Raw genomic sequence first — 72,089 nt, 5'->3', positions numbered from 1 at the left:
CAATCACAAGGCAGGATGTTAATTGTTTAGCTAAATTATTCAATTTTTATGAGAATACAGATTCATGTTCTTTCACTGGTTAAAAAGTAACGCTTTTAACATTGTTAGGTCGTAAATAAAATGTACTCTACACATTTCTATTAAAATTTCAATTTTTTATTTGATCATATAAAGTTTTAAAGAAAACCTACCATAAAAGAAATATGTAGGCTGCTATTGCTATTGGCTCTCTACATTTCTAAGCAACTGACCTGGAAGTTCTCAGGTCTAGTGCCCAAACTTTTTTATTTTTTATTTGGAGTAATAAGCAGTTAGCGCTTCTATAAGATTAATTTTATTCACTTTATTTGCTGTTTGTATGTCTACTAGTGAGAATGAATATCTATATTTGTCTACTAAAACAGGGACTGAAAGTAGTGGAAAATACAAATCCAGAACAAGAACAAGGAAAATAATCCAAAAGACTCTTGTTTTCTCCAACTTCATGTTTTGTCTACAGGACAAGAAGTGGAGGAAATCTCCCCAGTGGTAAAAAAATATAATATGTTGCCACTTACCAGTCCTTACATGTGGTGGCTACATTAGTTTTCCTTTTTTTCAGGTTTTTTTTTTCCTAGTAACACACTTCAAGCCCTAGAACAACAACACTCACTCACCCTCTGTATCAGGACAACAGAAACAAAATATGAAACCCTGTCTCTCTCCTGTTATCCATTACATAGAGGGGCATTACTCTGTTGTACCTAACAATGTAACAGTCTGCACAGGAAGTTCACAAGATGTCTGGCTAACTTAACAGGTAGTTTGTGCAGAGATCACAGGAAGATTCTAATCCTGCCAACTACAGTAAGCCTTATTGCATTATTAGGTAATTTTCTTCAAGCTAATGACTTCCATATATACAGTAAATCCAAAAACACACATTAACGACTTAAGAACCAGCCTATAACACCCCTTCATTACCAGCCCATTTTTTAGTTTTCAGCACTGTGATAGTTTGACTGACAATTACTCCGTCATACAGCACTGTGCTCAAATGAGTTTTTATATAATTTTTTAAGACAGTTAGAGCTTTCTTTTGGTGGTATTTAATAACTGCTGGATTTCATAGTTTTACTATATAGTGGAAAAAGACCAGGATTAGGGAAAAAAAGACTAGAACAAAGACACCTGAAATAACCCCTTTTTGGAAAGTTGGCACCCCAAGGTGAATTTATTTTTTGCCACTTTTTTTTATAAGTGAAGAAACTTTTTGGTAATGACTCTGAGGGTATAAACACAGAGCTTGAGAAAGGTGCACTAGATACATTATTGTACAGAGGAAGAAAGATGTGAAGGGGGTCACAGCTGCAGAATTAAGATGAAGGACTTAATGATCAAATGTGCAGGATAAGGGAGGTGAAAGGGTTATTATACAGGTTGAGATACTTGTTTTGTCCAGGGAGGAAAAGAAATAAGAAACAATACTTACGTTATTCCTTGTTACCCTGGCAGCTGGCACTTTATGATGTTCCGTGCATGTGGGCATATACAAAGTAGGATTGCTGGCCATGAATTGAATGTATTGACATGAGAGAAACCACACATGGATGAGTGTTGAAGAAGAGCGACTTCATGGAAAGGTAGGGTGGAAGCTTACAGGAGTGAAAAAGATAAGTATAGTTGCTTACTCATTAAAGGGCTTGTTAACCCATTTATATAAGATTATGCCAGCCCCTCTATTAGAGGCTGGCATAGCACACTATGTACTTAGTTTTAAAAAACAAGCAGTCTAAATACCAGGCCGGTCACATGACTAGCGGCCCCTGTACAGCTCAGATGGATGTCTTCTGTTGGAGGAGCCCTGATCTCCCTCTGATGTCAGCCGGGGAGATCACGTGGCCACTCGTCTCCTCTGCAGAAGCTCTATCTCATAGCTGTAAAGTGGCCGGAAAACAGCTGAAATTCGGTATTTAGACTGCTCGTTTTTTTAAAACTAAGTACATAGTGTGCTATGCCAGCCTCTAATAGAGGGGCTGGCAGTGACCATTGTAGGATTTTTCTTTAATAGTAGTAGCGGCGGGGTGGAGACAGAGACACAGACACAGCTGACAGGCAGGAAGGAGTGGGTGAGGGGGGAGAGAGGAGAGCAGAGCAGGGCAGCGTATGACAGAGGGACGTACTTTGACCTCAGAGATCAGGGCTGAGCAGCCCTGATTTTCGTGGTCAGAATAGATAGGGCATACAGGAAGTGGTAGATTCAGGGTTTTTTTTTTTTACAGTTGCTGTGTAATTTGCTTTAAGGGACCAGGATCTGTATATTTTTTTGAGGTGTTAACAAACACTTTAAGGCTCCTTTCACATTGACTGACTAATCGGATCATTCATTGCTCTTTATTAGCGGACATGTGTCGACATCCGATTTGATCCTGTCCGCTAAAAACAGAGGGATGGGGATCTGTTCCCCATCCATCCAGTGGATCACATGACACTCAGGTGGAAACGGAGTCAAACAGAGCAATCCGTTTACATCAGACAGCCCATAGATGACAGCCAGCTGTGTCCGTGTCCACTCTGCATCAGCGGAGCAGACATGGACCTGTCTTCCGCCTGCTCAGTGGGAATCATCGGAGAAATCCCCTGCTGAGCGGACAAATCCACTGACGGACTCCGCCAGTGTGAAAGGGGCACAAAACACACACACAACACACACACACATATTTTTGTCATGTATCCAGTTATTTTCAGGAGTTTTATAGTTTTGCATTTCATACATTCAGAACAGAACTTTCACGTGCAGTACTTTAATTTTAGCATCGCCTAGCTGCTTCTATGCACCTGTAAAATAATGTATAGCCAAGCTTCACTTCACACTCTTAAAATGTATGCTAGCATAATTTATATTATATTCATTTATCACAACTTAATATACAATTGTCTGGCAGCAGTTTGCGCTCAATTAAATACAGTGGAAAGAGTCAATGACTTGTTTTGATTCTGGCAGCTTTTAAAAGTGGTAGATCAGAATTTGGAATTGAATCGCTGTACTTTTTTTTTTTTTGAGATTTTAGGCCAATAAGCACGTATATATTTGACTAAAATGTCGTAAAAGCTTTCAAAGCTAAGCTTTGTACTTTATATGCACTTGAAACTTGACCTTGTTTTAAAATACCTTTTAATAATAAAATACGTATCTATGCATTAACATGATAAAACATCAAGAATGTCAACTCATCACTGTATATGTCTGCTGCTTTATGTGAAAAAAAAACACATCTGGAAATCTACCATTCTGGCCTTTACAGTCTCCAAGATGCATACAAAATGTAAAAATAAAAAAAAAATGCAGAAACTAAAAATGATGTGATTTAATTTTAGAGAAACAGCTGCCAGATATAACCTTGAACAGAGCAACAGTGGGCAATTTTCTTTATAATTACACTGGGAATCAGACTTAAGTAATCAGTGAAAAGCCTAAGCATAAACCAGAGCATTGTCTGTAGATTATTATATATTTTTGTCAAGAAGGTTTCAGATATACCGACTTTATAAAAAAGTGCACTCGTTAAATACAGTACCTGGAAGCAATGCAAGGCCACCATAGTTTTTTATTTAAACCAATCTTCCATTTGTATCATTGGACTACATAAATCTGGACTTCATCCACTAGAGAGTTTTGGATCCATAAATGCTTGGCAACCACACTAACTAGCTTTATAATGAAGCAAGGCAGACATGTTTTATAGGCTGTGCAAATATGTGTAATCCGGACTTGATGTACTCACAGACACATCGACCCAATGCATATAAATCTTTTGTGACCAAATTTATGTTTTTTGGGGGCAACCAATATAAAAATGTTTGCTAACAAAATAGTGTTATAAAGAGATACATATTTTTGCTTAGCCAGAACAGGCCTTTATCTAGGGCAGTAAGGTTGCCAGCAGGGATGAGCTAAACTGCCCTAGGTTTGGTTCGAGTAGGGTTTGGTGAACTTCAAAGACGTTCAGATACTGAACCTGAACCCCATTGAAAAACAATGAAAACCTAATCTGTCAACATAATGTAGCACAACTCCTAAAGAGCTGTGAAAATTTTGGTCCTATTTCCCCATCAGAGCACACACAGCCAGACACACAGCATTTCCTGCATTCTTCCACTGACTCCACAGAACATTTTAGGGGTTCCTTTTGAGTTTTTTTATCGAGAATGATGAACTGGGAAAGGGTGGGGGTGCATGGGATACCCCAAAAACTGTAGAACTGGACAACTTGAGGACTCTCCATTTTCTGTCTGCACTTCATAAATTGCTGGCTGCACTGCACAACTGCTGAATGAGCCACAGGATCTCTATGCTGATGGTGACCTGTAGTCCCTCCAGAGTTTAAAAGCTACACACAGTCACTAACTCCTTAGCAATAGGGTGGTTTACTTACTTAGCCATAGGATCATCGGTCTCCTGTAGATATCCACCAGGCTCTTTCTAATGAGGAAGATATATACTCACACCACCATAGGACAGCTGGACTCTTTCCCACCAACCTTCTCCTGGCTCTCTCTAGTGAGCTTCTTCAGACCCCACTTGATCCCTGGCTTTCAGCTTGCGAATAGGTCACCCATCTAAGCCTAGCTGGGACCTCAGTGTCTTCCTCACAGATCCTTCCAGAAAGCTGCCTCAGGGGCAAAGACCATATACAGGACTAGGTCTAAGAACCTGCTGCTCAGGTCTCAGACTATTTATTAACTGGATTGGTTGAAGTCCTATAAATGTTCTCGCCCTATTAAAATAAACATTTCCATTTTCTGCAATAATAGGCAATTTTTTTTTTTTGCTTAAAGTGGAACATTAAAACTGTCTGTGTGCTGACCCAGCAATGAGTTTTAATTTACCGACAATTTAAAATGTATAATTTTTTTTATTTGTAAATTTTACTTTAGCTCTAGTACAAGCTACAGCGAGAATGAAAAACAAATTGCCTACCAGATGATTTGAGTTTTGACTTTAAAAGGGTACCCCATGTAAAACAACAAAAAAATGCCTGAGGTCCTCCAAGGAAATCCATCAGAGACCCTTCCGGTCTGAGAGAGATTTTAGGGGGACCTCCCAGGCAAAATAGGCATGGTTTTCCCTAAAAATCTATTTTTTCTTTTGGAGAATTGGCAGGCATCACACATAGTGATTGATCTGGATCAGCAATGCTGGATGACAAAATTGATGTTGGATTTACAATGAGGGACATTTTTGGGGGATTTGTTAAATGATTAGATGTTTATTTCTAGGTTATACCTTTTTTTGTGAACGAGTAGGGGTACTATGTAACTCATACTAATTCACATGGGAGGGGGGCAGTGTCTGGATGCCCCCTATTGTTAAAGGGGGCTTTCAGATTCCAATAAGCCTCTCACTTGCAGACCCCCAAAACCACTCACCAGTGTTGAGTGGAACAATCCTTTGCCCTTATAGACATGGTGACAAGGTGCTTTGCAGGGGGTCAAGGTCAACCCCCATGTTGAGAAGAGGTGGCCTGGTATAGTGGAAGAGGGGGGCAATACACATCCCCTCCCTTTCCTGGCCAACCAGATTGCATTCTTATATTAGAAGCCTGGTAAAAAATTTCAGCGTGGCCCTGTGCAATTTTTTTTTTGCATATGGCTTTTCCTTAAAATTCATATCACACCTGTCATCATCATCATGTAAGAATTTACTCTCAACTGTTGGCACCAACACAAAGACTCAATCACCAGAATCACCAGGTTGAAACTCTCTGAATTTGGCCATTTGTACAATTGACTTTGAGCCTCTTGTGCAGTCTACGAATGCTTCCTGACTATGGGCATCACATGTCCTGTATTTAAACAATATGTTCCACTACACTCATATAGAGCATAGTTTCTTGTTCCCATATCTCTTTAACCATAACCAGTAGCCCATAGGGGTGTCATCCATAAATCAACTCAACCCCTGTAAGTGCTTAATTTTAAACAATTTGCAGAGATTCTTCAAAATCTCAGACATAAATAAGGTACCTTGACTAGCCAGGATCTTGGATGGGAGCTCTGTTCTTGAGAACATCTTAAACATTCCTGTGTGATAATCTTGGATGAGATATTTCTTAGGGGCTACCTCCAGATATCAGGTGGCATAGTAGAGAATCACCAAAATGTATTGACTAAGAGGCCCACCAATTCCATGGCTATACAATCTAAGTTAGATTGATTATCATAAGGGGGCCACAAGGGACTCTAAAAATAGGGTTTTAGGAAGGTTATTTGATAGGTGGGGTAGGCATTTGTGTAAATATGAGATCTGAGGTCTTTTTGACCCCAGATCCCACATTTAAGAGGTCCTGTCATGCTTTTTTTCTACTACAAGGGATGTTTACATTCCTTGTAATAGGAATAAAAGTGGCCCATTTTTTTATTTTTTAAAAGGACAGTGTAAAAAAATAAAATAAAACGTAAAATAAATAATAATACAATTTTTTTTTTAAAGCACCCCATCCCGCCGAGCTCATGCGCAGAAGTGAACGCATACGTAAGTCACGCCCGCATATGAAATGGTGTTCAAACAACACATGGGAGGTATCACCGCGATCGTTAAAGCAAGAGCAATAATTCTAGCACTAGACCTCCTCTGTAACTCAAAACTGGTAACCTGTAGAAAACGTCGCCGGAGATTATTAAGTGCCAAAGTTTGTAGCCATTCCACAAGTGGACGCAATTTTGAAGCGTGACATATTGGGTATCAATTTACTCGGCGTAACATTATCTTTCACATTATATAAGAAAAAAATTGGGCTAACTTTACTGTTGGTGAAACCACCTTTCATATGAATCCAAACGTGTGCAATGTGATAACAAAATTAGATCCAAACGATTCGTCAGTGAGACGGGCTCCCTCCCAAGTAGCAAAAACTAGAGACTAGAAAGAACAACAGAGGGACCAGGTGGTCCCAGGAAAGCCAACAGAGAGAGAAGCTGCCACGTTACAGGATCAAAAAACACATCAAGCTTTATTGAAAAATTGCACAGTAACAAAAATGATAAGAGTAAATGAGGGATCCCACATATGTGGAAGATCCACACAGGTGGGATCCGTTCCGCCACAATATCAAGGGACTATGAGAGATAAAAGGTTAACTGACATGAATAAAAATAGACACTGATGGGTGGAACCAACCCCACGCCCTCCACCCCGAACCCCACCCACATACACAAGATCCTGGATTGGGACTGCTGTTGAAAATATAGAATTAAGGACTGAACATTAGTCTGAATGTAATGGAATGGAATGGAATGTCCACTGGAAACAATTCAGGTGGAGGAAGGGAAAATTCCCAATACTAAATGTGCCCTCACATGGGCTTACATGAATATAGATCCCCACAGTGTATCACTAAGTGTGTTCAGTCAGTGGCTAATTGCTCAAAGAGCGTGGACTGAAATTGAAAATAGAGGCGGAGATGCCCAGTAGTTCAGCTGGTAAAATACACAGTATAGTATAGCCAGAGTCAAAAATATATTCACCAGGTAGATATATATTGACCAGAGCTCTTGGTCAGACAGTGATGGAGGTATACCCTGGTCACAGCTGAGTAAGTACATGTAAGCATGATGGTCAGTTCATATAGAGAGTAAATCGTATTGCTTATACCCTGTAATGCTCTAAATATCAGGACCGTTGTTCCCACCATACATATACAGTCTGTGTATTTGGTCTATTGAGAGGGAACATTCACTTTAAATGTCCATATGACCAGGAGATGTATGGTATGAAGTCCTGGATGTGTTGAAAATTACCCAGGGTAACCAAATAGTCATTACTGGGGAGCATCCACATGAAACAGTATGGATATGCCGGTGGGACCAAACGTGAGGGGTAAGGTATGTGTGCACCTTATAATGAAATGGCAGTCCATAGAATATTCTTACCCCTCCTGTAGTAGAACGTTGTCACCGCTCGGTTCCCTCCGTGCATGCAGCGTGTGTGATCAAAGCGTGGGCTAGTATTCTAGTGTCTGCATGTGCTCCGACATCAGGGATCGGCTGTGCGTGCCAGAGCATCCGAGTGCAATGTGTTGAGAGCGCAGGACACGCTTGCGTCCTGGAGCACGCTGTGTTTCCAACAGTTGGGAACAGCTGTGAAGGATGATGCTGCGTAGCACGGTGTGCTGGAGAATCCTATAGAGTTGGCTGCTAGAGGGCTCTAATTCAAACATCCAACGGGTTGTGGCTGTCTAGGATATCCAAGCAACGAGGGATGATGCTGTGAATTGTGGCGATATGCTCCGGGATAAATGGGAGAAGGGGGAGGGGGGATTTGGGGGGAACCCCCAGTGTCTATGGCATCTAAGGTCGACGCGTTTCATGCTCTAAGCTGAGCACTTCATCTGGACACACTGTGGGGATCTATATTCATGCAAGCCCATGTGAGGGCACATTTAGTATTGGGAATTTTCCCTTCCTCCACCTGAAGTGTTTCCAGTGGACATTCCATTACATTGTTCAGTCCTTAGTTCTATGTTTTCACCAGCAGTCCCAATCCAGGATCTTGTGTATGTGGGTTGGGTTCGGGGTGGAGGGCGTGGGGTTGGTTCCACCCATCAGTGTCTATTTTTATTCATGTCGGTTAACCTTTTATCTCTCATAGTCCCCTTGATATTGTGGAGGAACGGATCCCACCTGTGTGGATCTTCCACATATGTGGGATCCCTCATTTACTCTTATCATTTTTGTTATTGTGCAATTTTTCAATAAAGCTTGATGTGTTTTTTGATCCTATAATGTGGCAGCTTCTCCCTCTGTTGGCTTTCCTGGGACCACCTGGTCCCTCTGTTGTTCTTTCTAACTTTACTGTTGTCTTATTTTTTTAACTCAAAAAGTGTATTTTTTCCCAAAAAATTGCGTTTGTAAGACCGCTGCGCAAAAAAAAAAATTATTTTAAACAACAAATCTCAAAAAGAGGCTGGGGGGTGAAATGGTTAATCGCTTCATCTTGCATTTTTATGACTCACCAGATCGTGAGTCATATCAAAATGGGGAAATTCGACCTCAGTTTTCTGCAGCTCACAGTTTAAAACTATGATCTGGTCCCTGGCAGGAGCCAGAGAGTGGGCTCCCTCATCTGAGAATTGAGAAATATTTAATGGGAGAGTGCCAAATCCAGAAGGTTTGACTCAGAGAAGAAGGGTCTCAGTTTCTAATCCTGCAAATGCCACCACTGGACCTGGGTCAGTTTATACATCAATCTCATTCTTAAGCTGTAGCATGGCATTAGTTATTTCATCAGAGGCTTGCTCTTTATCATTGTGGGCTGCAGGGATCTTCATCTTTTGTACATACAAGTCCCAGAATATGGGGAAGTTTGCCCCAACAAAAAATCATGTTGCAACCCCGGCATCACCCAAAGTTTTAGTGAAGCAGTTCCCATTGGCATAGATAGGGCTACATAGGTCACAAATAAGTCTTTCACATGCCATGCACACATATGGCATGACTAATTCTTCAGGTATCAGCTTTCCTCACAACCTGTCAGGAAATGACTCCCAGAGTTTAAGCGGTATTAGGCCAAAACCAAAAATGTAATATATTCCTTAGATGTGGTGGCTGCATCCATTTTCTTTTTATAGGCGTATTTTCTTCTGTTTTTATCTGGGGATCTGGCCAGTAATGCCCCCAATCTGGATGAAGGAGAACAGAGGGCACCTTTGGACAGCAGCATTGTCAATCTGGGGGTGGGGAGCGTTAGATGGACTAGCAGATTAAAATACACTAACAAATTAAAGCCAAAATCCAGATAATACTTTATAAGCAGTTATAGCAAAGAGTTTTTTTCCTTTTGGGTTAAAGATTTAACACGATTAAATAAAAACTGATCACTGTAAGCGCTGCTGTTGTTAAATGGTTTGTCTTATCTCTGTAACAGATACATCTGCTAAAGAGCTTCTTCTTTTAAAATATATATATATATATATATATAGTTACTGGTTGGATCACCAGATAAAAATAGAAGAAAGAAAGCCTAAAAAAGAAAATGAATGCATCCATCACATGTAAGAAATGATAAGCTGCACTATAATTAATAATTGCTTTCTGGTTTAATACCACTTTTAGGAGTGTGACAACCTCCTGTCTATTAATTCCTACAACACATACTGGATGTGGATTTGCAAATTTAGCAGTACATGCTACATATGCATGCCCAAGTAACATTTCATTGGCTCATCTTTCTTTTAGAACTGGCCCACCAGATGACCCTGTTGGTCCAATAATGAACCTTACAAGGTTCTTTATTAACTTGCCAAATCTCAGGAAGTCATTGTGTTGGGGTGGCTTTGATGGGAATATGACATTCATTGACCGGGTGCATCTTGATTAACTAAGAAGCTGTTTGCCCAGTTGTATACTTCCATTACAGCAGCCATTTCATCCAGTGACTGAGGTTAGTCTGGGCCACCCAGCATTACATTATTTTGGGAAGACTACACACAAAACAGTCTAGGGTGTGTCTTAGTGGCTGGTTAGTCAGCACTGGTTGTAGCCAATCTTAGTGCCAGAAAAACACACCTCACCCCCAATGTAAGAGTCATATAAAACTTGGCCAATATATCAACCTTCAACAACTTGTTACCCTGTGTTGATTCTGGAGCGAAGTCAAAGTATGCCTGTTGGAGATTTTCAATTAGAAAAGGAACCAGCACAACTATTAAATCTGCTCAGGCAGTCCCCCTCTCGAGGAAATTAACTCAAGCACTGTCATAAAAGTGGAACTGGCCTGTACCCCTCAATCTGCCTACAGCATCCTCTACAAATTGTAGGAATTGGGGGAATCAGATGTTAGAGCTACATCTTATGAAAACAAAATTCCCTTTTATTTTGTCAGAAAAAAATAAAAAAACATATATGGCCTGCTTTAGCAAAGAGGCACAACAACAGGCTTATGTTAAACACACAATTCAAAAGTGTGTGTCAAGGTGTTTCACAACTTACTCTGGAAGCCAGCATGATCCTTTTGCTTCCTAGCAGCAACTTCCTTTCTGTATCCATTACTCCCAACCACTGTCTCTGAGTTTAGCTTTACTTAAAAGGCAGGGCTTAGGGGAGGTAACTGTCTTCCCCCCATTGATACAACAGCAATGTACCAAAATCAACAGTCATATAAGTTTGGGAAATCATTTTCTAAAACAAACACCAAACCAAAAATCTAAGCTGGCCATACATGGATCAAAATTTGGCTGGTTCAGCAGGGACCGTCCGAATTTTGATCCATGTATGGCCTCTGTGGTTAAACAGAAGTCGACCTCTGTTCAATTGGCCTGTCGGTATTTTGTTGCTCGATCAATGCCACAGGCAATAGACTGCAGCACTAATCAATTAATTCTGACAACGGGGAAGTCTCCCCACTGTCAGAATGCAAAGACACCATAGAGAGGTGGTGGTTGAATGAAAACAACTGACTCACCTATGGCCAGCCATAGCGATGGCAGTTGCTGCATATACGACAGAGGAAATAAAAATAATGAAACAATAGACAAGGATAAATGATACCAAAATCCTTTTATTAGTTCTTATATTGAAATGAAAATCATCATTGTTCTCATGCACTACTAGTTTTCCATTGTTTACTCTAGCAAAAATAATTGCATGTAAGCATATTTTATACACCCTTCAACATCCATATTTCACTTATTAAAACTTCACAACATTCTGTACTGTTACATTTGAAAAATTTTGCCCATACCATACGAGGTTCAAATATTTTGCTTATATTCCAAATTGATCAAGGATAAGCTCCAAGTCTAATAAACATGCTAATATTTGTGCATAGCAATTATCTCCTTTCATCTGTGCTTGTTATTTATAAACAATGGACTTTGATGTTCAGCATTTGCTTATAAATATAGATATCATTGGCAGATTATCATACAGTGTTAAATGAGGCATTCTAGATCAGCAGAACCCATTTGCAGATTTCCAAAATTATCCAATTATCCAAACGTATCACAGTAAAGCCTCGTACACATGATCTATTTTCCGCAGACAAAGCCTCAGACTTTTGTCCGAAGGACGTTGGTCAAAAACTTGTCTTGCATACAAACGGTACACAATTGTCTGCCAACAAACACGAATGTAGTGATGTACTGAATGAATGATTTGAATGAATGAATGATTTGTAAAGTGCTGCAAATGCAAACTGAATCGCCTCAAGGCGACTAGACATACTACAAGCCGATAAAGAGGAAGTTCCATTGACTGGCACCACCCTTTGGGCTCCTTCTGCTAATTTTGTGTTGGTAGAAGTTTGGTGAGTGTTGATTCGTGCTTTTCATTTTGTGCTTTTCAGTTCGTTTCTGAATGGCCGTTCGTCAACCAACCATGCTATGGAATCGGAGGAGATAATGTGTTATTTATTAATGGCCTTGGAGTTATTGCTTTGACCCAAGTCCAGTCCAGGAACAGGAAGATGAGGATTTCTTGGACCAAAAATTGGTTGCTTTATTAATTGTGACCAATTATGTCATATGCAATTGCTGCGGGAGCTCCAGGAGAATAATCCAGATGATTTTCGGAATTATCTCCGGATGACGGACCCCTGCTTTCACCAATTCTTGGCATTGTTGACCCCCTATATTAAGAAGCAGGACACATGCATGAGACTTTTATTTTATTTTTTTTGGTTGAATAATGATTTGATTTGGTATATTTTCTATATTTTTGGATGCATAGAATGCACTTTTTGGTTAAGTTCTAATGGCAGATTGCATGTCTAATTTTGTTTGTTTTCTTTTTTTAATGCACAATAAAACAATTGTGAAAAAATAATACTTGGCTATGTGTTTTACTTCAAATGACAGTTTGGGAGTAGGCAGTTACATTTAAAAAAATATAATGTAAAATTGACAAGGGACACCAACATAGTTGTATCTTTGATCTTAAAACTACGGGATAATGGTGTTGTGGTAACTTGCCCAAAAAAACCCCAAAAAAAAGCATAATAATATTATTCTTGATATCACTAGAAAATAAAAGCCTTTTAAAATAAATTTGGCAGAACTCCATCAGTATCACCAGCAAAGCAGCTTTGTTCTTATCCCATTAAAGAAGAAGAGAATGTGCACTGCATTTCAAGATTTGCCGCATCACAAATATCAATTCTCCATTACGAACGCTAGTTTACAAGACCGACCGCTTCTGGCTCGTCCTTGCTTCCGAGCATGCGTGTTTGTACTTTGGACTTTTGTCTGAAGGACTTGTGTACACATGCTTGGAAAATCCGACAACAGACATTTGTCCGCGGAAAATTTATAAGCCTACCATCCAACATTTGTCCACGGAAAATCCAACACCAATTGTATGATGGAGCGTACAAATGGTCGGATTTTCCGCCAACAGTCTGTCATCACACAATTCCCGTCGGAAAATCAGATCGTTTGTACGAGGCTTAACTGTATCAGGCCAGTGTAGAAGCTGCCACCTCTAGATAATTTGCCTTTTTGGTTTATCATGTTCAACATGTCTCACCAAGCAAATGGAAATAGATCTCCCCAGACTTAATACACTTAATAGTGTCTGTAACCTCCGTTTTACTGGTAAGACTCAGAAAAATAGAAAAGAAATACTCCCATAGTGCAGTACTTTGAAATATCCAAACTTAATAAAAAAAGAGGATTGCACTTACAAGATAAAAGCAGAATGTAGGCATCAAGACAGTATGTCATGTGGTAACTATTTGGTTATTTCATATTTCTGCCACTAGATGGTGGGGTTCTCTGTTTGTATATGTGGCTCTCTTACTTCCTTGTTTTCTTATTGTCTGAATGGCCAACAGTTAAAATGGTGCTGCCGCCTTGCATCGATTGCTATATAAATCCGGCGGGTAATAGTTAAGATGGCGCCGCGGGATTATATAAATGTTATGCATGATGACACACCTGGCTAATCCCCAGACGATGTCCCTTAGTGACGAAATGCGTAGGGTGTGGCCTACGATGGTGACGTCATCACGCTTCTCCTCTCAGGAGGTTGACAGACAAGTGAACAAGGAAGTGAAGCGAAGACTGTGGAGTCTTACCACATGACATACTGTCTTGATGCCTACATTCTGCTTTTATCTTGTTAGTGCAATCCACTTATTTTATAAAATTTGGATATTTCAAAGTACTGCACTATGGGAGCATTTATTTTTTATATTTCCGAGTCTTACCAATAAAGCAGAGGTTCCAGACACTATTAAGGTTCCTGGGGAGACCTATTTCCCTGTGCTTGGTGAGACCATTATTCTAGTGGTCACAGATAGCTGTAAGCAGGCTACTTCCTCTCACTTGGGTGTGCAGGAGTTTCACGTTTTCCTCACCTACAGCTTATCATCTATACAAAGCATGGATGTTTGTTTCACTTTTCATCTATGGACTGACATTTTGGGACTCTGCTTTAGTTTTTTATTTTCAGCCTTTTTTCACTTATGTTTTTGCAATAACACTAGCGCTGCATCTCAATGTTGAAATTGGCTATATCAAACACCCAACATCATAATAAATATCAAGATTGGGGGCATGGTTTGGTGCCAGACCTTAATGGACGTCTGATCCCTGAACTCCCGTCCATGGAGACAAATACAGCAGTCTAGCCGAGCCATCCACCACAGCAGACATGAGTAGAAACTCAAGGGGTTCCTCCCCAACTAGATCCTGCTCACCCAGGGGCACCGGATCACAGCTAAGCTGCAGTATACTGGAGATCTTCTGGTCCCAGGCACGCAAGACCCCGGTTCAAATCGGGCCTACACAAATGTGGCCCTCCAGCCTCAGCCCCTCAGGCAGAAACCACTCCCTGCCACAACCCTCACTAGCTGACAGTCCCTTTGCTCCACTACACATACAGGACTTGCACTCAATGGCAGAATATATCAAAGCCACACTTGCAACAGCCATCACAGATCTTAGAAGGGATATCCAAACGATGACAGTGCGGATGGGTGAAATAGAGGAGTCAGCAACCATACACGACACTGCCATCCAACAACTACAAGCCTCTTATCACTCCCAAAACACCCAAATCAGAGACATCCAGAGGCATATGGAAGATTTGGACAACCATGGACACCGCCACAATATAAGGGTAGGAGACATTCCTGAAACAATTGAAAATAACCAAATTGCTAAAGCCACTATCGCCATCTTTAATGATCTATTAGGCAGACATCCTGAATCACCTATTGAACACGAACGCCTACACAGAGCTCTAAAACCCAGAAAGACTGATCCTCCAGAGATGTTATCTGCTGTCTCATTAACTTTAAGCTGAAAGAGGAAATCCTACTTAGGGCCAGGAACCACCAATCCCTACTCTGCCAGGGATCAGAAATAAAACTGTTCCAAGACCTCTCTCCTATCACCCTTCAGAACAGAAGAGACCTGCACCCTCTCCTCGACCTCCTGCGCACCAAAGTAATCCAATACCGGTGGAAATTCCCCTTTTGTTTATCTGCCTCTTTTCAAGGTAGCACAGCAAACCTGCGTCTACCAGAGGACCTCCCCTCTTTTTGCGAGACACTAAATATTCCCCGCATTGACATTGAGCGGATTGGTATGGCACCCTCCATCCACCACGTATGAGGAGAACCACTTCCACAGATGCCATTCTGGTCTGTGACGACTTCCGCATATGGTGTTGTAGATCTGCTTCACCAAGAAATGTCAGTTCCGCCAATCTCCAGAACTCCATGGCCAGCAGCCCAATGGCTTCTCCAGCTCACAGGAGGGCCCGCCATGAAAGATCCACTTGAGTGGCCTCCATTTCCCTTCACCTTCTTCTTCCCAGACACTCGGGTGTCAACTGTCCTGTAACAAAACAGGAACCCATCTCTGATACCTGCCGGCGATACACAAGACAGTTGGCATTTGATTAAACTGTCTACATCAGGGATAACATTTTCCTTTTTTTTCAGTGCTCCTGACCAACCGAGAGACAGCTATTCAGCAGTTCAATCTACCGCAAGAGATGACATAATCACCCGAACTGTAAGCCCATGCTCCACCTCAGGAGACCCTTTCTGTATACCCTTACTGAAGATCTATTGGTTTTTCAGGTGAATGACACTCATTTCAGGCCACTCTACTCCTGTTGATCAAATGCCAAAAGACTGAACTATAAGACCAATATACCCATACTGGTGGACGTTCATACGCAAGAGTTGATTTCCCACCTGAAATACCTCTCCCCCAATTTTTTATTTTTTTCCCCTTCATCTCCTACCCCCCCATTGCCTTCCCTCAAAACCTAGCCTCCCCTAAAGGTATTTCATATATGTTACTTCCCTGATCTATAGATAACAGAACTTTCTTTAACTGAATTCACTGAATGTCATACTTCAAATGTTATTTTAGAATACACTTCTGAAGGGTGATATCGCATGGACCCCAACATCCTCCATACAGAATGAAAGTGGCTTATTCCACTCGTTCCACCACCCCCTCTTCTAACTTTAAATGAAAGCACTACTTAACTGCAAATGCTTTCTAGAGATATTTTGCTTGATTAGAAGCGATACCCATGTGATACTACCCTTTTTTAGGATGCCATATTAGGCAGCGATGTTCCAAAATTGTTTTATTTGTCACCTTTGTTAGTTTTTTGTATTTTTACCTTAATTTTTTGAGATTTGATCATTCCAACTATGGGGGAAAATCTCATAATAACTAGACCCCGCCAATAGGTTAGGTCTGTGTGTGTGATTGACACCACAAAAACTTACAAGGGAACTTTTCCTTATAGCTTACAGGGCACTGTCCATACAAAACAATTTCTGGGTATCCCAACCCCAGCTTCGTTGCTACTGTATATGACCTTTAATCGATCATAATTCAGTATCTGCTCGATCTCACACATAGGGAAAAATAACTTTCTTGAGCGGTCTCAATACAGATGCATTATAGATGTACTCATAGGATGTTACAATTATCTTTGAAATTTATATTGGTTGAGATGCCTCTCCTCACCACCCATGATGGAATGCACCTTTTCTCTAATCATAGAGGACTGTCCTACAGCTTGGCGCTCTTGAATACATACATAGGTATACATACATACATACATTATACATACATAGGTAGTTGAGTGCTACGGCTTTATAATTAATGGAAAGTGTTCCATACATGCACTACGTGACCTTAAGTATTGACTAACTCCTTTGAGTTTTGATCCACTGTCATCCTGTCTTGCAAAGAAATATTGGCTCATTCTTGAAATTCTTGATGACTAGGGATGAGCCCGTTGTTTGGGAGAAATCAAAAGTGCTCATTTTAAAGGCTTATATGTATGGTATTGTCATAAAAAATATTTGGGGACCTGAGTCCTGCCCCAGGGGACATGTATCAATGCAAAAAAAGTTTTAAAAACGGCCGTTTTTTCAGGTGCAATGATTTTAATAATGCTTAAAATGAAACAATAAAAGTGAAATATTCCTTTAAATTTCATACCTGGGGGGTGTCTATAGTATGAAAATCAAATAAATAATTGTGTATGCGTTAGAAAGATAAGCTAATCTGTGATATAAATAAATAAATAAGGGGAGGGGCAGGACGGAGCCATCAACACAGACAAACAGAGGATTACACACCGCACCGCACGCCATACGATTTTCCTGTATTCCTATACACCATACTCTGGATAGGATGGTGCACTGATGCACCCACACATTGTGAGTACCCTCCTGTAGGGAACTGGTTTTATGATTGTATAATAAATCCCTGACGTTATTACGCTATGGAGTCTCCTTCTTTCCTATACATGTTGCCATTGATGTTTATCTGAGCGAGGTGCAGATCATTTCCAACAGATCCTATATGAGCCCAGGAGTGGCTCTTCTGCGTGTTCAGACACTGTTTAACCACTGTGTCACACGCTCAGAGGTGAGCGCATGAGCAATTGGGGGTCACTGGAGGGCACTGAAGCATGCCGTTATTTTTACACCATATAGGAAGAACATGAGGAATGCCTACTCTTTTGGACACTAATTTCTGCACTTTATATTTTTTAATTTTTATGAATCGATTTTGATTGAGTTGTTGGACACTGCATTATTTTACAATTAGCACCTGGACTTTCCACACTTTGCATGTTGCATATTGATATATTTATATATGTATTTTATGCACTTTTTTTCACAGGCGAATTGCACTGATTATTGCTTATAACATTTACTATTGAATATTTTTCACTGTGATCTATAGATTTTATACTATTGCATTTATCTGTTTATTTATCTCGATTTGATCTATTTTATTTATTTATTTATATCACAGGTTTAGCTTATCTTTCTAGCGCATACACAATTATTTATTTGATTTTGTCACATACATGGTATGAAACGTGGTTAGTGTGTGCAGCTGATTTAGGTATTTAAATTCACTCTGTAGGCATCAATCCAGTTGTGGCTCACAAGATCTTTGTGCATTTACGGGTGTCTATAGTATGCCTGTAAAGTGGCGCATGTTTCCTGTGTTTAGAACAGTCCGAGAGCAAAATGACATTTCTAAAGGAAAAAAAGTCATTCAAGTACTTGCGGCTATAATGAATTGTCGGTCCCGGCAATACACATAAAAGTCATTGAAAAAAAACGCATGGGATTCCCCCACAGTCCATTACCAGGCCCTTTGTGTATGGTATGAATATTAAGGGGAACCCCGAACCAAAATTTAAAAAAAAATTGTGTTGGGGGTCTCCCCAAATTCCATACCAGGCCCTTCAGGTCTGGTATGGATATTAAGGGGAACCCCGCTCCAAAATTTAAAAAAAAATGGCATTATTAAGCATTATTAAAATCACTGCTCCCGAAAAATGTCTGTTTTTAAAACTTTTTTTTTGCATTGATACATTTCCCCTGGGGCAGGACCCAGGTTCCCAAACACTTTTTATGACAATACCATGCATATAAGCCTTTAAAATTAGCACTTTTGATTATTCATGTTCGTGTCCCATAGACTTTAATGGTGTTCGCGTGTTCAAACAAATTTTTTGCCTGTTCTGCTGCGAACCGAACCGGGGGGTGTTTGGCTTAATGATGATGTCCTTTGGACTAGAGATCAATATTTGATCTTGTCTATTTTACACCAACACCCTTTATCTCTCCACATGGCGGGAACACATTTATTCCTGTCAATCCTTGCTGGATAAAGTTTCATCCCTAGGGAGATTTATCCGTAACCTCCCTACCTCCAGACTACCTCTCCTACTTGCCCTTACCCTCCTACTAGTCCCCCTTCCTCCTCCCTTCCCCTACCCCCATCTACTTTCACCTTTACTCTCCCCCCTTCCACCCCCCTTTTTTTTCTTTTTTTTAATCTCTCTCTTCTTTCTCCGTCTCGCAGTCTCTGCCACCACACCGTTGCCACCGAAATTAAATCCCTTAGACTCGGCTCTCCTCCAAAACCCCCCCCACACCAGGGAGAGTTAACTTTACAATACTCCTTTTTTTTTTCTTCTCTCAGAAAAGTTAAGACAAGCCACACACACATAATGTCGCACAAACACACTACTACTAAACATTCCACACTTAAAGTAGTCTCATTAAATGCAAAGGGTCTTAACATCCTGGAGAAACGCAGCCAAGTCCTTGATATGATGCATAAATTAAAGGCCAATATTGTGTTTCTACAGGAAACCCACTTCCGCACGACCAAGATCCCTAAAATGATGAATCATCTATTCCCTACAGTATATCATGCTACTAACTTCCTTGCCAAAACTAAAGGGGTCTCCTTGACTGGCAACTCACAAACTCCATCATAGACAAAGAAGGCAGATACATCTGCCTAAAAGGCTAAATTCAAAGGCAACCTGTCACCTTGGTCAACTTATGTAGCCCCAATAACACACAAGTGACTTTTTTTCAGTTCCCTTTCACAACTCCTCGCAGATTTTCAATCAGGTATGACCAACCTTGGGGGGAGACTTCAATGTTGCTCTGTTCCCACTCTTAGACACATCCTCTGGTACAACATCACTGCCATACAAAGCCAACAGGCAAATTACAGATCCAAGATTTCCTCCTACATGATGCCTGGCATACCCTCCATCCCAAGGAAAAAGATTTCACTTTTTTCTCTGCCCCACATAACAAATATTCTAGAATCGACTACTTATTTCTATCCCAGAAAGATCTCCCCTTCCTATCTACTGCAACTATCGAGCCGATGCTCCTATCAGACCACCACCCAGTCACAATGACCCTAACATTCCCAGACAAAAACACCTCCATAAAAATTTGGCGCTTAGACTCCTCCTGCTGACATTGGAAGAAGACGTTAAAGATATCTGTAAAAGCATACATACATTTTTTGCAGAGAACGATACACCTGATACAGCTCCACTTACTCAAAGGGAGGCACATAAGTGTGTCATAAGAGGGAAACTCCTTGCACTTAAAACAGCCCAGAGAAAGGCCCAACAAAAGACAATTACAGAACTACTCAATAAGATCAAAACCCTGGAACTTGTCCACAAGCAATCCCAAGCACAGCAAATATATAACAACCTCACCCAAAATAGGAGACTTCTACATTAAGAACTAAACAGTAAAACACAACGCAAATTTATCCTACACCAAAAACGTTTTTATGAATTTGGCAACAAATGCGGAAAATTCCTAGCCAGAGCTCTCCAGTCTAAGAAAGCACGCACAAAGATACACACCATCAAAGACCCCCAAGTTAAATGCTACGTTACCCCAGCTGACATTGCGGCTCAATTTGAGACCTACAATTCTGACTTATACAATCTCCCTAAACATCCAGCTGTACGTATGGGAACTGACAATGGACCCACCTCAATTAAGATTTTCCTCCAGAAATTCTGCCCTAAGCCTATAGACGAAGAGGAGGTCCTTTAATTAGAAAACCCTATCTCGGCAGACAAATTCAATATGGCAGTCAAACAGCTCAAAAATTACACCTGTCTACTTTAAAACTTTTATGGAACTCTGTCCCCCCCACTTTCTCAAGGCCTTTAACTCCCTAACCTCATCCACCCTCCCTTTTCATAGACTGCTGGAGGCCCATATTACAGTGATCCCAAAAGAAGAAATGGATGCAACATCGGTCTTTAACTAAAGGCCAACATCTTTACTGAATGTTGACATTAAACTGTTCGCTAAAATATTAGCTACTCATCTCTTACCCTTCTTACCCTCCCTGATAGGGAAAGACCAAGTTGGATTTATCCCTAGGAGAGAAGCCAGGGATAACACGATTAAAGCCCTGAATCTTCACCACTGGATAATGACCCATAAACATAATGGATTTTTCCTATCATTGGATGCGGAGAAAGCGTTCGACAGGCTGCCATGGGACTACCTGGGAGCAGTCTTGCGACACATTTGTCTCCAAAATTGGATGTTCAACTCCATTATGTCCCTTTATACAACTCCTACTGCCAGAGTCCGGGTCAACTGACACCTGTCGAACACCTTCTCCATTAGCAATGGAAGGAGACAGGGATGCCCACTTTCCACAATTCTCTTTGTCCTAACTCTTGAACCTTTCCTGAGATGCTTGTGGTCTAATGAAAATATCAAAGGCATATCCATTGCCGATCACACTAGCAGCTTTTGCTGACAATATTCTGTTATTCTTAAAAGAACCCCACATATTGATCCCAAATCTTTTGAAAGAATTTGAACTTTTTTATTATATTTCCAATTTTAAGATCAACTTCACCAAATCCCATTCCCTTAATATCACACTCCCACAGGAAACGGTAACACAATGTAAGAATGACTTCCCTTCCAATGGAAACATGGTAAAATGAAATATCTTGGGATCTACTTGACATCAAATCTATCAGATATATTCCCAAAAAACTACCAACCCATTCTCAAAGCGATTGCAAATGACCTCAGCAAATGGAACAAAGCCCATTTTTCTTGGTTTGGCAGGGCATCAATTTTAAAAATGAATATCCTTCCCCACTTTTTATATATCCTACAAACCATCCCTATTAAGCTCCCCCCAACCTTTTTCCAATCATATAAACGTCTTTGCACTAGATTCCTATGGGGACAGAAAAGACCTAGAATATCATATGACCAATTGACCAAACCCAAAACGAAAGGTGGCATTGGTCTCCCAGACCTTAAGAAATACTATTGGGCCTGCCACCTCACCAGAATTGCAGACTGGTCATTGCATTGCCACTGCAAAGACTGGGTACAACTTGAAGACTCCTTCTCGCCCCTATCACTACGATCAATGCCCTGGACTTTGACACACCACCTACCCCTGACCTTAAAGGAACACCCCCTCATTAACTCTACACTCTGATGCTTTAGAGAACCCTGCCAAAAATGACACCGCTCGTCTATCCCCGGACCCCTTATACCTATAAAATTCAACCCAGTCTTTCCTTCTGGCATGTCAGCGCAGTTCTTAACGGACATTTGGCAACACCCAGAGATCCTGGCTCACCAATTTTTTCAAGCAGGCACACTTTTAGAACACACTTCCCTCCCAGCTAACAGGAACAGCAACTCTTTTCCTCTCTGGATATACTTCCAGATAAGACACTTTTTCAAAGAAGCTGACCGTTGCTCCTCGGTTTACAGCCCGCTCACACCCTTCGAACAACTATGCACTTAATCTGCTCCTCAGCAACATGTGATCTCCATTATTTACAATATGCTATCCCCAGACAGCTCAATTAAATCCAACAAAGCATGTTTAGAGTGGGAGAGAGACCTACAAACAGAGATGACGGAGGAGCAATGGGAACACATGGCCACAATAGCACATAAAGGTTCTCTTAATGTTTCGATCCAGGAAAATAATTATAAAATTCTATCTCGCTGGTACAGGATCCCAACAATTATTAACAATAACAACCCTGCCTACTCCAATAAGTGCTGGAGATGCTCCAAGGAATTAGGCACTCTATTACACATATAGTGGTCATGCCCCCTAATTCAGCCGTTCTGGACACAAGTCCGTGAACTGACAACACAGATCTCCACATATACTCTGGAACACATTCCAACACAGTTTCTTCTTCATCACTTGGACATACCAACACACCAATATTGCAAAACACTGGTGCCACCCTTAATAAATGCGACCAAAATGTGTATTTCTCTCTATTGAGAATCAACCCAGGTTCCGACTATTCCGGAATGGCTCAGACGAGTTGGAAAAATTGCGGAGATGGAGGAATTAATTTCCCTAGCTTGAGATTGCCCGGACAAATTCTCTCGCACTTGGGCCTGCTGGACCCACTTCCCCACCATAGATAGATGATGAACTGATGAACCAAACTCAATCTAACCCCTCACCCCAAGATACTTTAGACTCTTAATGACCACATCCATACCTTTCAACTGATATTCCTATTAAAACACGAGACATAGGGCCTCCCACCCCTAAACAAGGGAAGAGTGAGGGAGGACGCCTCTCGAGACATCTAATTACATGTCTAGAGCTTTTGGACTTGGCTGCTTTATCCGTATTTCATCAATTCTTGGCAACAGTTGGCGGAGACTGGGAGGTGAATCACACTCCCCCTCTCCAACACAACTTCCTCCCCCCCTCCTTTGTTCTTCTCCCTTTCTTTTTCTCCTATGGTTTACATCTTCTACCACCTTATGCAGCTACTAGAGCTCTATATCATAAAGCATCGAAAAAGTGACCAGATTGGATCACGAGTTACATAGGCAAAATATCACACCTAATGTCTGTGGTTATTATACCAACTCTTAAACACCCAATTTTATACATGATACACACTTCAATCCAATTTAGCACTAGACAGAGGGTTTGTTATTGTAGCTAATAATGAACATTAATGGTTCCAACGCAACCAAACCTTATGTCTTAACTAACATTTGTTTTGTCGACTTTTAGACTTGATTTTCAGCTTAGTTATATACCCGTATCTGTTCTGACCACAACTGTTTTACCATTGATTGTACCTGCTAGCGGGTTGTACCAACATTTTGTTCAACAATATTGTAAACCCTCACTTTTTTTCTACTAATAAAATATTGTGGAATAAAAGATAAATATATATCAAGATTGATTCAAAAAAAGATCCTGTGAAACCTGTAGCTTATAATGAAAGTGCTTAGTACAATACTCAAAAGTGTATATATATATATATATATATATAGTGTCATAAATGTGTCATAAATCCAGATCATATATGATTAAGAATGTTCTCCAGCAGATATGTGGTTCTAACTTCTCTGCATGCAAGAAAAAAAAAGTGTCCTTGTGCAAAACAAATAAACCAAAATGTCAAAGTGTATCATGGTAAAAGCAATAGAGGGAGTCATAGTGCATTAACGTTTTTAACAATAGTTTAATAAAAACCAACATACACTTACAGAGCGGATGCCTTTATAAGGCAGACAAAATCATATGTTCATGGCCGCTTGCAGAACAGCCTGTGCGTGTTGATGTCACGCTACTGGCTCCTGCTTGACACGTTTCCTCTCAGAAGGCATCGATTGGGAATAGAGAATGGAATTGAGTTAACGCACAATGAGTCCTCTCCATTGCATTTACCATGATACACTCTGAGTGAAGTGAGCCTGGATTCATCCTAAACCTTTGAGGCTGAATGAAGCTAGGAAAGGAGTGACCAAATATGAGAACACCACTTCCCAAACATTTGAACAAATGAAGAAAATGGGTTTGAGGTAACCAACCTCGGGACTTTAATGGTTTTTATCTATATAGATATATATACTTTTGAGTATTGCACTTAGCACTTTAGTTATAAGTTAAAGGTTTCACAGAATCTTTTTTTGAATCAAACTTGATATTTATTATGATGTTGGGTTTTTGATATAGCCAATTTTGTTAATTGGTTGAAATTACTTAAGGTGAACCAAAAGAAACAGTGCACTATTACAGGGTTCTTTTATTTGGTATTCCCTAGTATTCAAGGAAGTTTTTAGTGCGGCGGTTTGATTCCAATACACTTGTGGCCAAGCACAACCTTTTAGAGTCTTTACCGCGTACTATATGCAACTGTCAGTACCCAGACAATGTTTTAATTTAATGTGAAAAAGAAGCATTTTCTATTAAAGAAGATATGGGTGAAAAAATGCAATGAACACACAACCTCCTATATTATATAAATGACTGACCAGCTTTAATTAAAACATGCTATTCCCTTCTTTTCATTAGGTAAATGTCCTTCTGCAGCTGCCTCATGAGCTTTCCTATTTTTTCCATTAATTTAATTTCAAGCTATATAATTACATCACTAAGACCACCTACTATAACAGTGTTTTAATTGAAGCTATTGGCACTGAGACTATTACATTACGTTGCCAGTTCACCATACCTTTTTGTCATTGTCATGAGCATATACAGAATACTTAAGGCTCAGAGCCACAAAGAAAATATTATTTTCTCAATACATTTTAACAGTGTGGGAAAGCTGTTGATTTGATTGCAAAATAGACTAAAATGCACAATTCATTTTTGAACTAATGTTATTTTATTTATTTGTAATTAATTTGCAAATAACATATGATCAACTGCACAATAAATTACCGTATTTATCGGCGTATAACACGCACAGGCGTATAACACGCACATTCATTTTAAGAGGGAAGTTTCAGGAAAAAAGCTTACATTTTAAATAAGGAACTTTGAAGTAAAATAAGGGTCAGTGCCCATCTGCAGCCTCACCATTGTCATCAATGCAGCCTGATCAATGCCCATCTGCAGCCTCACAAGTGCCATCAATGCAGCCTCATCAGTCCACATCAATGCAGCCTCACCATTGCCATCAATGCAGCAGCCTCACCATTGCCATCAGTGCAGCCTGATCGATGCCCATCTGCAGCCCAGAGGGGACAGGGAGGGGGGCAGGACGAGTGCCGACAGATTACATACAGTGAGAATTTCCTATGATAGACAGAACAGTGGTCCAATGGCGGCCCAGGAGACAGGAGTTCCTATTACAGAGGCTGCCAAGTAAACAGGAGATTCTCACTGTATTTATTGGCGTATAACACTCACTTTTTCACCATGAAAATCGGGTGCAAATAGCGCGTGCATGTTATACGCCAATACTTCAATTTTAGCTGCCTCGGAGGGGACAGGGAGGGTGGCAGGACGAGCACTGTCAGATTACATACAGTGAGAATCTCCTATGATAGACAGAACAGTGGTCCAATGGCGGCCCAGGAGACAGGAGTTCCTATTACAGAGGCTGCCAAGTAAACAGGAGATTCTCACTGCATGTAATCTGACAGTGCTCGTCCTGCCACCCTCCCTGTCCCCTCCGAGGCAGCTAAAATTGAAGTATTGGCGTATAACATGCACGCGCTATTTGCACCCGATTTTCATGGTGAAAAAGTGAGTGTTATACGCCAATAAATACAGTAATCTCTCTGTCTATGTCTTTGATGGTAGAATAGAGAGTAATACAGACAGGAAGTAATATGTAAATAATATGCACCTGTTTTAGATTATGTTATCTCCATATTTTGCCTTTAAATCTTCTCTTTTTTCTTATATTTTTCTATATTTCCCTGAATTTTATCCCTGTCTGCGACTCCATTAGGGAGATTTTCCTGTACTTGTTACTCAACAAACAGAAATAAAGACAGCTGTTGACAAACGAGTAGGAAGGTACGGGCAGCCAAATAAATACATTGTCAAAATGTTTAACCCTTCCCCACTCTATTAAAAATGTGAGCTTTTTTGGATTTATTTCCCAAGACTTCTTATACCGACTTTTATGCTAGGTAACAAAACACAAAAATCAAAACAGACCATGGTTGGCATTCCTATCTACTTCAGAAAAAAAGTGTGAGGTTTTTGGCCAAAGCTTTTCCCAACTTCTTTAAATGCCATTGTTTAATGCGCATAGTGTTGCACAAGTTCACACCCCCATCTTTTATTCTCCAATCTTAAATGGCTGGCTCTTTCTTCCTGGTTCCTAGAGCCCTTCCACCTATGACATCTGCACCAGATTGTTTATATGCTGCCATAGCTCCATCAACATGAACATCATTAAGCAACCTAATGCTCAGGTTCTTAGTCAAGATCAACATGTAAACAGTCACATGCAATAATCAATTTCAGAGGGGCATCAGTAAGGTCTGACATCACCAGTGTCTTCCAGGTAGCCCTTGGACTTCAATAGCAAAATCTGAGAAGATATTGTAAGATATTGAAAGATCGCATACAGTACATGAGGTCTGAGAGCTGCCTGAAAGGCACAGGTGATGTAGCCTTTCCCGATGGAAGTTAGTAAGCACTGACTACATCACTAGCACCAACTGAAAGTATGGAAATGGTAAATACGTTTAACTCGTAAATGAAGCATTTTGAATCCAACATTAACAAAGTTTATTCCAATCTAAAAAATGTCGCTCAACCCTTTACCACCCTTTTCCACCCTTGTATCTCTCCACACAATGGTGCTGGGTTTTTATGATGGGAGACATGTTCTCATGCACCTCAACCCTGGTAATTGGTAGCTGCAGGAGCTGGAAAACTGCTTCCTTCAACCTAGTACACATGGGCTGAATGTAGGGTGTCATCAGCTGGTTCACTGGAAACCATCCGACATTTGTCCCATGTGTAGGCAGCCGGTTTGACAGAAGCTGTTTGGCCGGCTTCTGTCGAAGGGTCAAGACCAAAAAAGGTCTACCAATTGGCTCCCGATCAACGCTCTCAGTCAATGTCTGAGAGCACTAACCACAGTGTTCTGGCGGAGGCTGTCCATCTGTCAGAACACAATAGCACAGCACGGGAGATTGTTGTACTAACATCGGATTGTTAGTACAGGGGCTCTAATCTGAGCTGTCTGTTTTTTTTCGTTCAACCCCATGGGTTGAACTAGTAGCATGTATGTGACTTTAGTCAGGCACTATACACAAAAATACACAAGAAAAACATGTGACTAGTGCTGTAGCTTACTCGTTGCCCCTTCAAATTAATTAGTTGAAAGTGTATCTATTGCCAAAATGTTAGTTTTAGTTTTGGATAGCGTTAAAACCCCTGTCAGCTTTACATTTTCATCTGTTTTCCTGTTGCATATTTTCCTTCACTCCCTGTCTTGTAAAACTTTGTGAAATGCAATGTATCTCTATGAGAGCCCGTCGGAGTCAGCTAGTGTGAAACGAGCCTAATACTTGAAAGATGGTTCTAATCCTTACCAATTCTATTCAAATCTAAGAAAACTGTTTTGACTAGGAATACACTTTAAGTACTCAACAATATAAATATGATTCTGTGTACAAGCCAAAGAGTGAGGTATCTTCCTTCTTACTTTAACACACTTTGCTTTTCTTAGTCCTGAATAACAGTACCCAACCAGATTCAGATCATTAATATTACATTTTCATGTTTTCTTTGAGCTATTGAAATGTAAAGGATTTCCCTGGAGTTTAAGTACTTCTGAAAGAGAACCAAGAACAAGAATATTTAGTCATAATTTATTTCAGCAAACAGAACAGCAATTTCTGTGGTTGTACATATTTCATTTTTACATACTATACCTAAAGAATGAATTAAAACAGACCAAGGTTCATGGTAAAGGTAGAACTCCAGATAAAAATAAGAATTTAGGGAAACCTCTATTTTAAACTTTTTTTTTTACAAATAGAGAGTTTAGAAACTTTCAGGTTTATATTGCCATTGTTTCCAATGAAGAGAGTTCCCCCTCACTTTCTTTCCTGTTGGAAGAAAGTCAGAGTGACAGGAAATTATAGAACATATCTCCACTGGGGACAGAAAGCAACAAAACACTTATTTAGACGAGCAGGGAAGGGATGGAACCAGTTTGATACTTTGACTGCTGTCTGTGATTTCTTGTCCCAGTCTCCCCAATAGAGTCACAGGGAACAATTAGAATAAACGTTCTAAACCTTTTCCTCTCTTTACAAAGCTTAAAAAAAGGTTTTAACTTAATCTGGCCTCTCAGATGTACACTGGAAACACAGTCTACCCACTCAGTGCTTCTGTTTTGTTGCCAGTACTGTAGTCTGACAGTTCTTCTGATATGCTCTGGTTATAGTGCTTGTTACAGCAGTATTCTCCTTATCCATTCATCCAATCTTCCAGCAGAAATAGAAAAAAAAATGTGTATTTAATACATAATGTGCCACAGATCAAAACAGGACAAAGTGCTGCATGCATTTGGTCCAATTTTGATCTGTGGCTCTGTTATGTGTTAAAACCCAATTTTTATTCTGTCTGTGCTGACTGTGGTTCAACCTAGGCTGAAGCAAAATGTGTGAACGTTTTTATGGGGGATCTACAGCTGGTACTGTAGCCACTGCCCCTTCTTCTACCCCGATGTTATGCACCTCTCCTCCACTGTGGCAAAATAATTTGTATAATTTCATGGGGGGACACCCACTCAATGAAAGATGCCAAAAGAAAGTTATACAAATGATACTGCCATAGTAAGCACTGGCAGGGCTGTGTGATCAGCTACTGCTTGCAAACATTTGTTTTCATTTGTTGAATAGATGCATCTAATGGTACTTCTGCCACAGTCAATGCATGTTAACAAGGGGCTAATCATACAGCCCTGGTGACTGTGGGAGTATAGTGTGTTAAACTTTCTCCTTAGTGTCCCTGGTTGCCTGAACATGCCTCAGGGATGTTACACAAACTATTCTTACTCAGTCAGCGCTGGCAGGGCTGTGTGATAAACTGCTGCTTGTAAACATAGAGGGGCCTGACTAGTTTGTATAACTTCCCTGTTCTGATCTGGCCCTACCCATCGCTGTCCTGAATGATGTCAGCTCTTCTCCAGTGTGCACCTTCTGCTAGAGATCAGCACTGTTAATCAACCCTCATTGCGTATTTGTTTCCTTCCTAGCATTGTGGTCATACAGCAGTGGGGGGAGGAGGGGCAACCCCCCTGCTCAGCAACCCCATGGGCAGATCAAAATTAGACCAAGTGCAATATAAGCTTGGCTCCTTGAGAATATGACTTAGATTTTTACAGTGTAATGATACTTCTTGAAAAGGGATTCTAAAGGCTGAAGGTTTTTTTTTTTTTTATCTTCATATAGTCTATGCATGAAGGTAAAAACCATCAATATGCAGCTCCCCCCCATACTTACCTGAGCCACATTTCGATCCAGCAGCTACTCTCTTAGCTCTCTACTTCCTCATTGATTCAGAGACAGCAGGCCCCCGCTGCTGTCAGTTACAGCCAGTAAGAAGGAAGCAGAGGGGGCTGGGCCGAGCCCCGATCTGTGTGTCTTATGTACACACAGAGCAGAGCTCGGGAGTGAGCATGCACAAGTGCCCCACAGCAAGTGGCTTTTTAATGGAGTCACTCAGCAGGGGGAGGAGCCGGGAGCACTGACAGGGGACTCGAGAAGAGGAGGATAGGGGCTGCTCTGTGCAAAACCACTGCAGGTACAGGGACACATTGGATGCCCAGCAAAAACACATCAAGGCTTCTCTGTGTACTGCGGTCTTAACTCTATATTTTGGGAATCTCCAAGTTGGAGCATAGGCATAGGGACACACTAGGCTTTTTTATTTTTGCATTGACATTATATATATTTTTGGGCAGCTTAAGTCAGTAAAAAGCAGGACTTGCTTAATATATATAGATTCCTACCCCCCAAAAAATAGCAACATTAAAGCATTAATCTTCGGTAATGCATTGCGTCATCATGATCCTTTCTACAAGATCCTGGGACAATGCTGAGAATTCCAAATCTCACAAAAAAATGCTTCATTAAAGTGCAAAAACATCTTCTGGAGAGATGGAGAACACTTAGCAATCCCCTCGATCTCATCTGAAGGATGGTCAACCATTGCCAACCTTGCTTAGGCAGTATACCGTAGATGGAATGGGTTAACATAAGTATACAGTATGTAAAAACATTTTTTCTCTACTAGTTAAAGAGGGGGCCCTCATACAGTAAGCCGACTTTCCTTTTTACTACAAGTTCATTTAGACTATGGTTTGTATTTATTCATCCCCTTTAGACCATGCAATTGTATTTAAAGCAAAATTACTCAGTATGATTTGATACATGTAGATTTTTCTATGTACATTTCTTTCTTTTTTTTTTTTTGTAATGCCATTAGATATCAGTACTATCTGCAATGTAATGTGCAATCAAGTGACCTCTAAGGATTGTGGTAAGAGTTATTTTTCATTCATCTACCCTCAGCTGGTCAACTCCTTCTTGTATCATGACCCATAGTCTGTCCAGGAAGTAAGGCAGAAGTAATCGAGCAGTGTTTTTAAGCATCCATGAAAACAGTGAGGTAAGTCTGTGTAGCATAAATGGAAAGCTGTTTTATTTTTGCAAAAGAAGTACGTTAATGCTATATTGGTACATATGGGAGCTGGAATTTGGAAAAAAAGGTGAATAAAGGTGAACTTAGCCTTTAATGTGAATATCCGGGTTCTGCTACCATGGGTTTCTATTATGTCTATGTTTGCATTTACATGAAACAAAGTAGATCTCTGCAGTGTACTGCAATAGCTTCTAATGCGTGAAAGGGTAAAAATAAAAGCTGTTTTTATTTGTTTATTGTTTTTCTTTATACTTCTCTTTTAACAGCGCTGTTTTATAGTTATGATCATGCAAAGCATCAAAATAATTAAATTAGGTATTGCAATAATAATTGTTACGCATAAGGGGAAATCAAACTGCACACTGCACAAAAAAATAAATAGCAGTAATTATATAAAATGCTATAACTGCTAATCTACATGCACCTGAAAGCAATTAATAGACACTTACAGTATGTGATTCTTATCCTCAAAAGGCAGGCACACTAAAAATAAGACAGACAAGTAACCAGAACACCAAAGTGCCAAAATGTGTATTTTTGTGCATATTTTTCAACAGACAGATTTCATTAAAATTTATTAACAATTATCTCTACCACAACAGATAATCTCTGAAAGTTTAAAAGAGTAAACTTTTTTGTTGGCTATATGCAACATGCAATAGTGAAAATCAAAAGCACTGCCAAGTTTGATGGTTTAGGTTTGTTGCATGGGCATTTTACTACTATAAAACAAAATATATATAAAAGTGCCTGTGTGCACTTATCTATGAACTACTGCTTCACAGATACAAGCAATATGAAAAGACTTAGAAACCAAAATAAAATTTTGTATGCTATCATAATCAAAATTTAAAAACTGCTTGTTTTGCAACCCTGTGGACAGGTGTTTATTTCTGAAATGCATAGACATGCAAGCCATCAGCCACAATGGCTGACAGTAGGTATAGTTTGTGCATTCACAGAAAAGGGAGCCCTACATGGCAGCTTTTTTTCAAAATAGTGACAGTGAGCACAGGGAGAAAATACCCCCCCTCACTGTCACAAGGAGGTGGGGGGGGGGGTTGCAGCTGCTGGAACATATTACATGTTCCACCATAAATACGGGTGGAACATGTAACATGTTCTAAAAGCTAAACTTATCTTTCTTAATCGTACAGATCACTTTTGGTTAAGTTTTCTTCTTATTATTATTCCTACCCCTCTGGGTAGCAATTGTCCTACAATTGTTCTTCTTACTCCTCTAACTGGCAGAAACTTAGCAAAATACTGTACCTACCTTTAACCCTGACCCTGAGTTATTTACTTTGCAGCCACAAGGCCATTGAAGAAAAAATCTTGGCAACATGCGGCCCCACTGCGCATGTTGCCACCCTAACCATATATTCCTATGGTCCATTCTCATTTTGGCCACAGCCATAAGAATAAAGGGATGAGTGGTGCACATTCTCTGTAAGAGCTGCATGCTGCCAGGACAACTTTCTGCATCAGGCAGAGCTACACAGTGAAGGATTCAAGAGCAGGGCTGAAGGTAAGTATTTTGCCAGATGGTTGCCATTCACAAGGGTGGTTGGAACATTTAAAGGATAACTTTAAAAAGAGGATTATATACACAGTATACTTTTGTAAAAACACTACTTGCATGTCAAAACATTAACTGTTAGCCCTTTTATTCTTTTTTAATTCAATAATTTGTTTATTGAAATACATTTTTCTGCAAACAGGCAGAACTGATACTGACAGTAGATATTCAATATACAGCTGTAGGCTTTGAGAGGCCTTAGGCAAATCTTAGACATGAGGCCCCATTCAAATATAGATACAATTTGTGCAGCTGCTATGAGCAAATTTGTGTTTAAGTTATAACAAAAGTCAAAAACCATGAAGGTCAGGTTAATACAACCCCGCCAGCAAAGAGTTCCCCCTTACATCAGAGTTTGCAGGTTTTACCTTACAGCACAAGGGGAACTGTGATGTAAAGTGGAATGCTGCGGATCATGATGTAAGGGGGAATGCTGCAGACTTTGGTGTATGTAAGGGGAGGGGAGCTCTGGTACGCAGAGATAACCTTATATTAGAATGCACAGCATTTCCCTTAACATCAGGGTCTGGAGAGTTCCAACTTGCATTTAAAATGGGAAATGTGGGGAGACTTACCTTCTGCAGAGTGAATACACTATGGTAAGTGGGATGAGGAGGTTACTGATATAAGGGGGAATCTTAATATCAGTGGCTCCTTAGCTTACTGTATTCAATCCTCCTTACATTGGTGATCCCCCCTCAGACTGGGCTTGCAGACATAATATAAGAGATGGTCAGAGACTGCAGACATTATACAAGAGATGGTCAGAGACTGTGTGGCTATAATACAAGTGATGGTCAGTTACTGTGCAGACATGATACAAGAGATGGTCAGAAACTGTACAGACATAATACTAGCGATGGTCAGAGACTGTAAGGATATGATAGAGAAGATATTCAGAGATTGTGCGTCCATATTACAAGAAATGGTCAGAGACTGTGTGGCCATGATACAAGAGATGGTCAGAGACTGTGCGGCCATGATACAGAAGATGGTCAGAGACTGCAGCCATGATACAAAATATGGTCAGGGACTGTGCAGACCTGATACAAGATATGGTCAGAGACTATGCAGACATGAAACAGGAGATGGTCAGAGACTGCAGACATGATACAAGAGATGGTCAGAGACTGTGCAGCCATGATACAGAAGATGGCCAGAGACTGCAGACATGATACAGGAGATGGTCAGAGACTGTGCAGCCATGATAGAAGAGATGGTCAAAGATTGTGCAGACAAGATATAGGAGATGGTCAGAGACTGCAGGCATGATACAAGAGATGCTCAGAGACTGTGCAGACATGATACTGGAGATGGTCTTATTATGGTAATGACAAGTAAACTGTCACCTGGCTAACACGGTAACACCACATTGCTGAAGCAGCCACCAAACACTAGAGCCACATACGATCCCGCCACAGACAGAGAGCAGAAAGATGATCCCTCTATACACTCCTCCATCCCCTACTACAAGCAGGAGAAGCTGACACATTCGCTTTGAGTGCCCTGCAGTACATTTTGGGAGGTGTAGTCTCTGCAGAGCGCAGACACCGGCTGGCCAAGTCTAGTGTGTGGTGTGGAGAACTACAACTCCTACGATGCAATATGGTGCCGGCTTTGGGAGAAGGCTAGGATGGCAGTAGAGCCTGCTATTGGCTGCAGCTGATGAGATGTTCTCCGTGTGAGGGGGTGTTACAGCTGGCTGAAACCTCCATGGCTTTACCCCAGTGTGTGCCAGCCCGCTCACCCCATCAGCCTGGGGACACCCAGGGCCATCTTTAATATTGAATGGACTCTGGGCAAATATTTTCCTGGGCCCCCCCACCCCTAGAAATTTCTCTCTCCGCCCCAACAACCAAACGCGCACATAGACTTATCTAAAAAAACTTAATAATGTATACATAAAGATCTGGTTCACACTCACTGATTACTCCAGGCTCACTGATTGGTTGTTAGAGGTTAGTGCACATCATTACCACGCACTTATTGATTGCTAGCGGTTACTGCACAATATTACCACTCAATATTTGGTTTCTAGAGGTTACTGCACATCATTACCGCTCACCCATTCGTTGCTAGAGGTTACTGCACTTCATTGCTGCTCACTGATTGGTTACTAGAGGTCACTGCACATCATTACTGCTCACCCATTGGTTGCTAGAGGTTACTGCACATCATTACCGCTTACCCATTGGTTGATAGAGGTTACTGCACATCATTACTGCTCACCCATTGGTTGCTAGATGTTACTGCACATCATTATCGCTCACTGGTTGGTTGCTAGAGGTTACTGCACTTCATTACTGCTCATTTATTGGTTGCTAGAGGTTACTGCACCTCATTACCGCTCACCCATTAGTTGCTAGAGGTTACTGCACATCACTACCGCTTACCCATTGGTTGATAGAGGTTACTGCACTTCATTACTGCTCATTTATTGGTTGCTAGAGGTTACTGCACCTCATTACCGCTCACCCATTAGTTGCTAGAGGTTACTGCACATCACTACCGCTTACCCATTGGTTGATAGAGGTTACTGCATGTCATTACTGCTCACCCATTTTATGCTAGATGTTACTGCACATCATTACCGCTTACCCATTGGTTGATAGAGGTTACTGCATGTCATTACCGCTCACCTATTTTATGCTAGATGTTACTGCACATCATTACCGCTTACCCATTGGTTGATAGAGATTACTGCACATTATTACCGCTCACTGATTGGTTGCTATAGGTTGCTCACTGATTGGTTGCTATAGGTTACTGCTTATCAATATCACTCACTGATTGGTTGCTAGAGGTTACTGCACATTATTACTGCTCACTGATTGGTTGCTATAGGTTACTGCTTATCAGTATCACTCACTGATTGTTTGCTAGAGGTTACAGCACATCATTACCTCTCACTGAGTGGCAGGGCAGTACTGTGGTGTGTGTGATGCAACTGTTGGGGTACAGTTGGCTGGATGACAGGATGCAGTTTGGGGTGAAGATGGCAGCATTGGGGTGAGAGGCTGAGATCATATCTCCCCTATAATGATAGGGGATAGGGTGATAGGATGCCAGAGGTGGGGTACAGGAGAGATGAGGATGATAATGACAGGAGGCAGGGTAGTAGGATGCAAGAGGTGGAGTACAGGGGGTGATGGGGATGTTGATGATAATGGGTGGGGAGGTAGGATGTCAGCAAAGGGGATGATGATGACAGTGGGTGGGGTGGTAGGAAGCTGACAGTGGAGTACAGGGGGGGTGAAGATGGTAATAATGGGGGTAGGGTGGTTGGATGCTAAAGATGGGGTACAAGGGGGATGATTGGGATGTTGATGACAGGAGGCAGGGTGGTAGGATGTCAGAGGTGGAGTATGGAAATGATGATAGTGGGTGGGGTGGTAGGAAGCTAGGAGTGAGGTATACGGGGATGAAGATTACAGGGGTTGGGGTGATAGCAAACTGGCAATGGGGTACATGTGGGATGATGATGACGGGACGGGGAGGTAGAAAGCTGGTGATGCGTGTGGCCAAGATGGAGCTGTGAGCGGCGGCTTTTCCAGAGAGCTCCGCTCAGCATATTTTAAAATCCGAATCCATCGCTCTCAAAACTCACAGATTTCACCCCAGCTGCTCGGGGGGGAACCTGGCAATCCCTGGTGAGTGAGGGGAGAAGAGGATTTCCCTTCCCGGGCCGAGATCGGCGCCGTCGCGAGCTCCCGGCCTGCCGTGAACGACTAGGCCGAGGCCGCGGCCTTTCCTAGTGGGCCGCGCGGCGCAGCACGAGTCCCCTGGCGCGATCGGTCCTTTTGCCCGGCCTTCCTGACTGCGGTGGACTCTGGATGGGAGCAGGTGAGGAGACCCCGGACTGCTTATGGGCCGCGATCTGGGCCTGGTCTCCCCTTCCCTCCACGCGTGACTAGGCCGCAACCGCGGCCTCTCCTGAAGCTCTAGAGCCACAGGACTGACTGAGGGTGGATCGGATGCTACTAGCCCAGAGGAGGAGGCCCGGTGCTGAGTGGGGATATATCCCTGTTTAGGGAAACAACTCCCGGATTACCTCCCCCCCCTGTCCTCCAGATTCAGGAGATCCCTGACTGAGCTGCATACCCTGATCTATCTGAGGAGGCCTGAAGTGGATACCTTCTGCACCCTATAACTGCAGATGAGCAGAAAATCTGTTAAAGGGACATATACGGAGGCGTGGTCTGGACATGGCCGTGTGAAGATGTGCTTCTGAGCGGCTCCCGGTCCGTCCCGGCCTTTCCTGCCCTTAAACCAGCCATATCAGCATTTAATCAGCGGCATGTACTCTGCTGGAAGACGCAGAGGAAAGAGCAACCGACAACATAAAAGAACACCGCCAAAAACACAGCGGAACGGAGCCATCAGACAATATCTTTCGGACCCCAGTGACCCATCCCCCGCTCCAAAGATGGCGGCCGCCATGCAGGCGAACGAGCATGTGAGTATCCCACAGCACTGCTCACTGACGCAGCTCATGGCCCCCGGTGCATCTGACAGAAACATTACTACCCCTCCGCTGCTCCGGACAACAGAGCTTATGAGTACCTCACAGCACTGCTCACCAACACCGTCCATGACACCCTATACGTCAGATGGAGACATCTCTATCCCTCTGCTGCTCAGGGATGTTATCCAAGACACACAGATCTCACATAATACACCCCTGACCCTGCACGCAGATGAGGAACTGAGAGCACTGTTGAGAGCAATACCCACCAGAGCAGACTTTGAATCTCTAGCCAGCAGGCTAGAAGCCTCACACCGCAGAGACATAGCAGCAGTGCGCACCGACATCATAGCACTGTCAGACCGCATGGGTGCAGGAGAAGCCACAGTAACGGAGCTTACACAGCGCCTAAAGCAAGTGGAGGATATCCAGGCAAATCAAACAAAATCACTATTGACCCAGCAACTTCATCTAGAAGAAATGGAAGATCGCAGCAGGAGGAACAACCTGCGTATAAGGGGCCTACCCGAAGCCACGGGTACAGAGGATCTCACAGCTACTGCTATAGCCATTTTCAGAGACATAGCAAGAGCGGACTTTCCTGCGACGATGTCTTTTGACCGGATTCACAGGGCGCTGGGGCCGAAATCAATGGACCCGAACCGCCCAAGAGATGTGATCTGCAGAGTACACCAGTACACCCATAAAGAGATCATCTTGCGGAAAGCATGGGAGATGAGAGACGTGGAATTTGACGGTGCATCTATCCAGATCATGCCTGATCTTTCCAGAGCCACCCTACAGCGCAGAGCGATGCTGAAGCCAGTGCTTGAGTTGGCCCAACGCGCGGGCGTCACGTATCGCTGGGGATACCCCATATCGGTGTCTTTCAAGAAGAGATCACAATTTTTCACCTTACGATCCTATGCGGAACTTCCTACACTGTTTGATTTTCTAGAAACCGATCCGGTAACGGTTCCAGACTGGCTTCAATTGATCCCAAGGGGAACCCCGGCCAAAATTTTAAAAAAAAAATGACGTGGGGTTCCCCCTAAATTCCATACCAGACCCTTCAGGTCTGGTATGGATTTTAAGGGGAACCCCGCGCCAAAAAAAAAAAAAAACGGCGTGGGGTCCCCCCAAAAATCCATACCAGACCCTTATCCGAGCACGCAACCTGGCAGGCCACAGGAAAAGAGGGGGGACGAGAGTGCGGCCCCCCCCTCCCTCCTGAACCGTACCAGGCCACATGCCCTCAACATTGGGAGGGTGCTTTGGGGTAGCCCCCCAAAACACCTTGTCCCCATGTTGATGAGGACAAGGGCCTCATCCCCACAACCCTGGCCGGTGGTTGTGGGGGTCTGCGGGCGGGGGGCTTATCGGAATCTGGAAGCCCCCTTTAACAAGGTGACCCCCAGATCCCGGCCCCCCCCTGTGTGAAATGGTAAGGGGGTACATAAGTACCCCTACCATTTCACGAAAAAAGTGTCAAAAATGTTAAAAATGACAAGAGACAGTTTTTGACAATTCCTTTATTTAAATGCTTCTTCTGTCTTCCTTCATCTTCTGGTTCTTCTGGTTCTTCTGGCTCTTCTGGCTCTTCTGGCTCTTCTGGTTCTTCCTCCGGCGTTCTCGTCCAGCATCTCCTCTGCGGCGTCTTCTATCTTCTTCTCCTCGGGCCGCTCCGCACCCATGGCATGGGGGGGAGGCTCCCGCTCTTCTCTTCTTCTCTTCTTCTCTTCTTCTTTTCTTCTCTTCTTCTCTTCTTCATTTTCTTCTCCGGGCCGCTCCGCAATCCATGCTGGCACTCTGTGACGGAAGTGTTCTATCCTGGTTCCTCACCAGTGTGTTTTTTCTGTTGGAACTGTCTTGCACTAAGTTACGCACACTTTAAATATGTCTGTGTATTGCCGCAGGGAACTATTTCTCAGGAATTTGAAAACTTAGGGTTCACTGTGAGCCACGATTGCATATCAGTATTGCGGGAGGGGGGTCAACTGGGGAGGGGGAAAACAGAACACTTATGTTTTGAGTAAGAGGGGTTGGCATGGAGGGAGGAGGGAAACACTACTTAGATTGTTGTAAGAAGGGCCAGTTGGAATTTGCTCAGTTATATGGCAGTAGCAATGAAGGATAAGAGTGGGGGTAGACAATACAAGGGATGCAGATAGATAAGAAGTTACCAATAATAAGAATATGGTTGGCGTTTTACCTTATCTGTTCATTTAATAATGTTTGTGATGTTTACAATGCTTACATGCCTATCTTATATGTAAGGGTAGGGGAGAGGGCGGGCCGGGATTAGCTCCCCCGGTCGTAGTCTAACCTCATCCCCATTAGGCCGAAACACCTTCCCGGTGATAACTGGAGTGTGTTTCATTGCAAGGAATTGCACCTAGTTGCCTAACGACAACTAGTAAGTGTAGGATGATCTTTTGGTTTGATCGTCCACCCCTTTTCATTGTTTTTGTTTTGTTTCTAGAGCTCTCTTTGCTCTTACTCTTCTTACCTTTTCCTTTCCCCCCCCCCTGCTCCTTCAAGTCTTCTATTCCCTATTTCATTACTAGCCCCCCCCCCCTTTTTTTTTTTTTTTGTAAAGAAATTTCTTTTTTACTGGCGTGGGCGCGATGGATCAAATTACTATTTATACCCTAAACACCAAAGGGCTGAATGTGCCGGAGAAGCGTTGCATGCTCCTGAATGATCTTAAAAGATCTAAAGCAGATGTGGCGTTTGTCCAGGAGACTCACTTTAAGACGGGTGCACCGATGTGTTTGAAAAACCGATATTTCCCAACTACATACCACGCTACCAATCCCTCAGCCAAATCAAAGGGAGTGTCTATACTGATCTCGGGGAATGTGCCCTGGACCTGTAGAGACACCAGAATTGACACAGAGGGGAGATATGTGTTTCTCAAAGGACTGATTGGTGATGTACTGGTGACTCTAGCGACTGTGTACGCCCCAAATGACAGACAGGATATTTTCATATCCAAAACATTGAACGAATTGCTACCTTTTGCAGAGGGACAACTGATACTAGGCGGCGATTTTAATGTTCCTCTGTGCCCATTGGTAGACACATCAAATGGAACGACCTCTCTCCAAAGGGGTGTGCACAGACGAGTCACCAAGACACTACACGAGACCAGACTGATTGACGTATGGAGACTTTTACACGCCGGAGAAGGGGATTATACATTCTTCTCATCACCACACAAATCATATTCCCGCATCGACCTTTTTCTTTTGCCTCATAACCAACTGGAGGCAATAGACAAAGTTGACATAGGCACAATCACCTGGTCTGACCATGCTCCTATTACCCTGAAATATTCCCTCTCACGAACAGCGACGACAAAATCAAGATTTTGGCGACTAAACGAAAGTTTACTTCAGGACCCCACAGTGTTAGCTGATGTCACAAAAGAACTTAAATTTTATTTTCAGACGAATGATATTGACAATTGTGACCCTGGGATACTATGGGAAGCCCATAAGGCTGTGATCAGAGGAATCCTGATCAAACATGGTGCACATATCAAAAGGGAACGGGAGAAACAGTTATTAATTCTATTACAGAAAACTCACGATTTAGAAAAAACACATAAACAAAACCCGACCACACCCATAGAAACAGAACTCCTTACATTACGTAGACAGACGGTAGATATACTACATTACCAAGCGAAAGCAGCTTTACAAGCGTGTAGAAAACTCACCTATGAATCGGGGAATAAATGTGGGAAAATTCTTGCAAGGGCAGTTAGACAACAGAGGTTACGCGCATATATACCACAAATCATATCCCCATCAGGGCAAAAAAGGGCGACACCCACGCAAATAGCAGATGAATTTAAAAATTTTTATTCCTCCTTATACAACCTACCAAAGACAGGAGTCACTGACACCGCAATAAGGGAATATCTTACTCTAGCTAATACCCCCAAACTATCAGCAGAACATGCAGCTGCCCTGGAAGAACCCATCACAATGGTAGAACTGCAAGGCGCAATTAAAAACATGAAACCAGGTAAAGCTCCGGGTCCGGACGGTTTGACTCTGCAGTACTACCAGACTCTGCTGCCGATTCTAGGCCCACGTATGTTGAAACTATTTAACAAGCTTACGGAAGGGGGCCACTTGCAGAGAGACACATTAAGCGCGCACATATCCCTAAGGAAGGGAAAGATCCCGCGGCCTGTGGTAGCTACAGGCCCATATCTCTTCTAAATATAGATCTTAAACTCCTTACCAAAATCTTGGCAAATAGATTATCCCAACATATGACTAACCTGATACACTTAGACCAGGTGGGTTTTGTCCCTACGCGTGAAGCTAGGGACAACACCACAAAAGTCCTTAACTTGATCCATAGAGCTAATATATCTAAAGCGCCTTGTACCTTTCTCAGCACAGATGCTGAGAAAGCATTTGATTGGGTGAGCTGGGAATTTATGACAGCAGTCCTCAAGCATATCGGATTAGGTAACCACATGTTGCAATGGATCTCTAATGTTTACTCGTTACCTACAGCTAGGGTCAAGGCTAATGGAATCCTATCTGCTCCTTTTAATATCTCTAATGGTACCAGACAAGGATTCCCGCTGTCACCCCTTCTTTTTGCCCTGGTACTCGAACCCTTTCTAAACACAATACGCAGGAACCCAGATATCTCTGGGATTTCCATAGGACACAGACAATACAAGATTTCCGCATACGCGGATGATCTTTTATTTTCCTTAACCAACCCGATTATCTCCCTCCCAAATTTAATTAAAGAATTTCAGATATACAGGAACATGTCCAACCTAAAGATTAATTTTGACAAATCAGCAGCAATGGGAATCAATATGCCGATGGAACAACTGTCCTCTCTGAAGTCCAAATTTAATTTCAAGTGGTCATACAGTCACTTCAAGTACCTGGGCACTAACATACCCAGGGATCTGAAACGCACATTTGAACTGAACTTCCCTCCAATCCTGAGCACAGTTAAAGAGTTACTCGCAGAGTGGGGCAAAGGTCTTCACTCATGGTTTGGGAGATGCAATCTAATCAAGATGTGCATTCTCCCAAAATTTCTATATCTATTTCAAGCCTTACCTATAAGAATCCCCGGTAACTATTTTAAACAAATACATTCCCTATTTATAAAATTTGTGTGGTCACACTCTAAGCCTAGACTAAAAAGATGCTATTTGACTCTACCGAAACACTATGGAGGTCTCGCCCTCCCGGACGCAAAACACTATTATCAAGCTGTGCACCTAGGGAGGATCATTGACTGGAACAGACACGACAAAACCAAACTATGGATCCAAGTAGAGAACCATCAGGTTAATATACCCTTGAAAGGGGCTATCTGGTGCTACGATAAATTACCTAGGGACATGACTTCACACCCGACCATTGGTGCCACGCTGTCAGTAGGGTTAAATATACTTAAAAACACTTCATTGACCTCCAAACAATCCCCCTTATTCCCTATTCTGGGGAATCCAGCGTTCGAACCAGGGCTAGACTATTCAAACTATGAGACGCTCTGGGAGGCAGGTAAAGACTGTGCATCACATTATGTGGAAGACGACCACTGGACCTCAATTCAGTCTTTGACGAATGATAACGGGGGCTTTCAATTGTCATTTTGGAAAGCAACTCGGCTACACCATTTCCTTCACTCAATACCAGAACCGATGCAATATAAGCACGATATGACGACGCTAGAAGAATACTGTAGAGGGGAGGGCACTCTGTCTCAGGTGCTCTCCAAGACATACCGCTACTCAACACACCGACTGAACAACCAGACTTGTTATTTTTACGAAAATGGGAACAGGATCTAAAATGTAATTTTACAGAAGCACAAACACAAAACATACTTCAACTTACATTGAAATCGTCCATCTGTACAAAAATTCAGGAGACAAATTACAAAATTCTGACTAGATGGTATTACACACCTCAATTATTACACAAATGTTTCCCCGGCACTTCTGATAGATGCTGGAGGTGCGGCTCTGAGGAGGGGACGCTCCTACACATTTTTTGGACCTGTTCACTAGTACAGCAGTTTTGGGTAGCAGTAGAGACAATTGTTAAAAAATTCACGAATCACATAACGCAGAGAGATCCAGCCGTTTTTCTGTTACATGCCACCTCAGCCCCAATTAAATCATATAAAAAGTCAGTGGTCAGACATCTGCTCAATGCAGCGAAGTCCTGTATTCCAGCATTGTGGAAACAGAGTACACCCCCTACGGTGGGAATGTGGCTACGTAGAGTTGAAGAAATCAAAAAGATGGAAGACCTAATACTGACTGCCCAACACAAACAAGACAAACATTCCAGAAACTGGTTATCCTGGAACATATATATTTTCTCAGATGAAGGACAAATCTTACTAAATTCTTGAGAACCCCTTAACTAGGTAGCAGCTACGGGATAGAACCTTGGCCGGATCCATCGTGCTCGCGTCTATCTATAACCCTCCCCCCCCCTCCCTTTCTCACCCCTTCCACTCTGCCCTTACTTCTTATATATATATATATATTTTTTTTTTTTTCTGTGCAATAAGTGGTCTATTATTTCAGTAACAGACAACTTTCTATTCACACCAACTATGATGGAAATATGTAAGAATAACCAAATATTGGGAAGATGTCATTCCGGTTATATTGTAATACTGTATGGTGGTTGATATACCTATGGACTACAAGACGGATTCACGAATCTAAAGAGGATAAATGATGTCATAGGTCAGTTTCCATGCAGATAGAATGGAACACTTTAATGGAAAGGATATATGATGACGGTATTTGTCAGAATGCTAATAGAAAGACCACGGATGTATTATATCGATTATGATACGCTTTTTCTTTTTTCTTATTTGTTTTTGTTTTCTCTTTTCCTTGTCAAAAATTCAATAAAAAATTATATTTGAAAAAAAGAAAGCTGGTGATGGGGTACAGATGGGATGATGATGATCGGGTTGGGTGGTAGGAAGCTGGCAGTGGGGTGCAGGGGGATGAAGATGACAGGGGATGAGGTGGTAGGAAGCTGACAGAGGGGTGCAGGGGGGATGAAGATAATAGGGAGGTGGGGTAGTAGGATGCCAGGCACAGGGGGATTATGATGAGGATAGAGATGATGACAGGGAGTAAGTTGGTAGGAAGCTGACAGTGGGAAGTATGATGACAGGAGATAGGGTGGTGAGATGCCAGGAACAGGAGAATGATAAGGAGGATAATGATTATGGCAGGAGATCAGTAAGTGGCATCATATGCCGGATGGCATACATATCATCAGGGCTTTGTGAGTGAGGTCACAGGCAACTGGCAGCGGTGATTTTCTGGGCACCCTCGGTCAGGAGGTGCTGTTAGTGTTGGGCAGGAATGTCATGCAGTACCTTGAAGCTGTGGCAGACTGGCTCCTCGATGACTGTCAGGCGCCAGCTCTGGAAGGTCCTTACGGAGATCACCTGGAGAAGTGATCAAGGAGCTGCTCAGTCGCTACGGACATTATCCATGCTCTGCACATGGCAGGAGATTCAGGAGAGCGTGGCAGAAGGGGAGGAACTGGGGAGGGGAGTACATGGAGCCACCCACTGACCCTGAGAACATGGGCAGTGCTTAAGTGATCAGTCCGCCCCTAGGCCAGGAAAAACTACTTGCGGGCACTGCTGGCTTTTGCCCTGCATTAAATACCACCCTGGGGACACTTACTGGGGGGCATTCCCTCTCATTCCCACAGACACACACACACATTAGGCAAATTAGGTGACCGCGAGGCCCCTGGGAACGCAATGAAACTTGTGAATACACCATAGGTATGACAAGTAGTGTATTAGACATCTAATTACACATGAAAAAACAACAAAAAAAATTACCCTGCCAATGCAGATTAAACACTAGTACACACTACCCAGTGGGCTGAATGAAAAAAAAAACAGACAGCTCAATCCTATCTTAGTACAGCGATCTCTCCTGCTGGCCCCACCAGAACACTCCGGTCAGCACTCTCAGCCATTGGCTCCACATTTATTAAATGCCACCAATATCGATGGTTCCAGAAATTTGACGACATATTTCTCATGGAAGAACTTTCTCAGGTTCCATATCAATCCTTCATTTCTCAAAGCAAGATATGGGCCTGCTGGTACACTTTTAAATTGTAGTTTACTTATACCAATAGAAAAACAAAATTATATGAGAAAAATTAGATAAGAAAAATTAGTCAATCCGTGTATAATCTACTGTGCCAAATGACAGTGTACATCCAGCAATAAAAAGGTGAAATCTCCATGTGAGCACAACAATGTGAGCACGACCACCTGCAATCCCAGTTGATGTCTATTCAGGGGAAATGCATCGGACAAGAAGCTAGCGGTGTGGCATTTAGGGCACATGCTCACATTGTTTCGCTTTTTATCCAAATATTTCTTGTAAGTGCAATTTTTTATTAAACTTAATGGTGTTTAAAAAGATAACAGACTATGGCGGTTATTTACTAAAGGCAAATCCACTTTGCACTGCAAGTGCACTTGCAGTGCAGTCGCTGTAGATCCGAGGGGGACTTGCAAGGAAAATAAAAAACAGAATTTTTTTTATTGGATGATAAAATCAGCAGAGCTTCCCCTCATTTCAGATCTTCCCCTCAGATTTACAGCGACTGCACTTTCAGTGCACTTGTAGTGCAAAGTAGATTTGCCTTTCGTAAATAACCCTCTATGATTCTTTTCCTGCACTCCAGTGTGCTATCATCTGAGCATGGAAAGTCTGTGCACAGTCTGAGTCCCAGCGAGTGACCATCAACATCTGATTCCCTTTGTAGAGACACCTCATATGCACATATAGAGCCTGGTAGCATCTAAGGATCTACATGGAAAGTCAGTATCCAGTCCCAGTGAGTGATCATTAACAACTGATTCCCTTTGTGAAGACATCTCACAAGCGCATATAGATACTGTTAGGATACTGTTAAGATCTAAGGATCTGGTAAGCTGTCAGCTATTAAGCACATTTGGATAAGTTTGCATTGAGATTTCACCTTTTTTATTGCTATGGATGGACACTGTCATTTGGCACAGTAGATTATGCACGGATGGACTAATTTTTCTTTAAATTTTTTCTCATATAATTTAGTTTTTCTATTAGTGTAAGTAAACTACAAATTAAAAGTGTACCAGCAGACCTAAATCTTGCTGTGACAAGCAGAGGATTGATGTGAAACCTGAGAAAGTTCTTCCATGAGAAATATGTCATCACATTTCTGGAACCATTGGTATTGGTGGCATTTAATAAATGTGGAGTAATTGAGCATTTTTTTTAAACAGATTTTTTTGTCAAAACAGTGAAGTTACAAAGTCATGACAATGTGATAGAACGTCATGTAGAATTTAGATTTTTTTAAATTTTACAACTTTCGTACATTAAGTAATGCTTGCACCAAAAGACGGGTAGTGGTTAGAAGAGAAAAAAATAACCATTATGTGTTATGTATATTATGCTAAAGATAAACAATATAAGTAAAGAGAGTATACCTTGAAAACTCGATTGAAAAAAGGATGGATCTTGAATGTAAAGATAATAAGCATAGAGAGGGAGGGGAGGGGAAGGGATGGGGGGAGGATTGCACCTTTACCTAATTCGACCAGCTTTAAGGTAGTCAAAAGTGGCATTGGAGGCATTGGAAGGAAAAATGGAGAGGAATGAGGTTGTATCTCATGACATTGCTCCTGGAGGCCAGTGAGGAAGGGTCGATATTAGATCTATTAGCCGATGTCCTCCTTGTCGTAGAGTAGTTGGAGACCATGGAGATATGAGAAGGGTTTCTCAAAGGCATCAATTTCCTCAGTGGGGATAGTCACTAACATGAAGTTTTCCCATCTTTTATAGAATCTTGACCTGAAAGGCAGGAGTGTAAAGTCACTACCCTTTTGGTTGAAGAAATAGACGGGAGAGAGTAGTCCAGTTTTTTAGAATGTTTGGAATTGTTGGTGTTAGGAAAGAGTTGATTGTCCCAGTATCCAAAGATTATGAGGAGTGGATCGTTCGGGAGTTGCACGGAGGTGATTCCATAAATGAAGGATAGAATCTGATCCCAATAAGTTGAAATGGACTTGCAAGCCCACAAGCGGTGTGAAAGAGAAGGCCTTGGTTGACAACATAGGGGACATAGAGCGGCTTAAGTGTTGGCTGCCTCAGATATAAAAGGGATGTAGGCCCGGTGAATAATTTTCAGCTGTGTTTCTCTCCACTGCTCATTTGGGACCAGACGGAGAATGCTTTTGTAGCCTTGCAGGATTTTGTCCACGATCTCTGGGTCAGGGAAATCCTTGCCCCAATTAGCCATGGAGGATGAGGCCAGAGTGGGAGTGAATTTGTTTATCAGGGGTTTGTAAATGTCCAAGATGGAGTAAGTTCCAACTTCGAGAAGACCTGCCACTGATTCTACAAAGAGTGCGCACGTAGCTAATAAATTGTTGGTAGTGGAAAGCGTGAGACATGGGTAGGGAAAATGTTTCTGCTATTTCCGTGAAAGCGTAAGTTGAGCCAGCTTTTAAGTCGTATAAAGATGAGAATTGTATGAGACCTTGATGTTGCCAAATGGAGAAGGCCTTATGTTTTAGCCCTGGTAGAAACATGGGGTGTCCTGAGAGGTAGGGAGAGAGGTTTTTTTTTTTCAGATCTCCCTCCAGGCTATTACTGTGTCTTTTACTAAGAGGTTGTGTTGAAGATCTTGCCGAAGAGATTTGCACTTGGTATGTAAAAGAGCATCTAGAGAATAGGGATGCACCATAGCAGATTCCGTTGAATAGTTGGAATAACAGGATGCATTCAGTAGCCAGTCTAAACCTAACAGAGCAGGCAAGCTAAATTGTAAACCCTGATGTTGGGGAGGTTAATGCCCCCTTCGCTTCTCTAAAGATATAGTTTAGAAAGTCCAATATGCGAACGTTTTTTTCGCCAGATAAATTGGGATAGGGCTTTATTCAGAGTTTGGTTGTCCTTGTGTTTTAGGAGAATTGGCAGGTAGGGGATATAACATTCTGGCAAAACCAACCATTTTAAATAAGTGGCATCACCCCCAAAGTGACAGAGACAGATCCATCCAATTTTCAAGCTCCTGAATAGGGATGAGCCGAACACCCCCCGGTTCGGTTCGCACCAGGACCTGCGAACGGACCGAAAATTCGCACGAACGTTAGAACCCGATTGACGTCTATGGGACTTGAACATTCAAAATCAAAAGTGCTCATTTTAAAGGCTAATTTGCATGGTATTGTCCTAAAAATGGTTTGGGGACCCGGGTCCTGCCCCAGGGGACATGTATCAATGCAAAAAAACTTTTAAAAACAGACGTTTTTTCGGGAGCAGTGATTTTAATGATACTTAAAGTAAAAAAAAAAGTGAAATATTCCTTTAAATATTGTACCGGGGGTGTCTATAGTATGCCTGTAAAGTGGAGCGTCTTTCCCGTGCTTGGAACAGTCCCTGCACAAAATGTCATTTTTAAAGGAAAAAAAGTCATTTAAAACTGCTTGCGGGTTTAATGTAATGTCGGGTCCTGGCAATATGGATGAAAATCAGTGAGACAAACGGCATGGGTACCCCCCAGTCCATTACCAGGCCCTTTGGGTCTTGTATGGATATTAAGGGGAATCTGTGAGGGGTTGCAGTGTTGTGGCACCAGCACCAGTGCCTAAGGCCCAATTTTTCAGCCCCTGTTTAACAGGGGCGTGTAATTACAATTTTTGATGCAATACTTTGCAGCAAGGCTCGTTTCTGCATTCCAACTAGAGTATCTGTGAGGGGTTGCAGTGTTGTGGCACCAGCACCAGTGCATAAGGCCCAATTTTTCAGCCCCTGTTCAACAGGGGTATGTAAGTACAATTCTTGATCTAATATTTCACAGCAGGGCCCGTTTCTGCACCCACCAAGAGTGAGTGAGGACTTACAGTGTTGTGGCACCAGCACCACCACCACCACCAAAGGCCCAATTTTTCTGCCCCTGTTCAACAGGGGCATGTAATTACAATTCTTGATCTAATATTTCACAGCAGGGCCCTGTGAGGGCTTATAGTGTTGTGGCCACAACAACACCTAGGGCCCAAATTTCTGCTGAGTATATAGGGCAGGCCCCTACTTTCAAACATCCAACTTACAAACGACTTCTACTTGTAAACAGAAGGAGACAACAGGAAGTGAGACGAAATCTATGCCTAGGAAGGGAAATTCTCTCCTGTAAGAGGTAATATGGGAAAAACATTTCTCCTTTCCACTGATGCTTTATCACCAGTCCTTGTTTCACAAAAAACCCCAAATTTTCAAAAAACATTTGTCATTGGGACAAAAAAGTGAGATGAAAACTTCTGAAGAGGAGCACAGGCAGCAAAACAAATGTCACAGGGGTGATAAACCCTTCCCTATGTTTTCCAAAAAGCTTAAAATAGATTTTTTGGCTGGAGCTAAACACGTTAAAAATGTACCCGTTAAAAATTACAAACAGATTCTACTTAATAACAAACCTACAGTCCCTGTCTTGTTTGCACCGCCTGTATACTGCTGTTCAGAGTATATAGGGCCTGGTAGCCCCACACCTTTCCTTTTTTTAATTTGGGTGCGGGGTTCCCCTTAATATCCATACAAGACCCAAAGGGCCTGGTAATGGACTGGGGGGTACCCATGCCGTTTGTCTCACTGATTTTCATCCATATTGCCATGACCGGACATTACATTAAACCCGCAAGCAGTTTTAAATGACTTTTTTTCCTTTAAAAATTTTGTGCAGGGACTGTTCTAGGCATGGGAAACACGTGCCACTTTACAAGCATACTATAGACACCCCCCAGGTACGATATTTAAAGGAATATTTCACTTTTTTTTTTTTTACTTTAAGCATCATTAAAATCACTGCTCCTGAAAAAACAGCACTTTTTAAAAGTGTTTTTGCATTGATACATGTTCCCTGGGGCAGGATCCGGGTCCCCAAACCCTTTTTAGGACAATACCATGAAAATAAGCCTTTAAAATGAGCACTTTTGATTTTGAATGTTCAATTCCCATAGACGTCAATGGGGTTCTAACGTTCGTGCGAATTTTCGGTCCGTTCGCAGGTTCTGGTGCGAACTGAACCGGGGGGTGTTCGGCTCATCCCTACTCACTGACTGTCCTGCCTAATCTATCTAACTCAAATGAAATGACACTGTCTCTCTCTAAGCACGCCGGAACACACTACACAAGGCCGCCGTGCAGGCGGCCTTATATAGTGTGGGGTGTGTTCTAAACCCCCTGAGCCATAATTGGCCAAAGCCACCCTGGCTTTGGCCAATTACAGCTCTCTCTACTGACGGTGCTGTGATTGGCCAAGCATGCGGGTCATAGTGCATGCTTGGCCAATCATCAGCCAGCAATGCACTGCGATGCCACAGTGAATTATGGGCTGTCTAAAAACCCAGATATGTTATGTGAGATTTGGCTACTGTGAATGAAGAAGTGTCTGTCCAGCTAATATTTGGTGACCTACCAAGGGAGAGAATTTCGTTCTTGTTTTAATTGATGCGGAGACCAGAGCACAATTTAAATTTGTCAATGATATTTTTGATGGAAATGATGTCGGGGGAGGGCTCTGCAATAAAAATTAGAATGTCATCTGCAAAGAGAGCTGTGCGCAGTTCCATATCGCCTATGCGTATTCCTTGTATTGGGGCCTTTTCAGTCAGGAATAGGGATGAGCCGAACACCCCCCTGTTCGGTTCGCACCAGAACATGCGAACAGGAAAAAAGTTTGTTCGAACACACGAACACCGTTAAAGTCTATGGGACACGAACATGAATAATCAAAAGTGCTAATTTTAAAGGCTTATATGCAAGTTATTGTCATAAAAAGTGTTTGGGGACCTGGGTCCTGCCCCAGGGGACATGGATCAATGCAAAAAAAAGTTTTAAAAACGGATGTTTTTTCAGGAGCAGTGATTTTAATAATGCTTAAAGTCAAACAACAAAAGTGTAATATCCCTTTAAATTTCGTACCTGAGGGGGTGTCTATAGTATGCCTGTAAAGGGGCGCATGTTTCCTGTGTTTAGAACAGTCTGACAGCAAAATGACATTTTGAAGGAAAAAACTCATTTAAAACTACCCGCGGCTATTGCATTGCCGACAATACACATAGAAGTTCATTGATAAAAACGGCATGGGAATTCCCCAAAGGGGAACCCCGAACCAAAATTTAAAAAAAAAATGACGTGGGAGTCCCCCTAAATTCCATACCAGGCCCTTCAGGTCTGGTATGGATATTAAGGGGAACCCCGGCCAAAATTTTTTTTTAAAAATTACGTGGGGTTCCCCCTAAATTCCATACCAGACCCTTCAGGTCTGGTATGGATTTTAAGGGGAACCCTGCGCCAAAAAAAAAAAAAAAACGGCGTGGGGCCCCCCAAAAATCCATACCAGACCCTTATCCGAGCACGCAACCTGGCAGGCCGCAGGAAAAGAGGGGGGGACGAGAGTGCGGCCCCCCCCCTCCTGAACCGTACCAGGCCACATGCCCTCAACATTGGGAGGGTGCTTTGGGGTAGCCCCCCAAAACACCTTGTCCCCATGTTGATGAGGACAAGGGCCTCATCCCCACAACCCTAGCCGGTGGTTGTGGGGGTCTGCGGGCGGGGGGCTTATCGGAATCTGGAAGCCCCCTTTAACAAGGGGACCCCCAGATCCCGGCCCCCCTCCTGTGTGAAATGGTAAGGGGGTACAAAAGTATCTCTACCATATCACTAAAAAACTGTCAAAAATGTTAAAAATGACAAGAGACAGTTTTTGACAATTCCTTTATTTAAATACTTCTTCTTTCTTCTATCTTCCTTCATCTTCTGGTTCTTCTGGTTCTTCTGGCTCTTCTGGTTCTTCCTCCGGCGTTCTCGTCCAGCATCTCCTCCGCGGCGTCTTCTATCTTCTTCTCCTCGGGCCGCTCCGCACCCATGGCATGGGGGGAGGCTCCCGCTCTTCTCTTCTTCTTCATCTTCTTCTCTTCTTCTCTTCTTCTTTTCTTCTCTTCTTCATTTTCTTCTCCGGGCCGCTCCGCACCCATGCTGGCATGGAGGGAGGCTCCCGCTGTGTGACGGCGCTCCTCGTCTGACAGTTCTTAAATAACGGGGGGCGGGGTAGCCCCCCGCCCGCAGACCCCCACAACCACCGGCCAGGGTTGTGGGGATGAGGCCCTTGTCCTCATCAACATGGGGACAAGGTGTTTTGGGGGCTACCCCAAAGCACCCTCCCAATGTTGAGGGCATGTGGCCTGGTACGGTTCAGGAGGGGGGGGCGCACTCTCGTCCCCCCCTCTTTTCCTGCGGCCTGCCAGGTTGCGTGCTCGGATAAGGGTCTGGTATGGATTTTTGGGGGGACCCCACGCCGTTTTATTTTTTTTTTTTGGCGCGGGGTTCCCCTTAAAATCCATACCAGACCTGAAGGGTCTGGTATGGAATTTAGGGGGAACCCCACGTCATTTTTTTTTTTTAATTTTGGCCGGGGTTCCCCTTAATATCCATATCAGACCTGAAGGGCCTGGTATGGAATTTAGGGGGACTCCCACGTCATTTTTTTTTTAAATTTTGGTTCGGGGTTCCCCTTTGGGGAATTCCCATGCCGTTTTTATCAATGAACTTCTATGTGTATTGTCGGCAATGCAATAGCCGCGGGTAGTTTTAAATTAGTTTTTTCCTTCAAAATGTCATTTTGCTGTCAGACTGTTCTAAACACAGGAAACATGCGCCCCTTTACAGGCATACTATAGACACCCCCCTGGTACGAAATTTAAAGGGATATTACACTTTTATTGTTTGACTTTAAGCATTATTAAAATCACTGCTCCTGAAAAAACGGCCGTTTTTAAAACTTTTTTTTGCATTGATCCATGTCCCCTGGGGCAGGACCTGGGTCCCCAAACACTTTTTATGACAATAGCTTGCATATTAGCCTTTAAAATTAGCACTTTTGATTTCTCCCATAGACTTTTAAAGGGTGTTCCGAGGCATTCGAATTTGCCGCGAACACCCCAAATTGTTCGCTGTTCGGCGAACTTGCGAACAGCCAATGTTCGAGTCGAACATGAGTTCGACTCGAACTCGAAGCTCATCCCTAGTCAGGAATATGGATAGGGGTTCCAGGGCTGAATTGAATAATAATGGAGAGAGGGGGCATCCCTGTCTTGTTTCTTTGTGATTTCCGAATTCCTCAGTAAGGAGGCCAGCCACCACCAATCTGGCTGTCAGAGAAGTATACATTGCTTGTATTAAGTGCTTGAAGGGACCAGTGAAGCCCATTTTGGCCAAGACCAGAGAGAGACAGTCAAAATTTACATTATCGAAAAGCTTTCTCTGCATCCAGAGTGATGACGGCAAAGTCCCTCCCAAGTTAGCCTTTGCATGTTTCAGGTAGTTGGCTAGGGCATGTTTCTTAAAAAAGGATATGCTCCAACCCCTGATAAAGGCCTTGCCAGCATCCCAAAGCAGATTGGGATTATCCATGTGTACGGAGTTTGCAGAGAGGAATTCTTCCCAAGCAGCTCCCATGGAGGCCTGGAAATCTGTATTTTTATAGAGGAAAGAGGGGAAGCGCCACAGATGAAGGTTGTGTTGAGCACTAGGGTCTGCAAGTCAGATTGGAATAGGTGCATGATAAGAAATAGCTATATCGTGAATTTCTGCCCCTGAGATAGTCGGGATAGTATTGTCAGTGCCAAATATATAATCTTTTCTAGTGAAAACAGTATATGGTGATGAGTAAAATGTATATTCCTTGTCTACTGGGTGAAAAAGTCTCCAATTATCAGCGAAGTTTAGCGTTTCCATAGTCATGGCGAGGTCAGTCTGACCGGAGTCCTGCAGTGTTTTGTGATGTCGCTTGGAGGCAGATCTATCCTCACTTAAGTGCAGTCCCCTCCAACTATATAGGGAATGTGGGGAAGTTTCAAGAGTCTGGTGGACAAGTCTCTGTAGAAATGTTTCCCTGGGTTATTAGGGGCGTATGTACTGGTTATTAAGAAATCTTTTTGACCAAAGTGTAAGTGAGTTGTAATGAATCGTCCCTGAGACTCTGAGACTGTCGCTAGAACCTCACACGGGAGGTCTTTATGGGTTAGGATTAGAACTCCAGCCTTGTGTCCGATGGTGTCAGAGCCCAAGACTGTGCCCACCAAAAGCTGTTTCATACGGTGGAAATCGAGTGATGTGAGGTGAGTCTCCTGTAGTAGGACGATGCGCATTTCTTTTAAGGTGGCGAGAATCTTGGATCTTTTGATGGGGGAACTAAGGCCTTTTATGTTCCATGAGGTTATTTTCATGGGGGAATATTGGGAAAGTGGATCAGAGTAAGGGGCGTAGGAGCTAAAGAATTCTCCAGGTTATGGTTGGTCAAAAAGCTAGAGGATTGCCAGGAAATTAGCATGGAGGGAGTAAATACGGTCAAGGAATCAGGTAGGTGTACAACAAGGGAGGGTGTGAGGGTACAGGTGGGATAGAAACAAAAAACAGGTAGATAAACAAAAAGCCAAACAAATAACAGCGGGACTTCGCTTTTTTCCACATAGGATCACTACTGTCACCAGCTCACAGAAACTCACCTGATGTTCAGGGCTGAGAATAATACTGCCCGTCAGCTTAGAGATCTGTCAGGATAAGCTCAGGCCCTACTAGTATGGGGGTACTAGGAGGTGGCCAGAGGGGCCCATGTGGATAACAGAGAAGCAATGTCCGAGGTGAGTAACTGCTCGTAGCAGGTAGCTACTAATTGCTTCAATAGAACATATGTTCAACATATAGGATACATACATTGCAGTCAATTACCCATAAGCCTCAAAGGGGTGGAGGAGGCCTAAAAGAAATTTTGCTCAGCAGAACCCAGTGTATTTGTTGAGGCCCGAGGATTTTAGACGTTTCGGGGGGGGTCCTTCCTTGGGCTTTGTTGGTCCAGTGGGCGAGAGAGGAGTTGGGTCTTGGTGTTTGGATGCGAATGAGCCTCTGGGTTTAGGGAGTGGAGGAATGTCTCAGTGTCCGATGGGTCGTGGAAAGAGAGTTGGTCCCCATTAAGCCGGAGTATGGCAAGGAATGCAAGGGTAACTTTAATTTGCCACTGGAAAAGCTCTGAGCATACTTGTTGAAATGCTTTTTGTTTCTTAGAGACATCAGCGGAATGGTCCACAAAGATCAGAACTTTGACCCTGTAGATCTGCAGAGGTCCAGACTGCCTGAATTTCTGTAGAATGGCAGCCTTGTCAGAGTAATTAAGATATTTAGTGATAATCGGGCAGGGAGAGATGCGTTTGGCAATGGGGGCCCCCAGGCAATGTGCCCGTTCAACTGTGCAGGTTGCAGCAAAGCCCAGAGCTGCTGGTATGCGTGTGGCACAGAATTCCACGATGACAGATGCCTAAAGGGATTCAGGGACAAGTTACTCCGCCTTTAACTGTTTTCCAGATCTTCCAGCTTTTGTATGATAGCTTGAATGGATTTGTCCTGAGCCTGTTCTGAGGCTTGAGCTTGGTACAGTTCATCCTCTATATTGGAGATCCTATACTAAGCTTCATTGAGCCTTTTATGATCCCCTATTTCTCTCCTAAGCCGTACCATACCTGCTTGGACTGCCTTTTCTACTGAGGCAGCTATGGTAGGGGCTAGGAGAGCAGCGACTGCCTGAGCGATGCGCTCATTGTTGTGATCCTCAGGGTGAGAGGAGGGTGGGACTGGGGCGGCACTGATCTCCATAGCTGGGACCTCCGCCATGTTGGAGAGCGAGGCTGTCTCTGCCATGTCTGGCGGGCACTGAGCAGGCGATGATCGAGTGCTGCTTTTGTCCAGATATTTGTCCATGTGTGGGAGGAGGATGATCCATGAGACAGCGGGGATGGTCTGGGTGGCGTTATATGCTGATTGGTCAGTGAGCCTTGCAGGAGCTGACAGGAGAGGCAGCTACCCCATGCAGCGTCGGAAGTCAATTGAGCATTTAATATTGACCTGTTGATTCACTTGTACAATAAAACAATATGGTCCAAGGGTCAGGATTGATTACAAGACCTTGAATTTGAGTGATCATTGATAGTACCAAATTCTAAAAGGTTGAATACATGGACACAACCATCAAATATGTGCGTGGGTGGCTATCATACCACATCCCCTCCAGCAGAGGGACAATAACTCTGGGGACATAGAATGAAGCTCCGCTTGAGAGTGATGCCATCTCATTAGGAGTTTATCATTGATTTCAGCCACTTTAGATTGCAGAGAGGAGAGACAGGCTAGCCGCAAAACTTACATTTTTTCAAGAGTCAGCAATGGTTTACTTGAGGTCAAGTTCAGAGCAAAGGAGATAATCCAGAAAGAGAAGGTTAGCAAGAGATATGCAGTGGTGGGGTAGTGTGTGCAATATGGATTCAAGTGGAGTTAGATCTCTCAGGGTTCTGAGGGGTTGAGGGAGATTTTAAGAAAGGGCTCCAGTTGGTTATAGTGCCATCCGTCCATTGAGGATATTGAAGAAGAAACCAATGTGTCTGACAATGGTTTGAGAGTAAATTCTGGTAAGACATGATAAAGTAACAGAGGGCGCTGTGTTAGCCATGAGCAAAATCCTTCATCAAGACAAACTGTTAGAAAGTAATGATGATCAAGCAAGGGCATTAAAGGTGAGTTGTAGGCCCAATTGGTTTAGAGGTGTAATTAGTGTTGCCAACCTACAAGATTTCCATTTACTGACATGTCACCCAAAATTGACTGGCACAGCTAAGTTACAAAATTACAGTTCTAAGTGCAAATTTCAGTATTAAGGCTACAAACAAGTGCAATATGCAATTAGCAATGTGATTAACCACTAGCTGCCCACCCACTGTCATATGACGGTGGGACGAGGCAGCTCTCATTCTGGGCGGACGACATATGACGTGATTGCCTTCCCGAGCCACTAGGGGGGCACGCCCGCCGCGTCACTGTGCACCCGTTGCACGTGCCCGGTGGCCGCGATGTCCGCCGGGCACCCGCGATTGCCCAGTAACTGAGCAGGACCGTAGATCTGTGTATGTAAACACACAGATTCACGTCCTGTCAGAGGAGAGGAGACCGATGGTGTGTCCCTTGTACATAGGGAAACTGATCGGTCACCTCTCCCAGTCGGTCCCCTCCCCCCACAGTTAGAATCACCTCCCTAGGACACACATTTAACCCCTCAATCACCTCTAGTGTTAATCCCTTCCCTGCCAGTCACATTTACACAGTAATCAATGCATTTTTATAGCACGGATCGCTGTATAAATGTGAATGGTCCCAAAAATGTGTCAAAAGTATCCGATCTGTCCGCCTCAATATCGCAGTCACAATAAAAATCGCAGATCGCCGCCATGACTAGTAAAAAAAAAAATAATAAAAATGCTATAAATTTATTCCCTATTTTGTAGAAGCTATAACTTTTGCGCAAACCAATCAATATATGCTTATTGCGATTTTTTTTACCAAAAATATGTAGAAGAATATATATCAGCCTAAACTGAGGAAAAAAAAAACTGGATATTTATTATAGCAAAAAGTAAAAAATATTGTGTTTTTTCAACTTGTCCCTCTTCTTTTGTTTATAGCGCAATAAATAAAAACCGCAGAGGTGATCAAATACCACCAAAAGAAATCTCTATTTATGGGGAAAAAATGATAAAAATTTCATTAGGGTGCAGTGTTGCATGATCGTGCAATTGTCATTCAAAGTGCGTCCGTGCTGAAAGCTAAAAAATGGTTTGGGCAGGAAGGGGGTGAAAGTGCCCTGTATTTAGGTGGTTAAAGGTAGATATTAAGGCAAAAAAAATATTCTTTATTTTATTGTCGATATAGTAAGTAAGTAACTCAAGGACAGGACTCAGGGACAGGAGGGACAGAAATAAGAATGGATAGGCACATACACATGAAATTGACTTTCACAGTGACACTGACAGCAGTGTGCAGCAGCACAGATGATTAAACACCTCACCGACACAACATGTCCCCTACTGAGTCACAGTGACAGTCTCTCTCCAAGACAGGTGGTCCCTTCAGTCCACTCCAGTCCAAAGAGCAGTGACAGTCTCGGCTTGCCTTGCTCCCATCCCGCAGACACACACACAAGGCCCCAGCCACTCCATTCAGCTCCCTTGCACCATGACATCACATGACACGCTGAGGCACTGCCTCTACCAGACCCACCCCCCCTCCAGTGCCATCCAAACACTGTAGCAGGCATTTGAATGGTCTCAGCCGGCTCTGGACCGGAACTGCGCATGTGCAGTTCCGAGCTGAGCGTCACAGCAATATTTTTTACTGGCAACCTTTTCCTGTCACTGGCATATAAGGGCAGGAGAAAAGTGTCTGTTTTTTACTGGCTGTCAGAAAAAATACAGACGGTTGGCAACACTGGATTTAATGCATTCCAGGTAAACAGTGACATCATTGTTAATGGTGAGGTAGTATTGGATAGATGTCAGAAGAATCTAGGGATCCTGGGGACTATAGACAAATCAGCATTACATGTGCATTCCAGGGGAGAAGGGTAGAGAAACACTATAGAGTATCAGTTGACTGACAGCTCCAAGTCTCCTGGGGCTGCTGACATCACATCCAAGATGGCATCACCCGTCAGCAGTCTAAGAGCTTTTGGATGTCTATACAAGTAAAAAGCATTAATAAAATGTGTTAAATGCATATATAGTCCTGACAGAATAATTTTGTTTAAACAAATGGTCTGGCAACATTAGACTATGTAATACCTATGTAATAAAATTTAGTGCCAGGGTTTAGTATTAACATTTAGGGATGAGCCAAACACCCCCCGATTCGGTTCGCACCAGAACCTGCGAACGGACCGAAAGTTCACGCAAACTTTAGAACCCCATTAAAGTCTATGGGACACGAACGTTCGAAATCAAAAGTGCTAATTTAAATGGCTAATATGCATGGTATTGTCCTAAAAAGGGTTTGGGGACCCAGGTCCTGCCCCAGGGGACATGTATCAATGCAAAAAAAGTTTTAAAAACGGACGTTTTTTCAGGAGCAGTGATTTTAATGATGCTTAAAGTGAAAAAAAAAGTGAAATATTCCTTTAAATATCGTACCTGGGGGGTGTCTATAGTATGCTTGTAAAGTGGCGCGTGTTTCCCGTGCTTAGAACAGTCCCTGCACAAAATGACATTTTTAAAGGAATAAAAGTCATTTAAAACTGCTTGCGGCTTTATTGTAATGTCGGGTCCCGGGAATATGGATGAAAATCAGTTTGACAAACGGCATGGGTACCCCCCCAGTCCATTACCAGGCCCTTTGGGTCTTGTATGGATATTAAGGGGAACACAACACTGTAAGCCCTCACAGTTACTCTTGGTGGACGCAGGAATGGGCCCTGCTGTGAAATATTAGATCAAGAAATGTAATTACATGCCATTGTTGAACAGGGGCAGAAAAATTGGACCTTTGGTGGTGGTGGTGGTGCTGGTGCCCCAACACTTGAAGTACTCACAGTTACTCTTGGTGGGTGCTGGAACGGGCCCTGCTGTGAAATATTATATCAAGAATTGTAATTACATGTACCTGTTGAACGGGGCAGAAAAATTGGGCCTTTGGTGGTGGTGGTGGTGGTGGTGGTGGTGTTGCCACAACACTGTAAGCCCTCACAGTTACTCTTGGTGGGCGAAGGAATGGGCCCTGCTGTGAAATATTAGATCAAGAATTGTAATTACATGTCCCTGTTGAACAGGGGCAGAAAAATTGGGCCTTGGGCACTGGTACTGGTGCCACAAAACTGCAACCCCTCACAGATACTCTAGTTGGAGCGCAGGAATGAGCCCTGCTGCAAAGTATTGCCTCAAAAATTGTAATTACACACCCCTGTTAAACAGAGGCTGAAAAAATGGGCCTTAGGCACTGGTACTGGTGCCACAACACTGCAACCCCTCACAGATACTCTAGTTGAGCGCAGCAAAGAACCCTCCTGAAGAATATTGCAACAAAAATTGTAATTACACGACCCTGTTAAACAGGGGCTGAAAAATTGGGCCTTAGGCACTGGTGCTGGTGCCAGAAAACTGCAACCCCTCACAGATAGTCTAGTTGAGCGCAGCAACGAACCCTCCTGCAAAATATTGCATCAAAAATTTTAATTACACACTCCTGTTAAACAGGGGCTTAAAAATTGGGCCTTAGCCACTGGTGGCGGCGCCCAGAACCAAAAATGTTCTTACAAGCTATCAGCATGATCATTGAGGAGGAAGAGGATAATCATTCAGCATAACAGGATAGTCACTCAGCATCAGCATAGGCAGTCCTGAAGGGATCTGACATTTCAAAAAAAATTATTCAGTTACATCAGCATCAGGTGCCTGATGCTGGTGGTGATCCAAGACTGATTCATTTTTATGAGGTCAGTCGATTGACCGAGTTGGTGGAAAGGAGCACCCTGTGATCAGTTACAAAGCCTCCAGCAGCACTGAATGTGTGTTCCGAAAGAACGCTGGATGCAGGACAGGCCAGTAGCTCAATTGCATACTGTGCAAGCTCTGGCCAGTGATCCATCCTCAAGACCCAGTAACCCAGAGGATTTTCGGTGGGAAAGGTGTCCAAGTTAGATCTTGCCCCTAGGTATTCCTGCACCATGTAAAACAGACGCTGGCGATGGTTGCTGGAACCGATCATACCTTGGGGCTGCGGACTAAAAAACTGTCTGAATGCATCGGTCAGACGGCCACCTTCTCCACCGCTCCTTCTTTGACTGACTGAAGCCTCAGCAACACGTTGTCCAGGAACAGGAGTTTGTAACCTCCCAGTCTCTGGGAACGCGTTTCACAGACCTTTCTGCAAGGCCTCCCGAAGATGTTTCATCCTCTGCTCCCTCTGCGATGGCAAGATAAGGTCCGCAACCTTACCCTTGTAATGTGGATCAAGGAGGGTTGCCAGCCAGTATTGATCCCTCTCCTTGATGCCACGAATACGAGGATCCTTCCGCAGGCTTTGCAGGATCAGGGAGGCCATTCAACATAATCAGCACAGGAAGAGGCCATGAAGGAAAAAGAAGAGGAGGGGGTGGAGGAGAGAGGTGTGGCAGAATCACCACTAGTAGAATTTTGGAGGTGTGGTGGCGGAACAACCTCCAAAACTACTGCACCCTGTCCTGCATCTTTCCCAGCTGTCAGAAGAGTCACCCAGTACGCAATGAAAGATAGGTAACGTCCCTGTCCCTGCCTGCTGGACCATGAGTCAGCGGTAATATGCACCTTACCGCTGACCACCCTGTCCAGCGAGGCCAAGACATTGCCTTCCACATGCCGGTAGAGAGCTGGAATCGCCTTCCGTGAGAAAAAGTGGCGTTTGGGAACCTGCCACTGAGGAACCGCACATTCCACAAACTCACGGAAGGGGGCAGAGTCTACCAACTGAAAAGGCAGCAGTTGAAGTGCTAGCAATTTAGCCAATCTAGCATTCAACCACTGGGCATGTGGATGGCTGGGAGCGAACTTCTTTCGGCGGTGCAGCAGCTGGGGTAGGGAAATTTGCCTGGTACAATCTGACGTCGGTGTACCGATAGCAGATAGCCCCCAAGTACTTGGCTGTGACACACCTAATTCTACACCTTCATTCCTCTCAGTGCAGGTCTCAGAGAGGACTGAAGGTATAGTGGGGTTGGAGATCCCAGCTGATGAGGAGCAAGGAGAGGTCCTCTTTGTTCTTTGGTGTGGGTCTTTTAGGTATGCTTGCCAACGAACTGCATGGCAGGTCAACATATGTCTGGTCAAGCATGTGCCCAAGCGGGAGATGTTTTGGCCACAAGAGATACGCTTGAGACATATGTTGCAAATTGCAGCGGTGGGATCTGATGCACTCATCTCAAAAAAGGCCCACACCAAAGAACTTTTGGAATAATGCATAGAGACAGCAGCGCCCTGCACATGCGGAACTCTGCGGTGTGATGCAGTCGGTGTGCTGCCCTTAAGCTGGCCCCTGGAGGGCATCCTGCCTCGTTGGTGATGTGCCACCTCCTCCTCCTTCTCCTCCTCTCTCCAATCAGGCATCCACGTGAAGTCAGTGACCTCATCATCCCCTCCCTCCTCATCACTGGAGCAAAGCTGGCAGTATGCTGCAGCTGGGGGAACATGACTGCCACATTGCTGTCCTTCTTGGGCACCCCCTCTCTCTGGGCTCACGTTACTGCCTTCCTCTAGCTGGGTACCATCATCAGAGCCTTCAAAAAGCTGGGCATCCTCCTGGAGCATGTGCCCAACACTGTGATCAAACAGTTTGGGGGACTCTTTAGGAGGACATGGTGGGGCTAGGGAAGGGGTGACTGATGCCATTGAGCCGAGGGTAGAGGCCGCGTTGGCAGCTGCTTTGCCAGACAAAGTACCCTGAGCCTGGGTGAGAGAGGATAAGGAGGATGAGGACGGCTTGGTCATCCACTCTACCACGTCTTTCGCATGTTGCAGGCTCAACACGGCCAGCTGCCGAAAAAAAGGACAAGCATGTCCCACGGCCACGTGCTGATGAGGATGCACCGTCTCCACGACCAGCACTGTTGCCTCTAGACACAGAGCCTGCTTGCCCTCTTTTATTGGCTTGTGACTGTCTGCCTCTCCTTGTTGGCATTCCAGACATACTAATGGCCTGCAGTGAGATGTAGCTGCACAAAGCTGGGATGTATATATATACTGATACTGCAGCTAGCAGAATCAACTGCCTGCCTGTAGTATTATTAGTGTGAGAACACCAGCAATTGTCTTCAGGTAGCTTTAGGTGCACACTGTGCAGAGGACACAGTACACTAACTGTAAATACTGTAGCTGCCTGCCTGTGGTATTAATAGGAGCAGAACAACAGCAATTGTCTGCAGGTAGCTTTAGGTGCACACTGTGCAGACAACACAGTACACTAACTGTAAATACTGTAGCTGCCTGCCTGTGGTATTAATAGGATCAGAAGAACACCACCAATTTTATTCAGGTAGCTTTAGGTGCACACTGTGCAGAGGACACAATACACTAACTGTAAATACTGTAGCTGCCTGCCTGTGGTATTAATAGGAGCAGAACAACAGCAATTGTCTTCAGGTAGCTTTAGGTGCACACTGTGCAGAGGACGCACTACACTAACTTGTAAGTACTGAGGCTGCCTGCGGTACTAATAGGATCAGAAGAACACCACCAATTTTCTTCAGGTAGCTTTAGGTGCACACTGTGCAGAGGACGCATTACACTAACTTGTAAATACGTCAGCTGCTTGCGGTACTAATAAGATCAGAAGAACGCCACAAATTTTATTGCACTTGTATGTAATTGAGTATAAAAAGTGAAAATAGCTCCACTTTCTTAACTAAGTAAACTGAAAATACACTTTAAGGAATTAATGCCATTGGATTACAAATGAGTCAAAAATAAAGTCAGTCAAGTAATAATTTGTTTCAAAACAAGAGGTCAACAATGGCAGTCACTACACTTCTCTCATTTTAGTTTTCTTTTATTTGAATATAATACCCCTTGGACAAAATAACAGTGTCTTTTAAAATAACTACAAACACCCTCAATCCATTAATACTCTTCTCTGTAGTGATCCCTGATCAATCTTTCCTCCATGCATCAGCTAATGTCAGAGTCTAGACAAAGCAGCATATCCCCTCATACCTGAAAATACAAGCTATTTTGGGATAGCTGAAGTACAGGCAGAAGTAGCAGGGAATAAATAGAAAGGGGAGTATTAATGTTTTGGAATGGGTGAAGAGGTAATGAATGAGCATTGGTGTCATCCATCTGGCTGTGCTGGTAAATATCGGGATTGTATGTACATATACACAAATTTATTAGCAGGGAAAACATCATCCTTATATGTATTTCATCTGCATATTTACTACAGGTTTGCCTGTAGTTTTAAGTTATATTAAAGTCTTGTTTTGTTTTGTTTAAAAATAACAAACATGTTATACTTACCTGCTCTGTACAGTAGTTTTGCACAGAGGAGCCTAGATCCTTCTTATCTCAGGTCCCCCTACTGTGCTCCTGGCCCCTCCCTCCTGCCCCCACAGCAAGCAGCTTGCTATGGGGGCACTCGAGCCAAGCTGCTGCTCTGTGTGTCTATTCAGACATGGAGCCGCAGGTCAGCCCTGTCCCCTCTCTCCTCTCTCTCCTCATTGGCTCACTGACTTTAATTGACAGCAGCGAGAGCCAATGGTGCCCACTACTGTGTATCAGACAATCAGGAGGGAGAGTCCTGGGCTGGATTAAGATGGAACTCAAATAAGTATGAGGTGGGCTGAGGATGGCTGCTGTACTCTGAAGGTGTTTTATCGCAATGAATAGAATGCAATAAGATAAAAAAAAAAAAACTGCCTTTAGAACCACTTTAACTTAAATATTTACACAAGGGAAAATTGTTTAACATGTGACCTTTGCGTAACCAAATTTTTTCTCTTATAGATAATTGTCTATATTTGAATTGCATAAAATGTTATGTGTTCAGCTTTTTCCTAACAGACAATTGTCTGTATTTGAATTACACTACAGTTTATGTTTTCAGTACAATGTACTAAGAGTGTGTTTGTGTGCATAATGCACCATCATTTAGGACTTTTTTGTAGTATGTGTTTCTGCTAATATACTGTAGATGGGGAAAAGATTTAAAGCCTATTTTATAATCACAGACTCTGAGGTGGTCTGCTCAAAACACAGATTTTCTGGCTAGAAGATAACACAGAAAAAGTTAATTTCCTCTAACTGTACAGAGGAACATCAAGTCTGGGATTTTGGAATGTGAGTTTGCACCATTAACCTTTCATTGCCAACAAAGACTGAGACTTATACTTCCTATCCAACCTGAACATGAAAACGACATCTAGTTAATTTTCCTATTATATTGTTTAATATAAAAAATAAAATGTGTTAGCAATTACTAGCCTTTCATTCCCATTTGCTATAAATCTCTACTCCTAAATGCCTTAAAGTGTTACTAAACTCCAAAGACTCCAAGGACCCTGCATTCAATATATCTGGTCTCCCACAGTACACAGAACATGGAAATGCACACTGCCTCACCTACCCCCCCAGGGTTGTCAACAGTATGATGGATGGAGAAACCACAAGGCTGTCGATGTATGTACCTGTCCTATCCCTCTAGCCAGCTTCAGAGAGATCAGAACATGACAGCTGTCAGAAAGCCCACCAATCGTCTGAGTTCTGCACAAGAGCGGTCTACCTCATGGCAACCCCTTTGTGTTTGTGAGAAGTGGGGGGCTGTGCTAGGGGTGGTAATGAGCATCAGAGGTTCACTATTCCTTTGTCAAAACCTGCCCATTTGGACTAATAACTGAATTTTTATAGTGGCAGCTCAAGTGAGGGGTGGAGGCATCAGCAGAATTCTGTCCCATCCCTCACTCAACCTGCCACTCAAAAGAAGAGGTTATCACGAGGTAGACTGCTCTTGTGCAGAATGCTGATGATTGGCTTTCTGACAGCTTTCATGATCTTATCTCTCCAACTAGAGGGATAGGACAGGTTCATACACTGACAGCCTTGCGGTTTCTCCACCCATCACATTGTGGACAACCCTGTGGTGTTTTCATCTTCCATTCATGCTGATTACCAACATTTTAACATGTAAGTGTACTATTTGTTTTTATGGAATAAATTACTTTGTACTAGGAGTCTCTTGAAGATAATAAAGGAAATGTAATGGAGGAACGTGGGAAAGTGACCTGGGGTTTGCTGTGGTCACGTGGTCAGTATGCCTAAAAGGGGTCATACTCAAGAAGTAATTGTAAATAAAGAAGAAGTAAAACAAAGGGAATAGGTGGGTGGGATAATGGGAAGAGAAACACAGATGGAAAGGGGAGGAATAGGAGCAGATATTTATAGGGCGAGCCTCCTCCTACAAATTCAGGCTGGCCTGCGGCCAGCCTTCCTACTTGTACTCAACGTCTCTTGAAGATAATCAAGGAAATGTAATACAGGAACGTGGGAAAGTGACCTGGGGTGTGCCGTGGTCACGTGGTCAGTATGCCTAAAAGGGGGAAAAAATAAAGACAGTAGGATGAGTATGAAAAGGAGGTTTATTTGAAACAACTGCACAACAGATTAATCAGCCAAGTGTGCAAATGCTTGGAACATCTCGAAGTGTGGATCTGGAATATACCTGGAGTATCATGATGACTTCCACCTACCTAACCTCTTGATAATGTGACCGGGAACCCCCTGGCGAGAGGCCACTGAAGCAGCCCCTATCTTAAGAAACAACCTGAGTATGACTCAGGGTCCAACCCTAAGTTCATCAGAAGGGTGCGGTAATGTTTGACAAAGAGGGCTTTGGTGAGGGCCGTGGTATGGGGGTTACCCATCTGTATACCCTTAAGAATGGCCTTAATGGAATGTGCCGAGAATATATATAAGGATGCAAAATGTTAGATTCCTGCCAAGTATGTCTTCAGGGTTTAAGCCGTGAGTGGCAGTAGGCCACAAAGCCATATGGATACCCTTAAGAATGGCCTTAATAGAATGTGCCGAGAATATATATCGGAATGCCATAAGGATGCAAAATGTTGGATTCCTGCCAAGTATGTCTTCAGGGTTTAAGCCGTGAGTGGCAGTAGGCCACGAAGCCAGAAGGTATTGAATGTTGTAACAATCAGGCCTAGGGTACCGTGCTCAAAGTCTGGAAAGTATTCCAGGCCGTGTTATAAGCCTTCCCCCTGTTGGCAGATAATGATCTGACTACCAACCCTATCGCAATAGCCCAGTGAGTATCTAATCCATTGTTAGAAGCGAGAAGTGCGGGGACAGGATAGCATAGGTGTCTGGGACCTGCTGGAAAACAATGAATAATTAAAACGGGATATAGAGCATCTGCAGTTGTATTCTGTATACTAATTAATGAACCTACAGTGCAGCTGGAATTTGAACTGGAGAGACAGCCAAAAGAGCCTGCGTACGGAAGCCATGATGAGTAATGAACTGGACCTACCTTGTCGAAGATCTTGGAGGTAGCCTGGTTTTCTGTGGCAAAACTTGGTGTTACCTGTCCATAAGTGACCCCACACCTGCGCTGTAGACACTATGGGGTAATCTCAAACAAAGCTGACGTTTGTGCAAACCTGGGAATTGCCAGACATTCATCCAGTCACGGTCCTGCTAATCAGTGAGTGCCAAAAAATTGCTGCATAGCCTTTGGTGGCTGCAGCATCAGTAATGACCTGAAGAGATAACAGCGCAACTGCAATTCCTTCCTGGAACAGACTCTGGAGATCGTAACCCAAGGATTCGGTCTGATTCTTGCTAACATATCCACAGGCAGACTAGCCTGCACAGAACAAGTGTCTTAACATGGTGAAAGTGAGTGTAGTAGCCAGGCCTTCAATTTCCTTATTTGCCAGTGGGATGTTGAGTGCAGAAAAACTGCCTCACCGCAAATATATGATTGTTGTCAGCTATATCGTGGGCCGCTAACAAAAGAGAAGCTAAATTCACATCTTTACCATCTAGAATATCTTCTTGATATTTGCTGGAATGAAGTGAGCCGGAGTACCAGAAAGAGAACTGCCATCATTACCTAAAGGTCCAACCAAGGGGGACCCAGAAACCGCTGATGTACTGGGAATGGCGAGTGCCTTCGGGGCCAGGCATTAATGGCTTTCCAACATCTTGACCCTGGCTCATAGCTCCTGACAGGAGGTTGCCAATGAGCTCAGGGTGGAGTAAATTGCGAGAGGGATAACCCGACGAAGGGTGACTTGCTCAGGATTGGAGGCTGATGCACTGGGAATAAAGTCAGAAAAATTCTGCTTTGCGAGCCGAAGTCGGGTATGAGATACCCCTGCGCTGTAGTCCAGCCGTGAGTCTGGGAATGGTCCAGGATCCCAGGGAGGGTGTGTTGGCATTTATTGAACCCCTGGCCGGAGAAGGAAGGACGGAAGCAAAATCTTTAATATCTGCTGCCTGTGAGTTACCTGAGGTGTAGTAGGAAAATAAAAAATGTAAACTCAGGCCTTGGATACCTGAAAACGTGTCAGGCAAAGATATGAGTGTTGTAAAATGTTGAAAACGTATGACGTATGTGTAACGGATGAGGAGACTTGCCACTGCACAAGCCAATTAAAAACAATCATCTCAATCTGTTAATACCCATAAATGTGACAAGTAACAATGTAATGGTGTATCGCCGTGACCTAACAAGTGAAATATAACCTTAACCATGTATGTGATAAAACGAAAGATAGGTGAACAATTCTATATCAACCTGTAACAGACGGAAAAACTGAAGAAAATTATGAACCCCCTGGGTCCTGTGGTCATGCAGAAAAGAGAACTATAAAAAAAGGACATAGGAAACAGAGGCTACCACCTAGACAATGTAAGTAGACCCTGGGCAAGTATCAAGACCTGCCCAGCAGTCACTAACTTCCTTAAAAAACCCACCATGTTGAGGGATCACTGTATCACTTGACATTAATCAAATACCTATGTACATGGTTACCGGTAGAAAAAAATAAGAAGAAGTAAGGTAGTGGAAAGTGGAGACCATCCGGTTGCTTCCATGTGTATACATACTATTCCTACTTATTCGGAATCTAGCTACCTAGGCCTGATTTGGCCATCACCCATGCCATGAAAATGACGATATATTACACCAGCAACAAGTAAAAAGCTTCCCTTCTTTTTATTATATTTTTTATATGGCCTTCAATGGCGACCTGGTTAATGACAAAATATACGTAGTGCAGGACTGAAAATATGTCAGTCCCCTGAATTTACCACGGACGAGTTACCTGAGGCATATCAGGCAAATTAAAAGCGTAAACTCAGGCCTCTGAAACCTGAAGACGTGTCAGGCAACTGAAGTGGGTGAAATGTCATAACGTATAAAAATCGTAATGTAAGCCATGTGAGAACGGATGAGGAGACCGCACAAGCCGATTAGAAATGACCATCTCAATCCGTAGTTACCATAAACGTTATACAGTCAGGTCCATAAATATCAGGACATCTACACAATTCTAATCTTTTTGGCTTTATACACCACCACAATGGATTTGAAATGAAACAAACAAGATGTGCTTTAACTGCAGACTTTCAGCTTTAATTTGAGGGTATTTACATCCAAATCAGGTGAACGGTGTAGGAATTACAACAGTTTGTATATGTGCCTCCCACTTTTTAAGAGACCAAAAGTAATGGGACAGATTAACAATCATCCATCAAACTTTCACTTTTTAATACTTGGTTGCAAATCCTTTGCAGTCAATTACAGCCTGAAGTCTGGAACGCATAGACATCACCAAACGCTGGGTTTCATCCCTGGTAATGTCTTGCCAGGCCTCTACTGCAACTGTCTTCAGTTCCTGCTTGTTCTTCGGGCATTTTCCCTTCAGTTTTGTCTTCAGCAAGTGAAATACATGCTAAATTGGATTCAGGTCAGGTGATTGACTTGGCCATTGCATAACATTCCACTTCTTTCCCTTAAAAAACTATTTGGTTGCTTTCGCAGTATGCTTCAGGTCATTGTCCATCTGCACTGTGAAGTGCCGTCCAATGAGTTCTGAAGCATTTTGCTGAATATAAGCAGAAAATATTTCCCAAAACACTTCAGAATTCATCCTGCTGCTTTTGTCAGCAATCACATCATCAATAAATACAAGAGAACCAGTTCCATGGGCAGCCATACATGCCCACGCCATGACACTACCACCACCATGCTTCACCGATAAGGTGGTAGGTTTTGGATCATGAGCAGTTCCTTTCCTTCTCCATACTTTTCTCTTCCCATCACTCTGGTACAAGCTGATCTTGGTCTCATCTGTTCATAGGATGTTGTTCCAGAACTGTGAAGGCATTTTTAGATGTTGTTTGGCAAACTCTAATCTGGCCTTCCTGTTTTTGAGGCTCACCAATGGTTTACATCTTGTGGTGAACCCTCTGTATTCACTATGGTGAAGTCTTCTCTTGATTGTAGAATAAATGTAGACTTCTCAAGGGTTAGTGTGAAAAGGTTGCCATCATCCCTAAACAATATACAATAGGAACCTCATTTGATTGGGATTTTTAAGGCAACAAAAGAAGGAAGTATTTAAAAATTAGATAAATTTTATTTATACAGAAATTGTTAAAAAATAATTAAACATATGAAAATATACATTTACAGAGAATAAAAAATATGATACACTACAGAAGTTGGCAAAAAAAATCATGTAATCCGACGCGTTTCAAAATGATTAAATTTCTTCTTCAGGGATAAATTTTTGCCATTATAGTAATCATGATTGACCCAGCGGATTCTCAGTGTAACACTCCAAAAACCCCCATCCAGCCAGTAACGGTCTTTTATTGTGCAAAGGAGCCCCCAGATATTGAGATCCAATGAGAGACGCCAAGTTTTCCCAAGCAAAAAGAAGACGCTAGGGGGGAGGGGGATGTGAAATCTTGTATGGAGGATACGGGTTTGTGTGCCTTCAAATGCGAAAAAATTCAGTATGCAGTAAGGAGGGAAAATTCCCCTTCCACAGTTTTACAGCATATCTCCCACAGATGAGCACAGGTAAGTCCAGAATCCAAACGGGGTCCAGGAGGGACAAAGATCCGCCCCGAGCCCAAGCACAAACCCACGGTTGTCCAATCTCAGCAACAAACAGCAGAGAAATGACGCTGGCCTCCTCTTGATTGTTGACTTTGACACACATACACCTACCTCTTGGAGAGTATTCTTGATCTGGTCAACTGTTGTGAAGGGTGTTTTCTTCACCAGGGAAAGAATTCTTCGGTCATCCACCACAGTTGTTTTCCGTGGTCTTCTGGGTCTTTTGGTGTTGCTGAGCTCACCGGTGCGTTCTTTCTTTTTAAGGATGTTCCAAACAGTTGATTTGGCCACACCTAATGTTTTTGCTATCTCTCTGATGGGTTTGTTTTGTTTTTTCAGCCTAATGATGGCTTGCTTCACTGATAGTGACAGCTCTTTGGATCTCATATTGAGAGTTGACAGCAACAGATTCCAAATGCAAATAGCACACATGAAATGAACTCTGGACCTTTTATCTGCTCATTGTAAATGGGATAATGAGGGAATAACACACACCTGGCCATGGAACAGCTGAGCAGCCAATTGTCCCATTACTTTTGGTCCCTTTAAAAAGTGGGAGACACATATACAAACTGTTGTAATTCCTACACCGTTCACCTGATTTGGATGTAAATACCCTCAAATTAAAGCTGAAAGTCTGCAGTTAAAGCACATCTTGTTTGTTTCATTTCAAATCCATTGTGGTGGTGTATAGAGTCAAAAAAGTTTAGAATTGTGTTGATGTCCCAATATTTATGGACCTGACTGTAGGTAACCATGCAGTGGGGTGATGCCATAAGACCTAACCATAAAGATATGATCCTGAATCATATCATCAATCAATTATGAAACACAAACCACAGCATAATATGACAAAAAGTACCCATATCTTGCTTTAACATGGGTATGTTTTTTTTTTTCAAGGTGACCTTGGCAAATGATGAAGTGAACAAAGTGCAGGACTAAGCGCATGGAAATCTCACAGATCATTCTGTATAATATATTTTCCTATAGGAAAACATATTTATCATAATGACTTTGGAAAAATAAAGAGGGGTGGATAACCATGTGGAGCTCAGGAGGGTAGAGACCCACCACGTGGAGCTCAGGAATGTAGAGAGCTCAGGAGGGAGCAGACCAAGCCAGTGAAGCCCAGAAGGGAGGGGACGAAGCCCCTGGTGCTCAGGAGGGAGGCGACCCACCACA

Source organism: Aquarana catesbeiana, linkage group LG01 (genome assembly GCF_042186555.1).
Source record: "Aquarana catesbeiana isolate 2022-GZ linkage group LG01, ASM4218655v1, whole genome shotgun sequence".
In the NCBI taxonomy this organism is placed as follows: Eukaryota; Metazoa; Chordata; class Amphibia; order Anura; family Ranidae; genus Aquarana; species Aquarana catesbeiana.
The sequence above is the reverse complement of the archived record's forward strand: the minus strand, read 5'-3'. Positions refer to the sequence as shown.